We start from the raw sequence: 52070 nt of genomic DNA, 5'->3' as shown, positions 1-52070 counted from the left end.
TTTTTGTTGTTGTTGTTGTTGTTGTGTTGATTCTGTTTGTACTTATCTTGGTTTACAACCGCGCTGAGTTGATTGGGTTCCACTTATTGTAGTATCATCACCATCATTATCGGCCTCAAAACTACCACCATCATTGTTATTATTATTTTCATCTCCATCATCATCATAATAATTGTCCATATAGGCAATGAATTATGTCGAATATTTTGTAATCTTTAATCTTTCAAGCATAATTAATTACTATATATTGTTCAACTTATAAATTTTGTCCATATACCACTTCATTTTTAATATATTATTTTTCTTTTTTGTTAAAAAGAAAACAACTGAAATCATGCACTACAATACAATTTTAATTTTTTAAAAAGAAAAAAATATAGAAGTTATGCCTTGCCATACGATTTCATTAGAAAAAAAAACTAAAATAGTATTTTAACATACAATTTCAATTCTTAAAGAAAAAAATATTTTAAACAAATGAAAAATAAAATTGTGTTTTGATATATGATTTCTTTAGTGTGAAATCGTATATGTATGATTTATTCTTTATGGTAATTTTTTTAAAAAAATTTCCATTTCTATAGTTAACCCTCTCTTTTCACTATGGATTTTTCTCATATTTATGTTAGATTTTTGGATTTTCGCATTTTTATGTGCAACTAAATTCATAGCGAAGCATGTGTAGAAATGATATGTTTCATAATTTCAATATAGTTCATGTTTTCCCTTTTCATTGAGTTTTTTTTATTGCTTTGAATCACATGTTGAAAATTGACTACTTTCAATATAATCTTAGTTAAGTATTGGATCAGTGATCGTACTGTAAAGTACCCAAAAAAAGTGATAGTACTGTAATTAATTAATAAAGTTATATAGGATAAAGCAGGTCAAGGAGTTTTCAATCATAACTCTGTAACTTCAATCAATTATTAATTTAAGAAATCTGTTGGTTCTTTATACTTTTCTTGATTGTTTTCTTACATGATCATTGGGGACGATAATTTGAGAGAAAAAAATTATATTGCATGATCGTTTAGTGTGTATTTGAAAAATCATTCAAATCAAGATGAACGGGAGTTTTTCACTTCCCAACATAGAAAACATAGAAACAGAGAGAAGTAAGGGGAAGTTTGCTTTGAGTTGAACCCCAGTTATGTTTGATGTAACTCATAAGCAAACACATTTTTAGTGTTAGTGAATTGAGCATAACTTATTGAGAATTAGGAAGAAACATAAATTTAAAGAAATTAAATAACATTATTGATTGTATTGATTAAACCAAATATCCTAGATCTTCCATAATTGATGTAATCTACTTGCGTTCTCGAAAAAAGTTCTCCTTTTTCTTCATTGATTGACAAATAATAAAGATGAATATTTAAAACCACAAAAGATTATCTTACACGGATTCTAGCAAGTACTGACCATAATTATAAGAGTGTGGTTTGTTAAAATATGAACTAAGATAATGTTCTGTGGTCATAGGCATTCATCTTTAGGTCCACCCAAGAAAATAAAAGAAAAACATTATTCGATCTTTTATTATTTGCCAATCAATAATACACTAGCTCAACTGCAAACTGAATGGCATTGAATTGGATTTAAATAGAAGTGTATAGCTGTAGTCTCCATAGCCCATACTCCTTTTCTTTAAAAAAAAATATTAGTACCGAAATTCATATTTATATGAATAGTATAACTTTAATACTTATATTCTTATTTATTAGGTTCATATATACTTTTTTTTAATGAGTTTTATATTTATAATTTTTTTGTCATTATGATTTTGATATGAAATATCAATCAATTTTGTGATAGATTAACTTTTGTCGAAAAATCTTATTGATCGCTTTTAAAGAGGATCTTCTATTTCAATCACCTTTTTTTTATCTATAATGTTAGACTTTACTTAAGGAGATCGAGATCAGTCATATTTAGACTAACAACTTGTTGGTCTATATACTTATGTTTAAATACTCATTGCCTGCTTTATGGTTAATCAAAATTAAAAAATACCAACAAGTCATTAGTTCGAGGATAATGGATTTGATCCCCTTAAACAATGTATTAAATTCAAATCTTGTAAATGAAAAAAATATAATTTGAAGGAAAGAATCTTACTAACTAGATTTTTCGACAAATATTAGTCATCCATAAAATTGATAGATATTCTATACTAATGTTTAAAAAATTAATATTTTGAAATTTTAAATTCTAATTATAAAATGTAACAAATGCAAGTACGGAAAGTATGAATAAGATCAGGTATTGTAATACCTACCCTCATCGTACTCATAAAATTTTATGGCGTGCGTGTTTTTGTAAGCTATATAATTTCTATATTTTTTTCCAACACTTAGCATTTAAAATTTAATTTAGCTATAACAAATATATTACGTAAGTATGAAGGATTAGGCACTATAATATACCGAAAATCATACACACCATAAAATTTTATGGTTTAGTAATTATGGATAGGATTAGGTACTACAATACCTACACTTACTGTGAATGTGGGTTGTTAAGTTATAATACCTGTATTTTTATGTACACTTGAACACTTAAAATTTAATTTGTAAAAAAAATATGTATCTCTTCAATTTGATATGATATGACAAGAGTTAATATTTAAAATTCCATTTTAATTATTTACCAAAAAAATTAAATTAGATTGAGTAATTGTATTTGAGAAATATAAATATTTAAATAAAATAAAATTAACGAAACGAAATAGTTAATATAAGGCAATTAACATAGTTTAATAAAAAGAAATAAAATGATTTAAAAAAAAAATCAAAATCGATTACTTAAATTTATAACATAGAATGTATGTTAACTTTTCGGTAATGAGAGCAAGAAAAAATATATCACCAAGAAATCTGTCCTATTTTAAAATAAAATAATATTTATTTAACATTTTTTTAATTCTTAACATTTTCAATTTTGTTTAATAGATCAATTTTTAAACCATTTAAAATAGAAAGATTTAAATTCATATATTTTAATTCCAATTTGATTTTTTTATTTTCAATTAGTTAAGTATTTAAGTTAAACTCGTATTAAAAAATTTATATTTTGCTTATATTTAAAAATATTGTATCGCTACAAATGGAAATAATCAGAAATTCAGAAGTGCAATTTGGCAATTGGTAAGTGGCAACTACCTGAGCAATGCAGGTACGACGAGTGGCGTCACAGTCCAATCACCTCAAATCTAGCACAGTAGCACTAGTGCCTCAACACTATTCACCACTTTTTAAATCTGTTATCTGTAACACCTAAATAGTTGGAGCATGGCTATATTTAATTTAATTTAAATAAATGTGGCCCCGGAAATACACGTGATTGTGAATAACAAGATCGCACTGCCCTTTTTAACGGTATATGCCTAAGGAGCTTTCAAGGTCACCGAAAATGATCAAAGAAAATAAATGAGGCTACTCATTAATAAAATTAGAATATTTATACAAATTCTTTAATGTTATATTCCAGTGTAATTTTTGTACACACATAGTAAATCCTATCCTATTTTACGAAGAGAAAAAAAAAAAAGCTGACGACAAAATTTTTCCTAGGGTGCCCTGAATAATGATACAGGTCTAGCTTTCCACAAAGGCAATCAATTCTATATTTATTTGAGAATTTATACGATCGAATTTGATTGGAGTTTTATGTGTGACACACTCATCTTTGAGAATTTATACGATCGAATTTGATTGGAGTTTTATGTGTGACACACTCATCTTTCTACTTTATAGTTGAGCTTGAGATTGTTAGATTTATAGTAATTTATCATTTAATATTTACTATATTATGTTTATTAGTTTGTTAAATAAAGTCCTATTCTTTAGGGAAGTGGAGTAGTACATATAGGAATTAAGATTTCTCTCTGTTTAGTTAGTAGTTCATGTTGTAGGTCATGTAAAACGTGGATTTGTTATAGTTTTAGTTAAGTTTCAATTATGTAAGGCTATATAGTCAACATTTGCTTTCAATTAATACATCATTCTCTCCAAAACTTCTATGTTTGCTTTCAATTTCAACAATTGGTATCGGAGCTTCATTATTGGGGCCTGATTCATAGTGAGTGAGTGCGAGAGAAACACTGAATATGTGCATCAGGAAAGAAACTACAATTGTCTTTCAAGTACAATAAGTTTAGAAGAATGGCAAAAAGTGATAGTAGTAATTTTGTGCAGCCTGTTATTTCCAAGTTTGATAGTCACTATGACCATTGGACGATGTTGATGGAAAACTTTCTTCGTTCCAATGAATATTAGAGTCTCATTGAAAATGGGATATTGGTGGTGACAAATGGAGTAGAGCCAACAGAGGCACGACACAAATCGATTGAAGAACAAAAGCTGAAGGATTTGAAGGCAAAAAATTACCTCTTTCAAGCAATTTCTCGTGATGTGCTTGAAACAATCCTTAACAAGGACACTTCTAACGGTATATGGGATTCAATGAAGCAGAAATTCCAAGGTTCAAACAAGGTCAAAAGGGCATAGTTGCAAGCTTTACGGAGGGATTTTGAGTTTCTTCATATGAAATAAGGAGAAACAGTGAATGCCTACTTCTCTCGTACTCTAACCATTGGTAACAAAATGAAAGCTCATGGTGAAAGTATGAGTGAAACAACCATTACTGAAAAGATTTTGAGATCATTGGTCTCAAAATTTGACTATGTGGTATGCTCAATTGAAGAATCAAACAACCTAGATACAATGACAATTGATGAGCTACAGAGTAGTCTTCTTGTTCATGGGAAAAGGATGAGAAGCCATGAAGAAGAATAACAGGTTCTAAAGATATCCCATGAAGACAAATCAGGAAGAGGAAGAGGTAGAGGTATATTTAGAGGTGGTCGAGGCAAAGGAAGGGGAAGACAACCCATTAACAAAGCTGTCATTGAGTGTTTCAGATGTCACAAGTTAGGACACTATCAATATGAGTGTCCAGATTGGGAGAAAAGAGCCAACTATGCTAAATTGGAAGAGGAAGAAAATGAGCTTTTATTAATGTCCTATGTTGAACAAGCCAAGAAGGAAGAAGCATGATTTCTTGATTCTGGTTGTAGCAATCATATAAGTGGAATCAATGAGTGGTTTTCAGACTTGAATGAAAGCTTCAGGCAAACTGTTAAACTCGGCAATGACACTAGAATGGCTGTTGTGGGAAAAGGAAGTGTTCGTATGCAAGTGAATGGAGTTACTCAAGTAATTTTTGATGTTTACTATAATCCTGAGTTGAAAAACAATTTGTTAAGCATAGGACAACTTCAAGAAAAAGGCTTAGATATCTTGATTCAACATGGGAAGTGTAGGGTATATCATCCCACAAGAGGGTTAATTATGCAGACAAACATGAGTGGAAATAGAATGTTTTCCTTGCTAGCTGCCATGATACCAAAAAAGTCTACATGTTTTAAAACTGAGTCAGAAAATGAATCTCATATTTGGCATTGTTGGCATGGTCACTTAAGCTATAAGGGATTGGAGACACTTTTTTATAAAAAGATGGTAAATGGGTTGCCTTCCCTCAAGATTCCAAAGAAACTATGCACAAAGTGTTTAACTGGCAAGCAACATAAAGACTCTATGCTTAAGAAGAGTATATGGAGAGCATAAAAAAAGCTATAACTTATGCATGGAGATATATGTGGACCTATTAAACCAAATTCAAACAGCAACAAGAGGTATATTCTATGTTTTATAGATGATTTTACTCGTAAAACTTGGATTTACTTCTTGAATGAAAAATCGGAGGCTTTTGCTATGTTTAGAAATTTTAAAGCTTGTGTTGAAAAGGAGTTTGGTGAATATATCACTTCTCTAAGGACAGATAGATGTGGTGAATTTATCTCAAATGAATTTGAAGAATTTTGCAAAGTTCAAGGCATATCTAGACAATTGACAACAGCTTATACTCCTCAGCAAAATGGAGTTATTGAGAGAAAAAAATAGGATGATAATGAACATGGTGCGCTCTATGTTGGCTGCTAAACAGGTTCCCAAAATGTTGTTGGCCTGAAGCTGTAAAATGGAGTGTGCATATCCTCAATAGATGTCCTACTGTGGCTGTGCAAAACAAAACTCCAGAAGAGGCATAGAGTGGTGTGAAGCCAATAATTGATTACTTTCAAGTTTTTGGATGTGTAGCTCATGCACATGTTTCAGACTAGAAAAGAAGTAAGTTAGATGATAAGAGCAAGAAATGTGTTATGTTGGGAGTAAGTGATGAGTCAAAAGCCTACAGATTATATGATCCGATCTCCAAGAAAATAATCATTAGCAAGGATGTGGTTTTTGAAGAAAATGAATGCTGGAATTAGGGCAAAAGTGACGAAGAATGCAAATTGGATGTTTTAGAGTGCAAAGATAATTTTGAGAATGACATTGAAGGGGAATGAGATAGCAATGAAAATGAAGGCAATGTTGTTGATGTAAGAAATTTAAGTGAATCTAGTTCCAATTCTAGTGAATCACATGAAGATGAATCACTAATTATGAATGAAGGGAGGGTAAGAAGGGCTCCATTTTGGATGGATGACTATGAAACAGGTGAAGGTTTGTCAGATGAAGATGGTCTAAATGCAATGATAACACTCAATGAAGATGACCCACTTACGTTTAAAGAAGCTGTCAAGAGCAAGAAATGGAGGGACACAATGATGGTAGAGATGGAGTCAATAGAAAAGAACAAGACCCGAGAACTATCTGTTCTGCCTAAAGGAGTGAATCCCATTGGAGTTAAGTGGGTTTTCAAGACGAAACTTAATGAAAACGGAAAGATAGATAAATATAAAGCGAGGCTAGTGGCTAAAGGGTATGCACAACAGTACGGAGTAAATTATACTGAAGTTTTTGCTCCGGTGGCCAGACTTGACATTATTCGATTGATACTTGCTTTGGCAACTCAAAGCAGTTGGAATGTTTTTCAGCTTGATGTAAAAAGTGCATTTCTCCACGGTGAACTCAATGAAGAAGTATTTGTGCAGCAGCCACAGGGATATGAGAAGAAAGGTGAAGAAGGAAAAGTATACAAGCTAAGAAAGGCGTTGTATGGCTTGAAGCAAGCACCGAGAGCATGGTATAGCAAGATAGAGGCTTATTTTGTTCGAGAAGGCTTCGAAAGGTGTTTTTGTGAACAGACATTGTTCACAAAGTCAACAAATGGAGGTAAAATTTTAATAGTAAGCCTTTATGTTGATGATTTAATATATACTGGGAATGATAAGAGTATGTGTGATGGATTTAAGAATTCAATGAAGTTGGAATTTGACATGTTTGATTTGGGGAGGATGAGATACTTTCTTGGGATTGAGGTGCTGCAGAGGTCATGTGGGATTTTTATTTGTCAAAGAAAGTATGCTCATGAAATTTTATCAAGGTTTGGAATGGAAGAAAGTAATCAAGTAAAGAATCCTATAGTATCAGGCACAAAGTTGTTAAAGGATGACACCGGAACCAAGATTGATGAAACTTTATTCAAACAAGTTGTTGGCAGTCTAATGTACTTGACCGCTACACGACCGGATTTGATGTATGCAGTGAGTCTTATCAGTAGATTCATGTCTTGTCCAACTGAATCTCATTGGCGTACAACAAATAGAATACTAAGGTATTTGAAGGGTACCATTGAGCTTGGGATTTTCTACAAAAAGGAAGGTTGCACAGATGTTGCGGCTTATGCTGACAACAATTTTGTTGGTGATTTGGATGATCCAAGAAGTACTTCGGGTTTTGTTTTCTTACTTGGTTCTGGAGCTGTTTCTTGGTCTTCAAAAAAACAACATGTAGTGACATTGTCTACTACAGAGGCTAAGTACATAACAGCTGCATCTTGTTCATGTTAGTGTGTTTGGATGAGACGGGTGCTAGAGAAACTTGATCATAAATAGGAGAAGAGTACTCTAATTTAGTGTGACAATAGCTCTATTATAAAGTTATCCAAAAATCCAGTTCTTCATGGCAGAAGCAAGCATATTGACATAAGGTTTCATTTTCTTAGAGATTTGACAAGGGATAAAATTGTGGAGTTGAGCTATTGTAATTCTTAAGAACAAGTTGCAGACATAATGACAAAGTGTCTCAAATTAAGTATAGTTTACAAAACTCTAAAATATGTTGGGAATGGTTTATGCTTCCGTGCTAAACTAAATGCTTGTTGCACATAGTTTAAGGGAGGAAATGTTAGATTTATAGTAATTTATCATTTAATATTTACTGATATTATGTTTATTAGTTTGTTAAATAAAGTCCTATTCTTTAGGGAAATGGAGTAGTGAAGATAGGAATTAGGATTTCTCTCTGTCCAGTTAGTAATCCATGTTGTAGATCATGTAAAACGTGGATTTGTTGCAGTTTTAGTTAAGTTTCAATTATGTAAGGCTATATAGCCAACATTTACTTTCAATTAATACATTATTCTCTCCAAAACCTCTATGTTTGCTTTCAGTTTCAACAGAGATATTTACTTTTTCAAAATGTCTGAGGCATTTTGAAATTTTACATTTCTTGTTTATATATTTTATTACACTTTATCCTTCCGCACAAGACTTATTTTGTTCTCTAATATTACCTTTGTTTTAGACTTTGATGCTTTGGTGTTTGAACGTTTCTACCCTAATCTTATATATATTCATAAAAAATATTTACAATGAATAAAGTAAATACTTGCTTAATAAGAATAAGTCTGGGATTGAGGATTTACCGACAATATATTTAATATTTATCCCCTACACACGCATACACGTGCACTTACAAGCATTAGATATGAAAGCGTATCGAGAGAGAATAATTTTCATTTTAAGAAATCAAAACTTTAAATCCGGGTCATTCTAACTTTAAGAAATGATCACACACATACTAACATTACATTTAAGAATGATCATACTAAATGATTGTGTTTCTAGTGTAGCATTATTAATTATCTTCGGATTAGTTAAATGTAATTTTTCAATTCAGTCATAGAAATTTTTGTAATTAATAATTTTTATTAATTTATTGATTTTACACTTAAATAAAATACAAATAAAGAAAATAAATTTGTTATATAGATATCCAACAAATACAAAAGATAAAAATTAAAGTTACTATCTACATAAATAATATCAGATATGGATATTTACAAATGCGAGGATAAATGCTATAACATCCTATAGGAATAGCAATGAACGGGTAGTAGTTCCCCTCACTCCTATTTGTATTTAGTGTTAAATAACATATGAAGTGACCAGCAAATTTATCCTAAACCATATTATTGCTCTCACAGTTATAAGTCATAATTGTTGTTCCGTGCAAGACGTCAGATCAGGATACCTAAATTTGTATGGTAGGTTTGAGTGGATCGTGGTAGGAAGGGAGCAACTGCTCTAAGCGCCACGTATTACGATACATTCCAATTATTGGTTATTGCCACCGGATCTCTTTTTTTTTCCTTTGATTTCAGTCTTCATGTTTTAAAAAATTCATATTTTTTGTTTAATATTCAATTTTACATACATTTACTTTTTTATTTTTATATTTGAATTAATTAAATTATTTTTGAATGATATCTTAAATAAATATATTATATTTAAGATTTAATTAGACTAAAATAAAAGAGATAAAACATATGTAAATTGAGAATAAGAAAAAAATATAAAATTTTAAAAATACTAGGACTAAAATGTAGAAAAAAAATACAATTTAGTCTTTTTGTTTCATGATTCTACCCAACCAAACATTTTGTAGAAGTTGTCAGATGTGTATGAAAGTAGTAGAAGATAATAAAAAAATATACATGTGATAAACAACATTATAAAAAAAAGAGAGGTGAAAATAAGATTGAAAAGAAAATAAATACACACTAATATTTTGAATTATTTTTAAGGTGTTTAAAAATAGTTTAAATTCTTACACTAACAAAAGATAAAAAAAAGTTATCATTTTATAGGTGCATGATATTTATTGACTTTATTAGTAATTAATCTTTTAATTGATTATCTTTAATGAAATTTTCACTTATATATGTGTTTTTTACATTATAAGATTCAAACCCAATACTTTTTTTTTAATTGAATTTGAGTATAGTTTCACTTGGATTAATGTAATACCAATAATAAATGATAAAAAATTGATTAAATTGTGAAAAAATCACTTAAATTCTTAAATAAAAATTAAAAATATTTTTAAAAATTTTGTTTGTTTTTTAGATTTTATTTTCAAAATCAAATGGAATTACAATATTTATATAGGAGTGTTAGCAACACATTCTTTTTAATACACACTTTATTATTAAGTAAAATTTATTAAAAATACTAGATTCAAGAAAGAGACTCATTCAAGAGAAATTAGATCTACTAAAATTTATTATTTTTGATAAATTTCAACTAATAGAAAAATATATTAAAAATTACGTGACAAAATGTACTGTTAGTATCTCTTTATATATATATATATATATATATATATATATATATATATATATATATATATTTATTGTATGTATCTTTTTTATTGTTGGGAGATGTTAATCCATTAAATAAAATTCACTATCTCGATAAAATAGTCCTTAATTCTTGATAGAGGAATACCTAATATTGATTCCTATTTTATCTCCAACTAATATCTCCTATAATAATGAAAGTAATTATATAAAATAATGGCATTGCATCATTATTAATTAAAGCAAACTATTTGGTAGTTTTAAATTGTTAAGATACTAAAAGATAAAAGTTTTATCATTATACCACCAAATGCTTGAGATTTTTTATATTTAATTAGTGATCTCAAAATCAATTTATAAGTATACAACTATATTGAATATTTAGACAAAAAACTTACTCTAAATAGTCATTTGAATAGTTATGGTCTAGAAATAAAAGTAGTTTCACCATTAATTATTTAGAATAGTAGATTTAGAGAGGGAATGGCTTAAAGACCAAATTGCCCCTCTTTGTCAATACCAAAAGTGGCATCACCTTTCTTGCTGCTTGGTTGAACTCTTTTCATGCATGGTGGCATTACCTTCCTTACCTTTGACACTCACGTGATGGCTTTGCCCCGAAGAACCAGTCCAAACAATTGTTGGCGTCAGGTATGTCACCGAAAGCATTTTTCAATCATTATTATCATCGACATCCTCTGATACCCGTGATCGTCAGCATCCTTTGATTACCGTTGTTGTTGGCGTCCCCAGGTTTTGTTCTTATTTAAAGTTAAAATTGAGTTATATTAAGTTGCCTTTCTCGTCATTTATACCATCAGTATCAACTGATGATATAAAAAACTTTAATTATTAACAAAATATGTGATATTATATTTGAAGACTTATTAATAAATTATATGGTATTAAGAGACTTACTATATTATATTTTATTTATTAATAAGAGGAGCATTTTTAATGTCGAGGGTATGCATTTCACATCTTTACAATGACAGGGCCTCATTAATAAATTATACGTGATATTATATTTGAAGACTTATTAATAAATTATATGGTATTAAGAGACTTACTATATTATATTTTATTTATTAATAAGAGGAGCATTTTTAATGTCGAGGGTATGCATTTCACATCTTTACAATGACAGGGCCTCATTAAGAACTTGCTGAGCTGAATCAGCTGCAGGGTGTCACCATGTTTCCAACGAATAACAACCCATATGTTGCTATTTCACTTATCTCAGGTTCAAATCCCACCCGTGTTGTGATCGTCTTACTCGAGAAAAAATACGTTGCAGGCCTACAGCCAAGATAAATTACAAAAAAGTATGTTCACTTGCTGTTGCTTCATTCATTATTTTTTTTTTCACTTTAGGTTTAATTATAGTTTTAAGTCACTGAAATTTAGGTGAATATGATTTTGGTCTTCTAATTTTTTTTAAAAATTAATCCTTAAATTTGAAAAATACAGTTTAGTCCAATAAATTTACTGTTTAAGAACTAAAAACTATTTTAATCCCTCAAATTTAATGCTCTGGGATTAAAAGCGTATTTTTGAAATTTGAAAGACTATTTTTTTATATTTAAATTGAAAGACAAAAACTGGATTCAACCTAAATTTCAAGAACAAAACCGTAATCAAGGGGAAAGTATAGACCTGAAATATATTTACTTTTTACTTTATAAAATGTGTTTTGGAGCATGAAATTAAGTGACCTAATAGTTTAAAATAAAGCATGTCAGATTCTATATATATATTATTCTACTATGTTATCTTTAATTTTTATAAAATATTATATCACTAAAATTATAATATTTTTTGGGAATCAGACTGCATTGTAGTTGAAAACGAAATTAGTACAAGTTATATATACATAATAAATACGTGTATGAAAATATAGTATTCATTTTGTATGGATTTACCTGCCACTGCAAGAAGTACTAACAAGCTGAATCAGAGAGATACCAAAGTGAAAACAGCAAATTAAATGCAAGAAGTAGTCAACATATTTTCTCCTCCTTTTCCTTTATTAAAAATGTGAATGAAATTGGCTGTACGTTAAGTCGTTAACCATGCATGTCACTTGTTCGCATATTGGATCACGGATAAGAGTATACCTACTCAACGTTACCGATGCGATAAGAAATTAAACCTGAACTCTACATCTTACCAAAGAAAGAAGAAGAGAGACATCCAAGGATCCACGTTAAGAAATGTAGGTGTACGTAAAGGAAGGATCCAAAGTCTACTCTAATGGTTTGCTTATTGCAATACCGTTGTTGGTCCCCGGTTCTTGACAAGACAGTCCCTTCCTCAACCAACCGAAAGGAAGGATCAACTTTGCCCTATTCAGCACCAACTACCGTGGCTCGCCCAACTAATTTACCGTTAAAAAACATCTCATAGTACAATTAATTTATTTTCAAAATTTATCATTCTTATATCAGTTTTCTTTAATTTTACAGACTATTTTCACAATTATTGATGATTGAGATATTATTATATTAATCGGCAAATCAATTGAAATTAAGTACTAATAATTTATAATGAAAGTTACAACCAAACACGTAAATCAATTAATATAAAATTATTTTAATTTAATCGAAATGATCTTATATTTGAGTCATAAAAATATTTAAAGGAAATTTTTTATTAACTATAATAATATTATTTGAATTGGACATAAATTACTTACAGTAAAGAATATATAGACGTGGGTTAGAAAGAAAAAAGTTACAATCGCATACTAGTAAATATTTTGAATCCCGCCGTACGTACATGCCAAAACACTTGAGGTTGGTGTCAATTCCCATCTACTTCCTCTTTTTTTGTGTTAAAAAAGTTGAGAAGTAAATGCATAATCAACCGCTGGATCCAATTAGTCTCGCTTGTGCAATAAATGAGTATCCGGACGTGATAGTAACTTATGTGTGTATAAATAGACGCTACGCACTGAATAGATTATTGCAACTTATTTCCTTTTTCATTAAAGGGAGTTAACTTGTGAAGAGGCTATTGGTGGAAGTTCCTACAAAACAGCAGCACTATGGCTCTGTTTATGAAGTTCTTTAATTCTTCTTCGACAAGCTTAATGCTCCGTTTCATATTATCGTTAGTTCTATCATTCAGAGCGAAGGCTGTGGTGAAACTACCGCCAAATATTACCATTCCTGCAGTGATAGCTTTCGGAGATTCCATCGTTGACCCGGGCAACAACAACAAGGTTAAAACACTGGTCAAGTGCGATTTCCCTCCTTACGGTAAAGATTTTGAGGGAGGGATCCCAACCGGTCGATTTTGCAACGGGAAAATTCCATCAGATTTGCTAGGTACTATCTTCCCTTTTGTGTTGCATTTACTAATTTTCTGAAATGCTTTTAACTAAGTCTTTAGTTGGGAAAAAGAGATTTTATTTTTTACATTCAAAAGAAAGAGAAGGCGTTAATTTTTTTTTTTTTTTTTTTTGTAAATTTACTGCATAGTCAGAAAACATACTTGCTTAAATTGATGACGATAAGAACTCATGAAATAAAAAAGAGTTAGAAGACATACTGCATTCTTATCATTGCATATTACAAGACTAAGCATGTCTTTGTGTTTTTCAAGAAGCTTACGTTCTTTTCAACACAATGGAGAATTATATTAGGAGAACTTTCCACGTACTTGAGACAGAAAAATTACGTACTTAAGCTCACTACAAAAAAGTGAGGCTATATTCTTTATATGAAGTTTTTTTTATTTCTTTCATAGGAATATGAAAATAGGTTGTTGTGGATGCTTGAATTGGGAGTGTATATATATGGGATTTTAGTGTGCATTTTTTTTTATATTTTTAAATTTAACATTTTAAATGAGAAAGGGTTAATTTGAAGTATCTCTTTAATTTTATATTATGAGAATTTTTAACTTGTGGAATTTGGTAGTTCTAACTTTTCATATTATAATTGAAAAAACACTAAATTGTTTTGAGTAAAATTTAGTTAAACGATTTTAACAACTAATTCCTACTTCTTTTGTAGAAGAATTATTTATCTCGTAAAGTCAAAACTATTATTTGTAATTTAATTAGCTTGATGAAATAACCATTTTCCTTTATTTTTATTTTATTTTATTTCGTTGTATTTTAAAGTAACAAAATATTTTTAACATTTATAAATAATTTACATGACAACTTAAGGTAATTATTTTTAAATGAATGTATCAAATAAACTAACTTTCAAAACTGTTATAATTTTGGTAAACTCTTTTTTAATAATGGTTTTCTCAAAATTTTGTGAGTTAACAAACTTTAAGAGTAACTCCTGCTTTTTATTCACTGATTCCGTTGCCATTTTAGTTAGTCGCGACACCATGGTCCACTAGCCTTGAAAACTTAGTCTAACAACTTTAGTTTGACACATAAAAAAATCTTCATGTAACTTTGCAAATTATTTTTATTTAAGAATTAAAATATTATAGGTTTTTATATTTCTATTTTTTTCTCTAATATATATAATTTGTTTTCGTGGTAAAAAGAGCAAAGTGACAATGGTTTTGTGTTATAAGAGAGAGAGGATTGATGTATTTTTACTTTTTTTTTTTAGTTTTTGTGATAACTACAATTTTAATTGGTTGTCCGAAATTTTGTGGAATAAGAGATCTTTCTTATAAAAAATTTATCCAGGATTGCATTGGAACATCACGAACTTGATGTTGCAAAGCATATTTAGATCAATTGAATAATTTAAATACTACTGCAGACTTGTATATCTATAACCCATTTTTTTCTATAAGGAGAACCCATTAACTTTGAGCTTCAGAAAGAAAACAAGTTAAACTACTTATGTGTAGGAACGACAATTGGTCGGATCGGGTATGGATATCCGTCCAACTGAGGATGATTCTTTTAAAAGTCATTTCAACAAACAGACTATTTATTTGCTTTAAAATTTTTAAAAAAATATATATAGGTATTTGAAGATTTTTATGAAAGAAATTATTTTTTGTATAATAAATAGACCATTTCTTTTATATGAATATTTTGTATGATGATGGTAGTTTTGTAATTTAACGGGTAACGGATACCCTTGGTACAAATATTATGATAGTAATAATATCCTATACTATCTTATCCGTTAATGAGCAGATAAAAAAAATATTCATAATCATTGTCCAAGTATCTAATGGACCATACACTTTAATTTGGTCATGCAAACCATAATCAAAATAGAGTTCATGTTGGTCAGCACTCTTTCAGTAGCATCCAAAGTAGTTTGTTCCTCGTTGCAATTAATTACTTCTTTGACTTTCAGTTGAAGAACTGGGTATTAAGGAGCTTTTACCTGCTTATTTGGATCCAAATCTTAAACCAAGTGACCTAGTTACCGGAGTCTGCTTTGCTTCTGGTGCTTCCGGATACGATCCTTTAACGCCAAAAATAGCGGTATATATCTATATAAATACATTTTAGCCCTAATTCTCACTTCTAAGATAGGAACACATGCACGCTTATCCTTTTGATTATCATTGTCGTTAATTATTCTAATTAACTTGATAATTGTATGATTATAATCAGTCGGTGATATCAATGTCCGAACAACTAGACATGTTCAAAGAATACATAGGAAAGCTTAAACATATTGTTGGAGAGGACAGAACAAAATTCATCCTAGCCAACAGTTTTTTCCTTGTGGTAGCTGGAAGTGACGACATTGCCAACACCTATTTTATCGCTCGCGTTCGACAATTACAATATGATATTCCAGCTTACACTGATCTTATGCTCCACTCCGCTTCTAATTTCGTAAAGGTACACTTAATTCTATTTAATATTTTTTTCCAACAAGTATTTAACTCAGCCAAAATTTCAAATAACTCCATTCAATCCTAATATTTAGGACAAATAACTAACACATCTTGATGTTTGACATAATTACATACGATGAAATTTCTCTCTTTTTATCCTTGTATAAATTTCTCTCAATTTATATAATAACATATATATAGTATCGTAAGATGCATCGACACTTACTCTTTGTGGATAATACCTCACCACATAATTAATTTTTTTTTTTTTTATAAAATGTGAAGGAATTATATGGACTTGGAGCACGCAGAATCGGAGTACTGAGTGCACCACCGATTGGATGCGTTCCATCACAGAGGACTCTAGCTGGAGGTTTCCAAAGAGAGTGTGCAGAAGAATACAATTACGCCGCCAAGTTATTTAACTCAAAATTATCAAGGGAACTGGACGCTCTTAAGCATAACTTGCCCAATAGTAGGATCGTTTACATTGACGTTTACAACCCCCTAATGGATATCATTGTGAACTACCAACGTCATGGTAAATCATTTATTTATTTTTCAAATAAATATTTTGTTACACTAATGTTTTGAAATGTACGTTAATTGAGTTTGCTTGGTCAATATTGCAGGCTATAAAGTTGTGGATAGAGGTTGCTGTGGCACAGGGAAATTGGAGGTGGCAGTGTTATGCAACCCTTTGGGTGCCACTTGTCCCGATGCTTCACAATATGTTTTTTGGGATAGTTATCATCCTACCGAAGGAGTATACAGACAGCTCATAGTCCAAGTCCTTCAAAAATATTTGACTCGATTCTACTGATCCAGTTTGATCACGCATGGCATGGCGTTAATAAATTAATTACAACACATTTCATCCAAGATTATCAATATGCATGTTAGTGACTGTAATTGTTAAGTGCGTGTGCATATAATCGTAGCGGGTCTACGCTCCGTAGATTTGTATTTTTTCTTCTTCCTTATTTCTATTTGTTAAATTTAAGAATAAGAGTACTACAAATGTTGATTCTTTTTTGTTCATTTAATTTTTAATTCAAGTTTGTACTCTTTTTTTTTATAATCAGACACATTATATATTTGTTTCCTTCTTTTAGACACTCGATATCTGGAAATTATATTAAACTCTAACGTTAATTTGAGTAAAGACAAATAGACTTATTTAAAAGTGAAAAGACTTTCTAACGTCTTTTTTCTTCTTCTTCTCATTAACAAGTTTTTAATATAAAAATGTTATTTCAGAAGCATTATTTTTTTATCACTTATATCAGTGTGAACATCTAATTTTGTCCAAAATTTTAAAAATAAAAAACAATAAATACTATAAATTAATAAGATAAATTCTTTCTACTGTAAACAAAAAATTTCTTTCTTTCTCTTTTATAAAAATTAGAAAATATGACTAACGTAAATTTAAAATTTTAACCATTTAAATTAATACGACTAATGTAAATAATTTCTTTCTTTCTACACGTAATTAAGTAGAAAGAGTAAGATAATGAATTCTAACCATTTTAAAGATAATTAATATATATATATATATATATATTATTAATAAGGTTAATTATGTTTTTAGTCCATAAATTTTAAAATAAATTTATTTTTGTCCTCAAATTAAAAAAAAATCATTTTAGACCCTATAATTTTAGAAAATTCATTTTTAGTTTCTAGAAGCATACGATAATAGCAAAAGTGGTTATGTAACCCTACAAATATTAGCTTTTGTCAGACAAGTCATCACTTCTGTTAACACTGTTTCCCTCTGGGGACAAAAATTGGATTTTCATTGAATTTTAAAAATAAAATCATAATTAAGCTAAAAATTTAATAGTACTATTATCTAAATCAACCAATTATTTTAAAAATATGAATTAATTAGAAGAGTCTACTGTACCACACCTCATAAGATAAATAAATTCCTGTCCGAGTTAACCTATTTCTAGGTCTTTGTGCATTTAGTAAACTGCTATATATACATAAATCTTCTGTGATCAGGACTTGAAACACTTCCCTTAGATGATGGATATGTTAATTGGTTGTCACCCTATTTGGCAATCCGCAACCGTTGCAGTGTCGCAGAAGCAAATTAGGCAAAACCTCATTAATCGACTCAAACTACAACAACCTCGCTTGTATGTGCCGATCAGATGGCATGGCATCCATTTAGAAAATAATAAATAAGCAAGGGAAAGTGAAGTACTATGAAGAAAAAGAAGGAAAAACGTTTATCGATATTTCTTTAAATAACGAAAAAGGTTAGCCAAGTTTTAGTGTGTTTTTAGTTTAGATTATTTTGAAAAGTAATTTACATATTTTTATCACTTTTAGGAATTTTTTTTAAAACTTAATTGTTTTTAAATTAAACATGCTATTGATGTGTAGATATAATATTGAATTAGTGGTAAAAAAAAAGAATAAAAAGAAGAGAAGAGATCATTGATTTAACGAATTCATATGTTAATAAAAATTAACAATTAATATTTATTGATAAAAAATATGTAGAATGTTAATGGTTATTAATTATAATAACTTAATGATGCAAAAAATTTAAAAGGAGTAAAATATATACATGTTTTCAACTTTAACAGTAATTTGGAAGCTAATTTTAGGACATATGAATTTATTTTTTTTTTTTTAAAAAAGTTAAGTTTCTACTATTTGTGTATAATTAAATTCTCAAATTTAAACTAAACTTTTAAAGATTAACTTTTAAAATAATATTTTTTTTGCAATTCAATCTACGTCCCAGTTATTCATAACTGTCATAATATGCATGATAGTATAAGATTTTTTTTTTTTTTACAATCATCGCACTGATTTTATTTTTTTTTAAATACAAATCGCTCCGAAATTAAAACTTCTCGCCTCTGACCTGAACCTAAAAAGAGTTTAATGTACAGTGTATGTACAAGTACCTATTGCAACGGTTGATACAACATCAATTCGCTGCCATCATTAATTAAAGCACCTAATTAGTAATGCAAAAAATAAAATAAAAGTGCATGCCATAGTCAAATAATTCATTTTCCCAACCGCTCAGAGTAGACGTGATATAAATGTGGAGCGGAATAATTAAATTTGAGAAAATCCATTTTTTTTCTGTGGTTGTTATAATATAACAAATGTTGGCAATGGTTTAAATTTTGTTAGACGAAATTTATGCTTAACAAAGATGATTCTATAATGTCTTTTTTTTTTTTGTGGCCTTTCAAATTTCTATAATAGTTTTAAAAAATGATAAATGAAATGGTAATAAAAATATATTAATTTTATAAGTATGAATTTTATTTGCTAATGATCTTCAACAAAAATATAACGTCCATTACTTCATTTATTTTACTTTTATTAGCTATACTAAAACTTTTCTATATATTTTTCATTAGCTATATTAAAACATTTTCGATATATTTTTTATTAAAGATTGATAAATAGTAATTAAAAATGCAGAATTACAAACTACTTCATTCTTTAATTTCCTTTACGTAGTTTGTTCTGCATTTAGTTCCCCATGTGAACGTGGTGGCAAGCTAATTCCGAGATATTTCTTCTTCCTGTCGTGTTGGATCTTGGTTGGAACAATTGAACACCACTAACATTGACTTATGGATCCATTTATATTGCCCACAAGAATATAAATAAGCAACATGATGATATCTGAGTGATAGTGCTGGGTCATCTATGATAATTCCAGAAGTAATATAATATATACTGGTAATATACATTCATTATATTATGACACGATTTGTGAAAGTGAATTGAAGCATTTAATTCAGATTTTGTGTAAGTTTTTTTTTTTTTTTTTTTTTTTTTTCTGAAGCAGATTTTATATAAGTTAGTCGACAGTCGGGCCTCGGTGAAAAGCAATCATGGAGTTCCCTAAAATAAAAAAAGGAAAGTAATTTATTGCATATGAAATATTTGTTTTGCAAGGATTGCGTATTAAATAATATACAGGATCATTCTCATGTGGTGTTTGTGTGGCGTGAGCCACATCTCATAGATGAAATCATGAATTAATTAAGCTCTCTCTAAGTAGTACCTACCTCTATATATAATTTCAAGGAAGGAGTGTGCAGGACCAATAACAAACGCAAGATAATTGTTAGCACCACCCACTAGATAGAAGAAGAGAAGGCACGTTCAATTCCGTCGACGCCGGTGGTACAACCCACGAGACCAGCACGAACTAGGGCCAGGAGCACGTGTGAGTCTGAAGAATAAACACGTGTATGAACTGTAATAACTCATTCTGTTAAGCAGTTACTGTACCAATGATTGGCCATAAATACCGTGGTAAAACCTGTAATAAAGGAATGAATAAAAGATTAAGACATTTTGGCCACAGGAGTTTCCTCCCTTCCTGGAATAAGGGTGAATATATATACCTTGGTCTACGTCCATATTCATTGCGCCTTCCCACCGTAAACCCTAACAATAATGGAGTTGTGGAACGTGGTGTTTGTGTGTTGTGTTTTATGTTACAGTTTTTGTCACACTGCGGAGGCTATCGTTAAGCTACGAGGCAATGAAACAATACCAGCATTGATTTTGTTCGGGGATTCGATAGTTGACACAGGAAGTAACAATAACCTAATAACGGGGCTTAAGTGCAATTTTCCTCCTTATGGGAGGGATTTCGAGGGTGGGATACCAACAGGAAGATTCAGCAATGGCAAGGTCCCAGCTGACTTCGTAGGCATGTACCGCCATTCATGCTACTATTACGTCCTCGTCTTCTTAATTTCCTCCACAATATAGTGCATAATTATTAATTAGAATATTACTATGTATTCAATATGATTGTATAGATATGCTAGTCATTCATTCGTATACGAAGGTAAATTTCAAGTAATATATAGCACCATATTTTGCTTCTAATTTTCAATTCTAATTCTGAAATATATGAATGTCTTCATTTTGGTAATTCGATCAGCGGAAGAATTGGGAATCAAGGAATATATAGCACCATACACGAGTCCTGCTTTGCAGCCTGGTGATCTCCTCAGGGGAGTCAACTTCGCTTCTGGTGGCACGGGATATGATCCTTTGACCGCACAACTAGTGGTAAATACATGCATTCTATATTACATCTTAACATGTTTATATATATATATATATATATTTAATTATTCATTTAATTTTTAATTTTTTTTTTAATTTTTATAGTTAAAAAGTGAATTTTTTAGTTTCTAAAATTTAATAAGTAAATTTTTTTGTTTTTAAAATTTGTATTTTAATTTTCAAAAGAATTCTATTGTTAAAATTTTTTAAAGTATTAAATGGGTAATTAAATTTTTTTGTTTTAATTTTTCCTTTTTTTTTCTTCTTTCACTCGTTTGATATTTTTTAATCATTATTTCCTCTTTGATATTATCCCATAATCTGGTTAGAAGCTAACAAATCTTCTCTTATCAAATAAATTGTTTTAATGGTCGTACTTTGTTGCTAATACAGTCAGTCATACCGTTATCTGAGCAACTAGAGCAATTCAAAGAATACATAGGAAAGCTTAAAGGAAATTTTGGAGAAGCAAAAACCAACTTCATCTTGTCCAAAAGTTTAGTACTTGTGGTATCAAGCAGCAACGACATTGCCAATACTTATTTTGCAACTGGAGTAAGGAAACTGAATTATGATGTTCCCAATTACACTGATATGTTGGTGCAACAAGCCTCTTCTTTCGTTAAGGTAATCTCACACTGCTATATATTAGAATCGTAAGGTATAAATATATTATATATGGGGGGTTAAGTAACTGACAATTTAATTTAAACAATCTGTGATAACTCGATTATTTATTTTATAGGAATTATATGGATTGGGGGCAAGGAGAATAGGAGTGTTTGGTGCACCTCCACTAGGATGTTTGCCATTCGTGCGAGCATTGTTTGGAGGTCTACGAAGACTGTGCTCCGAAGAAATAAACATGGCATCAAAATTGTTTAACTCTAAACTATCTTCAGAGCTGCACAAGCTAAACCAAAGTTTGCCTCAAGCCAAGGTGGTGTATATCCATATTTACGACTCTTTGCTCAATATCATCCAAAACCCAACCAAATATGGTACAAATCTATTCCTAGGCCCCTTCCCTTTCTTTCACAAAAAAAAACCTTGTGTTAAATATTTACACACATTTGTTCCAATCCTAAATCCTTTAATTGAATTTCAGGATTTGAAGTTGCTGACAAAGGATGCTGCGGCACAGGGACTGTAGAGGCGGCTTTTCTGTGTAATATGTTAGATCCAACAACCTGCTCAGATGATTCTAAATATGTGTTTTGGGACAGCTACCATCCCACACAGAAGACATACCAGATTCTTGTTGGTGAAATCCTCAACAAATATACAAGCAACTTCTCTTGAGACAACTCCAACTGAGTTTTTCTTTATCTTCAATTTTTAAAGAGAAGTGTCCAATCGCAAGAGTTTGAAAAGAAATGTATTTTGTTTAATTTTTTATAAGTGATAACCACACCTCTATCATTGTCATAATTTAAAGGTTTATATATGAATAGATTTGATGAGAAGGTAAACATTAGATAATTAGTTGCACTTATAGTGGTTGATTTTCTAATTAACGGTTGAGAACTAATAATATATATAACAAAATTTAAAGCTAATTAATGTTGTAATATTTTTTAATTAATAATCATTATTGCAATTTATTTTCTATATACATCTTCTTCATTAATTTCTATAATGTCAAATACACCATCACAGAAGTTACTGTTGACAACATGTAAAACATTTAATAGTAAATTCTTAATTTAATTTGAATTCGAAGGTATAACCTTCCTTTGGGAAAGGATGTGCAAGTTTATTTTTTTGTCCACCCTCTATTTTGTTTGTTTGTGTACCTTTTTTTTGTATTGTTAATTAAATTCAAATAAGTTGGCACATAAATAAATATAAGCAAATCGTGTACAATATTAAATATCATTATAAATCACAACTTGGTAAAACTACGAATTAGAATTAAAATAATCTCAAGCTTTTCTAAAAAGTGTTTTAGAATACATTTACTTTAGTGAAATGCAAGTTAGACTTTATACGACGGTAAAATACAAAAAATAATAAAATTTAGTATACTGGAATTCGCTTTAATTTGGTTCAACTGAACTTAAAAAATGTGGGTTTTCATTTTTTAGTTTTTTTAGTTAATGATTTATTTGGCTTCATATTTTTCTAATCGGTTTAATAGTTTAAATCAATTCTTGAACACTTTTATGTTATTGTCATGTTGGATGCAAAAAAATTTTTTTTGTTAAAAAAGCCTACCGTAATTAGTTATAGAATTTGCTATTTTTTCAAGAAAATATAAAATTTGCTAATTAAATTTGTTAAAAGAATTTTTTTTTGACATAACCAAAATATGATACTGAATGAGAATTCAAATCTAAAAATGTTCACCTTTACCACTAGAAATTTCAAAATAGTTTTTATTTTATTTTTTAAAAAACAAAAAGGGACAGCGCGATTTTTCTAACATGTTTTCAAGTGTTGGGTTTATAAGCCCACTAGGCCACTAGTGAAGCAGAGGATGAACAAGTAAAGAACCGAAGTAAAATTTTGTATCAACGACCAAAACATTTTGTCGTCTTGTTTTTTACGCATATAGAAGCAAATTAGTGAAGGGAAGCCGGAGGAACTAAAGAACCAAATTGAAATTTCCTATTAATGACCAAACAATATTATCGTTTTTATTTTATACGTCACAGACTCACAGTAAAATATGCGTGTATGTTAGTGGGCTTATTTTGTGGGCACAAAATCGGATCTCTGTAGAAGCCCAAGACACATAAACTCATAAGGGAGCTAATATTCCCTCTAGCTAGCACTATTATGTTTTTTGAATTCTCTCTTTTGCCCACTCACCAAAAGAGATCCAAAGCACCTCGTCATGCAACCTCCCCCTCATTTTGATCTACAGCATCGTGCCACGCACCTCATAGCACCGCGTGGCACCACCGCCATCGAGATTCACGTTGTTCTTTGTGTTGTTGTGGCTTTGGTGGGAGATGATGAAGAGGAAAGAAACTCTCAACGGAATCTCATTTCCATTTAATAAAAAACGAAAAGGGCATTTTTGAAAGAAAAAATATATTTAAAGCACACAAGTGTGTAGTGCCAATAGCAATTGGTAGTGCCAATAGTTGTTCCTCAGTCATAAACCCTCCGAGAATCATTTCGACCAAAAAAAAACAACTAAAAATATTGAACCGTCCAGAAGCATTCCTTGATATTGTAAATGAAATGCCCAAACCAAAATCACAACAGCATAAAACCTCCCTCCCTCCTTGCTCTGTCTCTGTTTTTGTTTTCGCATACATAAAGGAGTCCTGCTTCGTACACACGAACAACAACAACGTAGGTTTTGTTAGTTCCGTGGATAACAACAATGGAGCCAGTGTTGGACAAACTCAACGCGTTTGCGAAATCCGGCCAGGATTTTTTCGACGGACTTTTCCGTCGCCGCAATCCGGTATTTGCTATCTCTCTCTTTCTAGCGTCTTGGGGTTTATGTGAGTTCTTCAGCCTTTTTCTTTTACTCGTAAATTTCAGGTTGAAATCCTTAAACGGTTGCAGAGAGAAGCGTTCTCTGATCTCATGAAACTGAGAGAGCGTCAAGATAAGGTTGAGCGGGTGCTTTCTTTCTACCAGTCCTCGAAAGTGGGTCCCTTTCAAGAGACCACCACTCACGTGAGAGGACAAGTGGATTTCTTAGGTGCTTTGTTGGTGCTGGGTAACTTAGATGCTGTAGATAAGTTGGGAATCAGAACAGGGGTTGATTCGAGGTTCATTTTTGAAACAACCATGGGGGACAAGGCTACCGGTGCTGCTGAGTTTGTGGCCAGTCATGGAGGGAGGAGGGAACATTGTGAAGAAAAGCCTCTTTCTCTTGCCAAGCTTAGTTTTACAGCAAATGTCAATGATTGGTTCTCTTTCGTGGCTATGCCAATAGGTGCCCGGTGCAGAGATGTTGCTATTGCTTCTAATTCCTTTCATCAGGTACGGTTTAATTTTACTATTGAAATTTTTTGTGGTATCTAGTTGTTAGTTTGGCATTTGGTGTTCCCTCCTTAAAATTAGATATATATTAGGTAAGATGGTTTTGAAAGAACTATATCTTAAGTGAGCATTAGAGATGAAAATCTAGTAGTGATTTTTCAATATAAAGCTTATTCCTGAATTCTCACCTACTAGGGAACAACAAGCAGACCATAGAGTGATAATTTTGCAAGAGTGCAATTTCAACCGATTGTTCTGATTGGGTAAAAAATATTGGAAAACATCAAACAACATGCTAGTTGTTAGAACTTAGAAACGCAGTCTAGCCTGGAAAAAAATTGCAGCAAAAGTATTCTTATGTGGGGATGTGGTTTGTATGGGGTTCATCAACCTGAGGTCAAGTCACGTGTCTATGTAGATGAATTATGAAGTTTACTTTGCCTGCCTTTTGTCTGACTGGATTTGCAAATTTCTTCACTGTAAATGGAACTCTATTGCTCACTTGAGATATAGTTCTTTCAAAATCATATTAGCTATTTTTATATATATTGTTTGGCATGGCTGCCTTTTATATATGTTATGTCTCTTCTTGGTGGCCACAGATTTTAGTAAACTGCAACGAGTATGTGTGTGTTTAAATTTAAGTTGGAAATGCAGTGTGCGCGGTTCTATGCAAATCCAATGGATAAAAGTAAGTTGAAAGTAAAAGCAAGGGTGGTGATACTTCTGTAAATGCACGTTTGCCTCAAACTTACGTTTGCAACCTTCTACCCAAACACACACAATATCGTTTGGCTAGTTGATACATCATCCATTTTGTTAGTAAAAGAAAAAATGTTAGTACTAATTGAGTGCTTTCTTTTTCACTCTACCCTATGCTAATTAGGCCATTGATACGCTGACATGGTGTTGTGCTCATTTAGGTTGGAAAAGGGCTTACAGATTTTTCCTATTTTGGGCCACCTCTTCTCAACCTGCACAATGGTACTGCTTTTGGCATAACTGTGAGAAAGTCAAATGTTACTGCTTCATTGGCTCAAATTGTAACTGGTCTGGGTATGCCACCTAGTTCTAGTATAACAGATAATAGATCTAGCACTTTTGGGCAGCTTGTGTATCAATTTTCTAGAGGATCAAAACTGTCTATTCTGGGTCTTCACCATATGCCTTTATCATCAAAGAAACTTGGAAGATTTGGAGCTCTTACAATTCCACTACTCGTGTCCAAGCAAGATGAAGATGAAGTTTCTGAGGCAGTACCTGAAGTATTGCCATTAATAGGAACAAAGACACGTGTGCCAGCTGGTTCTATTGCTTTAATGGCAGAGTCTGAACTTGATGATTTTACAAAGATTGGAGGTTGGGTCGAGATGGACAAATTAAATCCCAAATATTTACAATTGGGTGTAACCATATCTGATGTGTCTGAAGATTCATTTGGTTGGGGAACGAGTCTCAGTGGGAGGATGATTGGAAATTCGGCAAATGAGGCTCATTTTCAGGCTGAATCGTATCTAAAATTTAACATGGGTAATAATTTTTGTTTGAAGCCAGGTCTTGTATTGGGAATAGATGGGAAATCGAAAACAGCTGCCTTAGTGCTTCGATCTAACTGGTCACTGTGATAAATATCTATGTATTTTCCGGTATGGCCGAGTTCTCATTTTTTTTATCAGGTGTATATGACTACTCATTTTTTGTTATATACATTTATTTGATTCAAAACATGTTTGGTTTTCTTTCTTGATGCACTATGGATATCTAGAATAGAATTCTAGCTTTCAAGATTAATTTGGAGGTTAACTGATGATGTTTAGCATTAAGTTGTTCATAATGAATCCTGGGTACTCTGCATTCTGGCATGGGACAAAATGCTTTTTTTGGCTATTAAAATAATAATGTTTACACAAACAAACATATTTCATTACTTCTTTTGGTTTTCACACTACAATGTACTTTGCTAAAATTAGCCTAGCAACTTTTTTTTTACAAAATATGAAAATCATCAGAACATTTTTATATTTTTTTTTTCAAATTACATTTTAACTCAGTAAATAATAAATTATATCAATAAGATATCAACTTTGAAGTAAATATTACTACGTGCTTGCTTGTAATAGTATAATAATAATAATACTATCCTTTATCAGCTTCTTTCTAACTTCAATTGCCCTCTGATTAAAGGTGTGTTTAACCTCGGTTGAAAACAACCTTGAACGCCAATATAACTATTTTGCTCAGTCACTTTCAGTTGCGTTGCAAGTAGGCCAGACTAAACTTATGGCCCAAACAGTCAAGTTCTTCACGTTACAGCAGTGGAAAACTAATATTTCCGTATTTTATGAGCTCACTTCCCCCTTACCTTTGTACAAGTTTTGTTAAAAATCCATCTTTTTAGTCTGCAACTACTTTTGAGGAGTTAGCATTTGAAGCATGAAATTGATCTTGAATTACCAACCGGTGTAAAATTTCGAGGGTACTACGATCCAGCTATAACATTAATATAATTGAAACACTTTTTTTTTTTTAATTAAGCTGGGGGCAAATGGCTTGTGAATAAGTTGGAACCAATTTTGAGTGTAAATAAAAAGTCAGCTTATATATTTGCAAAAGAAAAAAAAGCATATTAGAGAGGCTGAAACTATAATAAATTAAATGAAAACAGAAGGCAAATGAATAATAAATAATCAAGAGTCGAGTGTAGACACCATGAAGAACTTTGCTTCCATTTATTCATCGTTATTTCTAATTTCACTATTTAGTTAATACTAAAGGAATTCGAACCATATATTTGCCGTTATTCCAAGTGATAGATCCAAACAAATGTTTCTTTAAGGAGGCCTTTGGTGTGAAAGTAACTTGGTAGCTTATTTTTTAATACTTCTCGTAAACTGAAGATTGTATGGAAATCGTGTGACAATTACTTCACTAGGAGCTTCAACAACAGGGAAGTACACGGTTTCATCTTCTTCGCCAACGTTTGTGATGGTTCTACTCACGACCACGTTTGCTTTGCCAGTGAAGTTTACTGCTATGGAAGTGTAATTGATGCTGGATATGAGATCAGAGCTCGAATCCTTGGGGCAATGGAAATTGTCAGGAGCAGTTCCAGAGATGACCTTTATCGTGGTTGAGTTAAGTCCAATGTAACACAAGTAGTTCAAGTAGTCAACGGTATTGGTTTCGTAAACTAGTTGCCCTGGTTGCAATGGTTCAGATGTTGTAATTGTCCCTGCTCCATAGTCGTAAGGTGTGGCTATCGACCCTGAATCTGTTGTTATGGGAGCCTTCAAATTGTCGTTTTGAATTGCTGCATATTAATTTATAGAATGATGAGTTGATATATATATTGCTAGATCACATTATTTTGGTTGTTAAATGGGTGACCTGAAGTCATGATGGCAGATTTGATTGCGGAGGCACTCCAAGTGGGGTTTTGTGTTTTGACACTGCATGCAAGCCCTGAAACATGTGGAGTAGCCATTGAAGTCCCTGAGATTATGTTGTATAGTGAGGGCTTTCTTCCTTTCCAAACCTCTGATGTGTCATTTGCAATCCATGCAGCGATAATGTCAACTCCCGGTGCGGCAATATCAGGCTACAAAAAAAGAAAGCATGTTCTGTTTAGTGTTGAGCATTGAGGATCATGACATGTATATAATCTTATTATCATCACACTACAAGAAAAATGACCTATACCTACGGACAAAAACTGTTACTATAAATAAAAAATCCATAGGTAAATGTATGATAGACTTTGTCCTACAGACGTTTCTTCTGTCAACTTTGAGGGGGCATATAATGACGGCTAATTGTTTGTCACTATAGGTTTTACCTACTATGTATAGTGTGTAGGTAAAAGTCATTAACTTCTACTTACATCTCCTAACTGTAGGTAAAAGTCTTTAATATATACATATCATCTTCAACTATAGGTAAAAATCATATAATAATAATAATAAATCTTCTAGCTATGCTCCCTTCCGGTCACGATTGCTGTGGGAAAATGTCTTGCTATACCCTTTAGTGTGGCTCTCATCTAATTTGAGAAAACAAAGTCTCAGATTAATCATAAACACAAGCTTTATTCAATGGATATGAGTATAAGAGAAAAATGGGAACAAAAGGAAAACCTTTCTAGTCATGAAAGCCTTATCTGGATCTACAACAATTGGAGAGAGAGTTCCATCGTAGTCAAGAAAAACTACAATTTGCTTTCCTTTGGCACTATATACTATCTGTTCAAAGGTGTTCAGAGCTTAAGGGTGATAAAGCTGCAAAGAGTGGTGAAATAGAAGCAGAGTCAGGTGATGAGCATAACCACACAGAGAATCATAAACCATGCAACATGTCCAAGGAGAGTGGAAATTCAATCCCAATCCCACACAAGGGTCAAGGAATAGCTGAAAAACTCACATTGGAGTTTACATTTCACTTATGGTGCCTGATGGGACTTCATGGGACTTCTAGTTCCCAGTGTGGTGTCAGAAAGTTGGACCTTCAATGTACTGAGAAAACACAACAGCAAACCATTGAAATTAGTGCATTTGGAAGATTTTATTTACAACTTATCTTATGGCATACATACTTATGTAAGTATTTGAGAAAGCTTATGACTTATGATATGTCCATAATGTGTTTTTAGCTTTATTTTAATAAACTGTTGAATTTCTTTTTATTTCAATAGCTTTTAAAAGTAACTTACAACATGAAAATAATTTAATCTTCAATGATAGAAAAAACGTATAGATAAGCACTTACATTATGCTCAAAGTCAAAGACTTTCCTTCTAAAGAGTGCAAATCGAGATCGTTCTTAATGATGGAACTATATATTGTTCTACATTTCGAGTTTCATATTCCATTATAGTACTACATTGTTTATTGAGAGAAGAAATATATAGCAATATATATATATATATATATGGTTCAATCTTCAACCTTAACATGCTTGAATGCTTTAGCCTCTGAGAAACTTGTCTCCTTTTAGGCATATTTCCTTTTTAGTAATGTCAGGCATAGGCACGCTGCTTGCCACTTTAGAAGCAGCTGAAACAACTTTAGAGGCAGCTGAACCACTTTAGATTGATATATACTAATATACTACTAACATAAAGTAAAACTATATATAACTTGCTCCAATGAAAGACTTCTCCATCATCAATACTTAATTTATTTTTATAAAAAAATAAACTTCATGAACAAAAGGTTTAGATAACAAATAATTTAAAGTAGAATTGCTACTCAATTTATGTCACAAACCATGAGTTAAAAAATTTATTTTTATTTGAAATCATGTATGAATGAGTTAAACTCTTGAAACAAATATTTTTTTTGAACTTTTTCATTATCATTTTTATTTGGATAAAAAAAACTATAAACAAATTATATACATTAATTAGACAACCCGACGTCTTCAATTTTATTCTAAAATAGAAAGAAACAGGTGATATAGGAAAAACAAATATTCACATTATTATTAGAAAAAAGAAACTAAAAGTTTTAAAAAACTGAATATTAAAAGCTGTTTTTTTTCAAGGATCCTAGTTTTCTAATCCTATGTAAAAACACGTTGGTATCTATCTCACAAAAAGACTACTAACATAGATATGAGTTTCGAGCATTTTCCTTAGGACACAAATTCACGTTGGTAACTTTACCCATAATTTATCCCTATTAATGAATAGTTCCCAAGCCAACTTTTGCATATAAGCATCATTGACACCTCTCATATTTCTAATGCCAAGCTACATTTGAGAAATAACAACAGTATGTGCTGGGAATTGAAAGGCTAAGAATGGTATTTACATGCTAGCAGAAATCACGATGAAGCTACATTTGATATTAATGTTAAGAGGGGGTGCATTGCATAAATGTGGTAAAAAGACTAATAATGTGAATGTAACTTTCATTTGGATTGTGAATAGAATTAACTTAATCCAAAGCTAATTCTAAAACTCAAACACGTTAGCTAGAAAGATTTATTGCTGCATATATATATATATTAATTTATTGCTGTGTAGTGCCACGTTAGCTAGAAAGGTTAATTGCTGCATACACACAAGTAAATCTATTCATGCAGGAAATTTTGTTGCAACTTTAGAGAGTGAGGAGGGATAAGATAATTACCAATTATAGTCCATACAATGCGATTATCTCTTCAGAGTTCACAATCATATACTCGTATTATTCAGGTTTTGAGTCTTTTGACTGAGCCGGCAAAGTAAAAACGGTGGTCCAAGACAATCATATCTTAGTCTGGTGATGACTTTTCCTTTTCCTTTTACTCATAGGAATCACACAAAAGTAAACTTCATTAGAAGGGTCGCGAAATCTACAAGTGATTATCAGTGCTATTCCCTGTTAGAACAATCAATGAAAAAGAAATTATGATTAAATGGACAAGTGACTAATAGCCTATCCAGATAAGTATAAAAACTAAACAGAATTTTCATATCATATATCTAACAATAGCAAAGTTTATTATTATTTGTACAGTTGGGCAAAGAAATATTAGGAAAAAGTTGCATTCAGAAATAAGGATCCAAAAAGTCTTCACCAAAAGCACCCACTTGACACTCCTGACAGGCGGTTGAATTTCCTTTTAGTATGTAGCAGAGGCAAATGGATGCCAGGACACATTTTACAATTTATGCATATAAAGCACAACTACATTATGAGAAATGTACCCTCTTCCTCTTTGAAAATAACAAAGAAAAGGACAAACATCCTTTAGGCCTTGAGTGCCTATATGATATGTTTGAAGGAGAGGAATATCATTTAAGACTGGAGAAAAATTTATCCTTACAAGTATATCTTGACCAATCCAGGCAAAGGATTCGTTGCGATAAACTGCCCAGAGAATGGAAAATGTTATACAGAATGGAGAAACAGCCAAAGTCAGGTATGAGATAGCTCCTAAGAAAGGTACTTTGATGTATGACTCTCCAGCATGCTTGAACCACCTGCACAGGAAAACAAAATAAGTTTCTTCTACAAGTTAACATTGTGAGGAACATAATGACAACTTCAATTAAAAAGGGCAATAAAAGCATGCAAGGTTGGAAACTCAAACATTCTAGAACACAATATCCTCAATCTTTGAAATTTGAAAATTACTCTCAAATGTGAGGAAAGGAGACTATTTTACCTTGTGACATGATTTTCAAGAGTACTAGGTATTAAAGCATCCTGATCCTATATCATTTGAAACATTTATATAATATATAATATACTGTTTGTAAATGTCAAAATGCAAAAAGATTATCAACATCTCATGTAGTTCACACATACAAAAATTAAGTTAATCACATAATAGCACTTTCTTTCGTACCCCATTGCCCGGAGGCTCTTCGCTATGCGAAGGTATAGGGGAGGGATATTGTACGCAGCCTTACCCTTGCATATGCAAAGAGGCTGTTTCCGGATTCGAACCCATGACCAACAAGTCACTAAGGCACAACTTTACCGCTGCACCAGGGCTCGCCCTCAAAAAAACTTCGTACCCCATTGCCCAGAGGCTCTTCGCTATGCGAAGGTATGAGGGAGGGATGTTGTACGTAGCCTTACCCTTGCATATGCAAAGAGGCTGTTTCCGGATTCGAACCCATGACCAACAAGTCACCAAGACACAACTTTACCGCTGCACCAGGGCTCGCCCTCCTAATCACATAATAGCACATTCTCAAAAAATTAATGAAAGATAAAATTAAGTTCAATGAAGTCTTAAATACTAAGAATGCAGGTAACACCTAGGAAATCCTTTCCCCAGTCATTTAGTCAGCTTTATGGGTGCATGTGACTGTGCGAGTCCATTAGACCTGGTGTCTCCTGAAAAATATTATTTTTTTTATAATGATATCTTCCAGAGAATAAAATGTCAGTGTGTCAGACTTCTCCAAAATGTGTACATTACCTTTGGCTTTGTATGGTAAAATCATCTTAGAAATATAAAAGAAAAGTACAAAATCCCAGGGTATGGAAACAAAATGCACCAACAACATTGCTCCATCTAAAAGTATTACGTAGGGTGAGCATGGGAGCTAAGCCTTGGCTGTTTTACTGACTAACACTGACTATACAGCTCATTTTTTCTATCAAACCAGCCACAAGTTTCACTTATCTACACTTTGTGCACAAAATATCAAGCTCATACAACAGCATTTATCAATTTCTAATCTAAGATTTGAAAATAATTAATGAAAAGGCAAGACAATTGCTTTAATGCTTAAGGTATCAAGCTAATCATGTAATAAAAAAGGCAAGCCATCCAAATTCCAACAAGGTTTATTATTTTGTCATAAAACATGTCAACTCTCTTCGGATCCAGTTTGAGCTTCTTAATAGATGGACACTAAGACCAAAAATTCTTAATAACATTCATTAAAGAAGATACACCATACCTGGACAAAAGAGCAACCAAGCATGTTTGCAAGCCCTAGACATACAAGAAAAAATATGGTTAGCAATGACCTGGCAGAGAATAACATGGTAAATTGGCAATAGCAGGAAAGACAAAATTTGAATTCAGTATTGGAAACAGAGAGTTTTTATAACATGTACTCATGCAATGTCACAGACTTGAGTAATATGCAAATAGATTTTTTTCCCCTCGCAGATGCAAATATATCAAATTTTAAACTGATTTAGTGGAAGTTAATACCTCAATACCACCAATACAGAAGAGAACAACCAAAACATCAATGAACCACGACGACATCAGTTTGTAAAGCATAAACAGGAAACACGAAGCAAATACAACAAAAAGGACTGTAGCTTTCACATTCATATTTACAACTCCACTAACACTAGCATATTTAGTGTTTGGGAGTTCATCTGAAGCATCCTATAAGAAAAGAAAAAAATGAGAGTAAGTAGTAGAATCGACAACATATTAAGAAAAGAAATGAAAATCCAACTTGAGTAAATACTAAATGAATAGGAAAAATAGACCTTTAGCAACTTATCATGTTCAATAGCTGCTTCTCGGGTCGTCCAAGCTGACCAATATGATGCACACAATATGGTAAGAACTGCCATCATCCAAAGAAATACTTCTGCTACGTCAACAGCTGGTCGAAGTGGCGAGTACAGCTGCACAGACACTGCAAAACGGATTTTTTTTTTAGAAAGCTTCCCTCCCCTTTAGGAAAAACAAATAGTAGTTACATTGCAATTAGAATCTACTGATAAGTCATAAGCATTAAAGATATTGCGACCATCACTAAGTTAGCTGCATCAAATAGAAACTACTACAAGTCCACAAAACATGCACAAGGAAGCTCACCAGATGAAGTAGTTGCCAACATTTTTTCCAGTCTTGTACCTGCATCTAGTGGAAGCATGACAGCAGGTATGCATATGTTCAAATCAGTTTCATCAGGTTCGCAAACCATCTTGTACAGTTCTGCAAACAACAAAAACAAATTTGACATGAAAAGAGAAATAAAAAAGTGTACATACTAGACATGACCCACCCAACACAAAAGTGAAGCAACTTCTTCAACTATCAAAAACCCAACTACTATAAAGACAACTATTTTCATATTAACACCTTGCTGTTAACTTGTATTCCACACAGATACATGACAATATTAATTTTTTTTTTATTTAAAAAAGAGGTCCATTGCGACATAGATCCAACAGAATTACACAACATGCATTTTTCAACTGTTTATGATTCTTGTGAAAACTGAAAAGCGCAACTACTTTTAGTTGGTGAAATTAAAGTCCAAACCAAAATTCACGAAAAGCGAAGATACGAAAATCACTTGCAACTAAAAACAGTTCTGACTCACGATCGAGAATTGGAATTGCGCTATATATAAGGAAAGAGATTGAATCGCGAAGTAACTAACCTTGGAGATTGCGGAACAAGTTATCACAGACATAGCAGGAGCAATCGGGGCCGCCGTGGCCGTCGTAGATGCCGATGAAGGTGCTGAAGCCGCCGGACTCGATCTGGCTCTGGTCCTCGAGGACCTGGTTGGCCTGGACGACGACCATGGAGGAATCGCCGGCAGCGAACTTTCCGATGTCGTGGAACCAGAGGAGGCCATCCTTGCATTCTCTTCCGGTGGCGGCGGCGGCATTACCGGCGTCATCACTGTGCTCGAACAGCTTCCAACCGCGTGCGATAAGGCTCACGAATGCATGGAACATCCCACATGTCTCAGAAACCCTAACCCTAGGCTCCCCAACACCGGGAACCTTTTTTTTCCAATGGTGGCACGAATCTGAGGAAAGAATGGGATAAAGAAGGAGTGCTCAATTTAAGCAGGGGGCTCTTGTTGGGAGAGGATGGTGTGGGGAAGCCCCTGTTGCCTGCTTTTCTTTTTATTATCATCACCTCTTTTTTTCCACTTAATAATAAGCCCTTGTTGCTCACTCAAAAATGCTCTCATACCTGATATCAACTGTAGTTTCTGCACCTAAATTTTTTTTATTTATATAAATAAAATATTATAACTAAGTTACAAATTTTATATTTTTCTATAAAATAAAAAATAAATAAATAATCTTAATAATTATTTAGACATATTAAAATTAAAATCAAAACATATTTACATCAATAAAAAATATTTTTTATTATATTCATAAGTAAAAGTGTAGGTATAAGTTCTTAGAGATTTTACTTATACTAAACATAGGTAAGTATAAATTTTTTTATTTTTACCTACATCAAACTAGAATAAGTATAAGTTATTTTACTTTTACTTACGATAAACACATGTCGGTATAAGTTTATTTGAGTTCTACCTACACTAAATTATATCCGTAGTTAAAAATGTCTGTAGCTACATAAAAAATTTCTTGTAGTGTCATATCATACCTTGAGAACATTGCTTGTAAGCAATGAAGGCCCTCTTGATGAAAAAAAAAACCACCCGGGGAGCAGGCTTATAATCAAGAACTATAACTGTTGCTAGTATTGTTCCCACGGGGTTGCTGTATATTATTATATGCAGAAACATACATTAAAAGAAAATAACTAGTGATCAAAGAAAATTCCAAAACTAACAACCAATGTTTTCTTCTTTCAAGTGCCAATATCGTTAATTACCTGGTTGAATGATATACTGTAGGATTGCGACGCCATCTTTTGAACTTATCTTTGTTGCTGGGAAGTCCTCATAATTAAATGTTACTGATCCATCTTGATCAATAATATGAGCTAGACCTATTCCTCCCAACGCTTGCACTATGTCAATTTTTTCACTAGTTGAATAATCATCATCTTTTCCATCATAAACCGCAATCTTCCCTATGACTTCATTTGGATCTAATGAATTTGGGTGACATTATCTGCATTTAACAAATGATTTAATCTTTTGCCGAGAGGTTTTGAGTATTAAATATCAATTGATGATGAAACTCTTGTTTGTTATTCCTTAGCTGATTGCTTGATTTTAAGTTTGTCCAATACCAAACGACAAATGTTTTTTAGCATCTGATTTATTGCTAAGGTTTTTCATATATAGCTCGTAGATTTTGCGTACGTACCTTGCATCAATTAAGTAGGTGATATTTGCCCTGGCAGCAGACTCACCATATATCATAGGATACTCGGGAGAATTTGAAAGAGGGGAGAAATGTATGGCTCTGCCCTGAATTTCATAACTATCAACGATGAGCAAAGATGATATTAGTTGCACTGCACCGATTTAAAATAGAAAATTAAAAAGTAGAAACTTAAGAAAATATATATAAAAAAATTTAATAGTATATTTCTTTTATCAGTGAATGAGTGATGATATGTCATATAGTGTCACCCTTTTCACTAGGTAGTAGAGATAAAAACTTTTATGACATTTAGTCAATAATTTATTGTTTTAGTACTTTATAGCTACACCTGAAAAATAAAGAAAAAACATATGAAGTTGGAATTTACAATTGAATTGAATATGTACGTACCTTGATGACTTGGTTATTACCCAAGACGACGTTGGACTGAAGATCACGGTCGATAATGGAAGCTGCAACGGTTAAAATCCAAGGCGCGTCGTTCACAACGGTCGATGGTTGTCCATCGTTCCGGGCGGCGCAGACCGCCACGATGCTGCGTTCCACGGCATGGACTGCTCCGATCGAAATTGGGTCGGTCGTCAAATCGGTTTGGATCCCACCGAATGGACCGAGCGACAACGACAACTCATCCACTCCGTAGTTAATGGCATCGTCAAACGCGGCTAGAATGGCTGACCCAAGACATGACCCACCACGTCCGTTCCAATCCCTTGGCGTTTTGTCATTGTCGTCATTCTTCGCATCAGGGTGGTCTGGGTAAACCCTCGCGCCAATTAGCTTCCTAATCAAATATGAAAATAAATACAAAGCTAACCGTTACACTACTGGGAGGGAGGGACCCACTACGCATAAGTAGGATTAATGTTGATTGAAAAGCTTAATTAATAACCTTAAATAACAAGGTGCATGATTGTGATTTATCATTTATTCACACGTACGTCTCGTTGGAAATCACCTTTTTCTAATAATAATATACCTTTCGCCTTTATATATTTAATGATTATGGTTTCACATCCTATATATCACAGTTTACTAATTACCTGTTACAATTAGAGGAATTGAAGTCTTTTGATGTCATGCAGTGCCTTTCCACCGGGATGGAACAGGACCAAAACCCTCGTCGCTAAAACTCGCCGCCTCTGGCCATATACCTGAAATTAATAATCCCTTTCTTTTTTGTCTATATTAACATTTTTAAAAATGATGAAATATATACATATCTAGTACAATTTTTAGTTCGTGATGAGGATATATAGTACTTGATAAATTATTATCATGTTTTTTAATTATGGACAACCTGTGTCATACCAATCATCAAATTAGTTAAATGACGTCCACATAATAATAATATTATGTAATTATACGTACCTTTTTAGCACTGAATTCAGAATCTGAGCGTGCTCATTCTTAAGAGAAGCATTTGATGAATCCGCAGCTCCCATGTACAGGATGTAAACTTCTTTACGGTTCGTGTCATCGTTACTACTATTCCCTGCCGATGACCTTGACGCTCCAAGAAACAAGAGAGCAGTGTAGAATAAATGCAACAAAAGTGCATTATTGCCTTTCGTGTCAACACTTTGTTGCACTCAGTGTGCCTTTGCTAGCTGCACCCCCATGTTGTTATTTATAATGCAATCGGTCTAGTTCATTCGGTGCTCAATTGTGATTCTTTTACGGTGAAATTAAGAAAAACTACAGTCTGCCATGGTAAAATGATTGCATTCGTATTCCTTATGAGCACTGCAATTACCCGTTAAGCACTCAGTCCATGAAAAGTGAGACATTTGAAGATATAGTATTAGTATCCAGCCATACAGAAAATTTTGTTGTTGGTGCCAGCCAGCACATATTCGATAACTAAAACTGGAGGTTGCAACGAGTTAGTAACATGTAATGCAACATGTCAAGGTTATATAAACACCATTTTATATGGCAGTTAAAGCTTGGAAATGCATGCTATCAATCAAAGTCATTATATAGGAATTCAGGTAGGGGAAAGAAGCTCCTTGGCCGCATTACTCTAGCTTGCTAATTACAAGACTCTTTTAGAAATTAAGTGCCATTTTAGTTTACAGTTTTAATGGAATAGGTTTTCAATAAAATTAATTTAAATACATAAATATAATTACCCAATATAAATACATAAATTAATTTAATGAACGCGGTAACCATGTCGCCATTCGATTCAGATGAGCCAGAAAGATTCCTTAGCCTAGCTAGGCAGTAAAACATTTTCAATTTTGAAAAATACATTAGGGGTATATAGTATTTAATAATTATAACGATAACCTGCACTATCACTGTATCACGCACATTTGGCCTTTGTTATCATGCCATGTCCGTGGCTTTGAGCCAGAACCATTAACATGATAATGTTTGAAAATTAAAAATAAAGTTTCTTTTATAATTTTACTGTATTAATTCTTATCACTAAATATGAGAATTTTACTGTATTAAATCTTATAGTTTTCTTTTACAAAAATAAAGTTGCTAATTTTAAGATATGGTTGCTTGTTTTTTTCTTTTTTTCTTACTATCGAAAGAAATCTATCTATCATGTTGGATTGCTTAAAATTAAATTTAATTGCTTCTAGAAGTAATGGTGACTTATGATTAAAAAAAATCTTGAATTAATTAAAATAATTGAACTAAAATTTTAATTAAAACACGTATAAAAGTGAGTCATTTAACTTTTGCTTAAATTATACCATTCATTGAAATAAAATATGTGTGAATGATTTAAATATGATGTGACATTCGGAAAGTCAATTAATATAATGTGATATTGTAAAAGTTAATTTATGATAGAATTTAAATATTCACCGGCCAATACCTTTCATTTTAGTTTATCAAACAGTTTCCTTAATAAAAAAAATAAGAAACTCAAAAGGAGTTATTTAAATTATACCCATTTGAGTTGCTTTAAAAAAATTACTCGATTAGATTCCTTAAATGTATTTCCTTTCTCCGAATCTCTAATGGTTTTTGCATTTGCAATTTGTGAGTATATAAATTTGGAGAAATATTGGCGTGTCACAAAGAATTAAATGTATTTTTTGTAAATTTTATTATTTAAGTTTTCAAATTTTCAATTTTTATACATTTTAAAACTATTAACATGTCACAAAGAATTAAAGTACAATAAAATTTACCATTAACTCAAAAATATTTTATATGTATATTTTTCACCAATTCCTAAATTTATTAGAAGAAAAATTACATGAATAATGAAAAAATAATTTGGCATGCAATGTATTTATATTTACATTTACATTTTTTTCTATTTCTCTCCACCTTCTCATTATATATATTACGTCTATTATTTTCTATTGTTATTTTTTTTCTCTATCTCTCTCCTCTTTAATTCCACCTCGATCAATTCAATCTAAAATGGGGTGTAGAATTAAAATTACTCTAATAGCATAATACTTCCCTTGATTGGCTTCTAACTTCTACTGCCCACTAATTAATTGGAGCATACTAAAATGGCATAGACAGGAAAAGTACTCTTCAAGTTAAAGTAACATAAATAAGAGGTAATGATAGGGTATTTAAAATAAATAATGATTTGTGTATTATTATATTTTGCTAGAAATCTATCTTTTATGACATCTAAGGAGTTTGTGCATGAAGCATGAAATTGGTATTGAATTACCAACGGTGTAAAAACTAAGGTTACTTCCATCCAACTATGACATTAATGTAATTGAAACACGTTTTTTTTAATATTTTTTAAAAGCAAATATTGAATTTATTATTTGAAACCAAAACTAAGTACAAGATGTATTAGTTTGACAGCAGGAAATTTCTAAATAATTTAATATACAACATCAGTGCACCCGACAAATATAGCCCCAAACATTCCGCTTTGCAAAGTGAAACGTTTGCGTTCTGTATTAAGCTGGGTCAAAAGGCCTGTGAGTAAGTTAGAACTAATTTTACTTGTAAATATGGTATAACAAAGTAGGTCAGCTTACCTGTAAAAAAAAATAGCATATTTGAGGAGCTGAAACTACAATTAATTAAATTAAGACAAATGTTGATTGGTGTCTAAAAGATATTGGTTAAAAAACTTAAAAATGCTTTGATTGAAAAGTGAAAAATTACTTTGTTTATTTTTATTTTTTTTTACGTTCTCTTATGATTTACACAACTACTTTTTCTTTTAATTTCTTAATTAATATCCTAAGGAAACTAGTTATAACATCTTTAAATTAAAATAGAGGGAAAATGAATAAGAAATAATAAAGACTAGAGAGTAGCTGGACACCATGAAGAATTTAGTTTGCATTTTATTCATTGTTACTTTTAATTTCACTATTTAGTTAATACAAATGGACTTCGAACTATATATTTGCCGTTACTCCAAGTGATAGATCCAAACAAATCTTTCCTCAAGGAGGCCTTTGGTGCGAAAATAACTTGGTAGCTTAATTTTTTACTACTTTTCGTAAACTGAAGTTTATTTGGAGTCACTTTGACAAATACTCCTTTGGGAGCTTCGACAACGGCAGAGTACACTGTTTCATCTTCTTCGGCAACGTTTGTGACAGTTCTGCTCACGACCACGTTTGCTTTGCCAGTGAAGTTTACTGCTATGGAAGGGTAGTTGATGTTGGATATGAGATCAGAGGTGGAATCCTTGGGGCAATTGAAATTATCGGGGACAGTTCCGGAGATGACCTTAACCGTGGTTAGGTTATGACCAGTGTAACACAAATAGTTCAAGTAATCAACGGTGTTAGTTTCATAAACTAGCCCTGGTTGCAATGGTTTAGATGTTGTAATTTCCCCTGCTCCATAGTCATAGGGTGTGGCTATCGACCCTGAATCCGTTGTTATGGGAGCCTTCAAGTTGTCATTTTGAATTGCTGCATATTTATAGAAAGATATGAGTTGCTATGATACATTGTTAAATCACATTACTTAGATCACATTTACATTGGTCATTATTTATTTATAAAATGCTTGACCAGAAGTCATGATGGCAGATTTGATTGCAGAGGCACTCCAAGAGGGGTTCTGTGTTTTCACACTGCATACAAGCCCTGAAACATGTGGAGTAGCCATGGAAGTTCCTGAGATTATGTTGTATAGTGAGGGCTTTCTTCCTTTTGGAACCTCTGATGTGTCATCTCCTATCCATGCAGCGAGAATGTTCACTCCCGGTGCGGCAATATCAGGCTACAAAGAAAGAAAGCATGTTTTATTTAGTGTTGAGCTTGGATAGTTTATTATGATATGTATGATCTTATTATCATCATATCATACCTTGAGAATATTGCTTGAAAGCGTTGAAGGCCCTCTTGATGAAAAGAAACCCACCACGGGAGCAGGCTTATAATCAGGAACTGTAACTGTAGCTAGTATTGTTCCCACTGGATTGCTTTATATTATTATATGTACAGACAATTAAAAGAAAATAACTAGTGATCAAAGCAAATTCCAAAACTAACAACCAATGTTTGCTTCTTTCAGGTGCCAATATCGTTACCTGGTTGAATTGATATACTGCAGGAGTGCGACGCCATCTTTTGAACTTATCTCTGTTGCCGGGAAGTCCACATAATTAAATGCTACTGATCCATCTTGATCAGTAATATGAGCCAGACCAATTCCTCCTGCCGCTTTCACTATGTTAATTTTTTCCATAGTTATATATTTCGGATCCTTTTTGCCATCGCAAATCACAATCTTCCCTTTGACTTTATTTCTATCTAATGAATTTGGGTGGCATTTTCTGCATGTAACAAATCATTTAATCTTTTACCGAGAGGTTTTGGGTTTTAAATATAACTGATGAAACACATGTTTGTTATTCCTCAGTTGATTACTTGATTTTAAGGTGTCCAATTCAAAACCATGAATGTTTTTTGAGTATCAGATTCTGATGATCGGTTGTTAAAGATTTTTCATAGCTCGTAGATTTTGCGTACATACCTTGCTGTACCTAAGTTGGCTCTTTTTGCCTTGGCAGACTCACCATATACCATTGGATACTCGGGAGAATTTGAAAGAGGGGAGAAATTAATGGCTCTGCCCTGAAGTTTAATAATTATCATTGATGAGCAAAGATGACATTAATTAGTTGCAACCGATTTAAAATATAAATTAAACAAGAATAATAAAAGTACAAAATTGTGATGAAAATACATTAAAAAAAATGAAGTATTTTTTAAATTAAGAACACATAAGATAATGCATTAAATATATTTAACTAATAATACTTTTTTTTTCAGAATGTAATTTTATAGCTATACCTGAAAAATAAAGAAAAATATATAAAGTTCGAATTTACAATTCAATTGAATTGGATATGTACCTTGACGACGTGGTTAGTACCCAAGACGACGTTGGACTGAAGATCCCGATCGATGGTGGAAGCTGCAACGGTTAAAATCCAAGGTGCATCGTTTACAACTGAGTACTTGAGAGGTCCGGCATTCCCAGCGGCGCAGACCACCAAGATGCCGCGCTGCACGGCGTGGAATGCTCCAATAGCAATCGTGTCGGATGTCAACTTTGGTCGGGAAAGAGGTAATACGCCCAGCGATAGCGACAACACATCCACTCCGTCGGCAATGGCATCATCAAACGCCGCCAGGATGGCTGATCCACGACACCCATTCCTATAACACACTTTGTAAACTGCCAATCTTGACTCGGGGGACCCACCCTTCGCGGTCCCCGTGGCTAGACCATAGAACGATGCGTTGCTCACAGCCACACACACCGCCGTTGACGCCACGTGGGTCCCATGTCCGTTCGAATCCCTTGGCGTTTTGTCATTGTCATCATTCTTCCCATCAGGGTCAGGGTAAAACCTTGCGCCAATTAGCTTCCTAATCAATACAAAGCTAACCGTTACTCTATTGGCATCGGACCCACTAGTCCACTACACATAAATAGGATTGATTGAAAAGCTTAGTAACGTAAACAAGAAAGAGTTAATCATGTAAGGTGGTTGTGATTTATCATTTATTCACCCGTCTTGTTGGAAATCACCTTTTACTAATAATAGTAACGTTCGCCTTTATATATTTAATGATTATGGTTTCACATCCTATATGTCACATTTTACTAATTACCTGTTACAATTAGAGGAATTGAAGTCTTTTGATGTCATGCAGGTGCCTTTCCACCGGGATGGAACAGGACCAAAACCCTCGTCGCTAAAACTCGCCGCCTCTGGCCATATACCTGAAATTAATAATCCCCTTTTTTTGTATATATTAACATTTTTAAAAATGATGAAATATATATATACATACATATATATATATATATATATGTGTGTGTGTGTGTGTGTATTACTTGGTAAATTAATATCATGTTTTTTCTAATTATGGACAACCTGTGTCTAAGATGCCAAGAATGACGTCTGAGGAGGAAGAAGAACTGGACTCCGTATTTGGTTTGGTGTCAATATTGACACGAGTTTGGCTTTTGAGGAAATCCCAGGAACGTGTTGTGTGGAGCTTCAGAATGGGGTCAGGGAAAACAGACACCACACCAGGTTTCTGAGAAATTGAGTTTGCCTCCTCTTTCGATAGACGAGCTGCGAATCCTGAGAAACCATGCTTGTAGTTCCGTACTATGGCATTCTCATTTCTTCAATATTCATTCACACAAAATATAGGAGTAATTAAACATATCATCAAATTAATTAATGTCCACATAATAATATATGTACCTTTTTAGCACTGAATTCAGAATCTGAACGTGGTCATTCCGAAGATAAGCATTTGTTGAATCCGCGGCTCCCATATAGACGATATAAACTTCTTTACGGTTAGTGTCATCGTTACTTCCATTCCCTGCTGACACTCCAAGAAACAGCAAGAGAGTGTAGAATAAAGGCAACAAAAGTGTATTATTTCCTTTCATGTTAATTAACACTTTGTTGCACTCAGTGTGCTTCGCACCACCCTCACATGTTATTTATAATGCAATCGGTCTAGTTCATTTGGTGCACAATTGTGTCAGCACTTAGCAGCGATTGTGATTTTTTTTTTTATGGTGAAAGAAACGCTACAATCTGCGATGGTAAACTTATAACATTCGTATTCCTTATGAGCACTGCTATTACCCGTTAAGCACTCAATTCATGCAACGTAAGACATTTGAAGATATAGTATTGGTAGCTAGCCATACAGGAAATTTTGTTAGTTGGTGCCGGCCAGCATATATTCGATAACTAAAACTAGAGGTTGCAACATTTAGTAACATGTAATGCAACATGTCAAGATTAGATAAATACCATTATATTATAACAGTTAAAGCTAATTGGCAATATATGCTATCAATCAAAGTCATTATAAAGGAGTTAAGGTAGGGGAAAGAAGCTCTTGGCTGTATTACTCTAGCTCGCTAATTACACGATTCTTTTAGAAATTAAGTGTCCTTTTTAGTTTACAGTTTTTATAGAATTGGTTTTAATAAAATTAATTTAAATATAATTACCCAATGAACGCGGTAACCATGTCGCCATGCGATTCAGCTGAGCGAAAAAAGATTCCTTAATAATTACGAGTACAGTAATTAATAATTATAATTATGACCAGCACCGTACCATATCAATGTATCACACACATTTGACCTTTGTGATCATGGCATGTCCGTGGCTTTGAGCCAGAATTAATTTTGAAAATAAAGTTTCTTTTATAATTTTACTGTATTAAATCTTATAATTTTTTATCACCAAATATGTGAATAAATTATTATGAAATTATTTCAACTTAATCAATGATATGATTTACAACATATGAAGATTAGGGATTGTTTCAAGAAACTAAAAATAAAAATAGAAAAAGAATTGCCAAAAAAGACCTTGAACTTAAATGCAAAAAAGAAAAATAGACCTAACTATGTGACGATGACGGCACATGTCAACACATGAGTGAATTAGATGATATGAAACATTGGTGCAATGCAAGTTATTTACAACTTGCACCAAAGGAATGTCCTATCCGATTTCGTATTTAAATTCATTCTTTGTGTTTTGTAGTATAAATATTTTTCTTCTTCTTTTGGAGCAAAGATTCAGTGACATTTTTTACTAATGAATCAACTCGTCATATGATGCCCTGTTTTAAGCCCATTGGAATGGATTTAACCTATTTGAGGAGAATTTAGGGTGTTTATAGCTGAACTAAATTGTTTGTAAATTGTTAAATTGATTTAAAAAAATTGAAAACTGCTTAAATTGAAAATTACCAAAATAATTCTTTTTTTAAAAAAGTTATATATTTAGTGGTTTGATTTAATTTTTGGATTTTGATACGAACAAATTATATATTATAATTATATTTTTATTGTGATAATTAGTAATAAGTATTAAGTAATTTATTAATTTTCTTTTATTTTATAATGAAGATGTATATTTTATTTTTATATATTAAAAAGAATTTATTAATAATGTTAAAAAAATAATATTAAATATCAATTGATATACAAATTATTATTATGTTAAAATAATTGATAATATCATTTTATATTAATGTTAAATAGAAGTAAAAATAATAATTTTTAATTAAAATATATTAAACAAAATTTAATAAAATTAATAAATTCATTTTTAAAATAACATAAACTTAATTGATAGATTTTAAATTATGATAATATGTTAAAAATATAAAAATAATGTCAAATCAAATTGAATCAAACAATAATTTAAAATTAGTTTTATTTAATTTGAATTTGGTATTCTATTATAACCAAATCAAATCGTACTGCAAACATCCATAAACTAAAGGAACTGAAGGTGTTAGTGTGCGTAATAAGTGTGCTTTCTCAAATCAGTCTTCAAGTGATGGAGTTGGATGTACATTATTGCTCTGCATAAGTGCATAACCGCATAGATATGGCTGACAGGTAGCTAGTGTTTTAGATTAATTAATTAAGGATATCGCTAATTAGTATTCTTATCTAGGATATTAATTAAGAAATTAAAAATAAAAATATTTATTATATAAATGATAAGAGAACATAAAAAAAAAATCACGAGTAACATAAATTTTTTGTCTCCTAATAATATTTTTATTTTAAGTTCCACTAGCATTTGTCATTAATTAATAAGTAACAAAATGTCTTAATTAATTGAGTTGAATATCAAATATCAATGGTATTGGTATGTCAATATTTCAAATGTTAAGAGACTTACATCGCAATAACAACGATGATGAGAGGCATGTAAGGAGAGGCAGCACCTTTGTTTACAAAGCTTATTGGATATATGAGGCGTTTGGTATGCTGGAATAACATAATGAAAATATCTACAATTATATCGGAGCAATACGTATTAATCGTATGAAAATGAAAATAAGATATATCTGGGTGTTTAAATCACAATTTTTTGGGCACGCTAGTATCAGTTGGTACACCGTTAATAATGGCGGTGAAACATCCAGATCTTTTCTTTTTTTTTTTTCTGAATGAACATCTAGATCTAGACATCTAGTTGCACCATCCAGCTGCTGCTGGTGAGTCTTTTTTCAAAGTATTCCCCTCTCTTTATATTTTTTTTATCGTCAATTATATTCTTTTATTTTGTTAAACATATTTTGATAAAATATATATCATTCATCAAATTAAAAAAAAAAAGAGTAAAAGGCATTATCATAATTTTAAAAATGAAATTATTTAAAAAATTCAAATTTCAACCTCAAATTAAAGGAATCATAATTATTGTGTAAAAAAAAGAGTAAAATATACTATCATAAATTAAAAAAAGAAAAAGAGGAAAACAAATTGTAAGTACAAATTTAATCTTTATCAAATAAGTTTCAAATTATTGGGATAAGTTTTTAAAAGGCAAAATACATTAAATTAAATAGAAAATGAGAACATATTACACAAAAATGTTTCCCGTCGCTCACAATTTGCCATGATAACAAAAAAGAAGAAGAAAGATCTGTTTCATCTTCTTCACCAACGTTTGTGACAGTTCTACTCACGTTCACGGCTCTTTTGCCACTGAAGTTTATTGCTATGGAAGGGTAGTTGATGTTAGAGACATGATCAGAGCTCAAATCCTTGGGGCAATTGAAATTATGAGGGACAGTTTTGGAGATGACTTTGACCGCGGTTACGTTGAATCCAATGTAACACAAGAAGTTCAAGTAGTCAATGGTGCTGGTTTCATAAACTAGTCCTGGTTGCAATGGTTCAGATGTTGCCATTTCCCCTACTCCATAGTCATAAGGTGTGGCTACCGACCCTTATCCCGTTGTTATGGGAGCCTTCAAGTTGTTGCTTTGAATTGCTGCATATATATAGAAAGATAGGAGTTGAGACATCGCTATATCACATTACTTAATGAATAATCAAATGGGTGACCTGAAGTCATGATGACATATTTAATTGCGGATGCACTCCAAGTGGGCTTCCGTGTTTTGACACTGCTTGCAAGCCCCGAAACATGTGGGCAAGCCATGGAATTCCTTGAGATTATGTTGTATAGTGAGGGCTTTTATTTCTTCCTTTGGGTACCTCTTCTGTACGTGCCATTTTCAATCCATGCAGCAAGAATGTTAACTCCGGGTGCTGCAATATCAGGCTACAAAGAAAGAAAGAAAGGAGGTTCTGTTTAGTGTTGAGCATTTAGGATATACTTTATCATGATATGTATAATTTTATCATTATACTGTACCTTGAGAATATTGCTTGAAAGCGATGAAGGCCCTCTTGATGAAAAGTTTGGCACCAGGGGAGCAGGCTTAGAATCAAGAACTGTTGTTGTTGGTAGAATTGTTGCCACTGGATTGCTTTATATTATTATATATATGCACAAACAATTGAAAAAAAATAACCCGTACGTGATCAAACGAGATTCTAAAATTGACCAAAAATGTTTGCTTCTTTCAAGTGTCATCCTTACCTGGTTGAATTGATGTACTGTAGGATTGTGATGCCATCTTTTGAGCTTATCACTGTTGCTGGGAAGTCCCCATAATTTGATGCTATTGCTCCATTTTGATCAGTAATATGAACCAGGCCTATTCCTCCTACCGCTTTCACCGTGATAACTTTTTTTCTAGTTGAATATTTATCATTTTTGCCTTCACAGACCACAATCTTCCCTTTGACTTTATTCACATCTAATGAATTTGGATGGCATTGTCTGCATTTAACAAATGATTTAATTTTTTGCTTAGAGGTTTTGAGTTGTGACAGATAACTGATGAAAAACATGTTTGTTATTCCTTAGTTGATTACTTGATTCTAAGTTGTCCAATTTAAAGGTTTTTGAGCTTCTGATATATTGCTAAGCTTTTCATATAGGTCGTAGATTTTGCATACATGCTTTGCTTCAGCTAAGCTGGTGCTATTCGCCTTGGCTGACTCTCACTGGATACTTCGGAGAATTTGAAAGGGGGATAGATTTATAGCTCTGCCCTGAAGTTTAATAATTTTCAAAGATGACATTAGTTGTACTGTACCCATTTAAAACAAAAACAAGAAAATAAAAGTATTAAATTGTGATGAAAAAAAAACATCAATACTTTTTAAGTAATTAAAAACGCATAATATGATGTATTAATATTATTTAACTAATGATACTTTCAAAACATTCATAGGCTAATTCGTAAAATGAATTATTTTTTCATCTGATTCCCTTTTTCGAGAAGGATAAAAATTATATCCTTTTCTTTTGAGTTTATCAACAAAAAAATTGATTTACAAAATATAATGTATAAATTGGTTATAAAGCAATTGATTGAATCTTTTACAAAAATAAAATAAAATAAATGTAAAGGGGAAGAAAAAATTAAAGTCCAAAAGTTGATTCATAAAACATATCGTATAAATTGGCTATAGATTGTTATTAGAGAAACTACGTTATGCTTCGAGAATTTTATACTGATATTATCAAATTAAAAATAATTACATACCATAAATTTCTTGACTCCAAGATTAATTATAATAAAAATGATTTTTGTTTGATTAATGATATTTTTTTTACTTTTACATAACATAAGCATTAAAATATTACTATTATATTATATTGTAGTTTTCTATTTATGTGAGTCAAGGATATCTCAACCACTAGAGGGAGATTAATTTCTTCTTAAATTTAAAGATCATTAAAATAAATTTTGTTTCTTTCAAGAGAATCTTCTTCATTCAAATGGTAAGAAATTGAAGTCTCACAACACAGTTTACTTATTCAATTCAGTATGTACCTTGATGATTTTGTTAACACCCAAGACGACGTTGGACTGAAAATCCCGATCAATGGTGGAAGCTGCAACGGTTAAAATCCAAGGCGCGTCATTAACAAGCGTGTACGAGCTTGGTCCATCGTTCCCAACAAAGCACACAACGAGGATGCCACGCTCCACAGCGTGGAATGCTCCAATCGCAATTGGATCGGACGTCAAGTCGGGTCGAAACCCAGTGGATGCACCCAACGACACCGACAACACATCCACTCCGTCCTCAATGGCATCGTCAAGTGCGGCAAGAATGGCTTACCCACGACACCCAAAGTTAGAACATCATAGTAAGATGCATTACTCACAGCGGCACCAACCCACTAGAATCCCTTGCCATGTTGTCGCCCCCTTCATTAGGGTCCACGTAATACCTTGCGCCAATTAGCTTCCTATCCATTCAAACGTAAAAGGATAAAGATGTTCGGCCACTTTTATGCTATTAAACATTTTGAAAGAAAAGTATAAATATGATTTAATAAGGACTAAGGAAAAAAAGATAAAAGAGAAAAAAGTGAATACAAAAGCAATCCATTACTCTAGAGGGAGTGACCCACACCACATGAATAGGGTTGAAAAGCTTAATAACGGGAACAAGAGTTAATCAATTAATATGGCTGTGTTGTGATTTATATATCATTTATTCACCCGTCTTGTTGGAAGAATTACCATACAGGTGGGGCTGTGGATCTTTTTACCTGTTACAATTGGAGGAATTGAAGTCTTGCGATTTCATGCATGGAGGTGCCTTTCCAATGAGATGGAACAGGACCCATATATACCCTTGTCGCTAAAACTCGCCGCCTCTGGCCATATACCTGAAATGTTACGTTTTTGTATTAACATTTTTGAAATATTTGGTAATTGTTAGGATATCAATAATCAATTAATCATCAATAAAGTCCACAATTATAAATATGATTGTTTTTTAATTATTGATAACCTGTGTCTAAGATACCAATGACGGAAGAAGATTTGGAGACCGTATTTGGTTTGGTGTCAATTTTGACGTGAGTTTGGTATTTGAGGAAATCCCAGGACCGTGTTGTGTGGAGCTTCAGAACTGGATCAGGGAAAACAGACACCACACCAGGTTTGTGAGCAATTGAGGTTGCCTCCTCTTTTGATAGACGAGCTGCGAACCCTTAGAAACCATGCTTGTAGTTCCGAACTAGACCATTCTCATTCCTTCAATTCATTCGAGCATATCAATCATCAAATGGCTTGAAATATGTTTTTGATTTTTAATAAATATATCATTTTTATATTTTTATTTTATTTTAAGTTTTTAATAAAATAGTAATTTTATTTTTATCATTAATATTTTATTTTAATATATGATAAATTAATGAATCTTATGTTTATTTTAAAAAAAATACAAAATTAAATATTTATTAAGATAAAAATTATATTTAAGTCTTAATTAATTGATATCACATAATAATATTTGTAATTACGTACCTAGTAGCACTGAATTGATAACCTGAGCGTGGTCATTCCGAAAGTAAGCTGCATTGGTTGAATCCGCGGCTCCCATGTACACGATATAAACTTCTTTACGGTTCGTGTCATCGTTACCAACTAATCCCTGCCGATGACCTTTGTACTCCAAGAAACAGCAAGAGAGTGTAGAATAAATTCAACAAAAGTGTATTAATGCCTTTCATGTTAACACTTTGTTGCACTCAGTGTGCTTAATTTGCAGCACCATCACATGTTATTTATATTGCAATCGGTCTTGTTCATTCGGTGCTCAATTATGTCAGCAATCAGCAGCGATTGTGATTTACTGTTTAAGAAAAGCTACAATCAGCGATGGTGGAATTGTTGCATGCTTATTCCTATATGGCTGCCTACTATATCTACAAACCTACTATATATTGTAGAATCATCTAAAGATTTAATAGGCAGCCGTATAGGAAAAATCTGTACTTGGTACCAAGCACCATATAATCGACAACTAAGAGTGAAGGCAGCAACCAGTTAGTAACATGTCAAGTTATATATATATAGTGTTCTTATGGCTCGTTAGGATTAATTTTGAAGTAAAAAAAAATATTCCATTCTATCTCAAAAGAAATTTGTT

At 32.1% G+C, this 52070-nt stretch overlaps 2 protein-coding genes and 3 pseudogenes across 3 annotated transcripts; 2 read left to right on the top strand and 3 right to left on the bottom strand.

Annotated features, from left to right (window-relative positions):
* The first annotated feature begins 13403 nt into the window (after positions 1-13403).
* LOC114408563 lies at positions 13404-22760 on the top strand (annotated as a pseudogene). Its single transcript, XR_003665908.1, has 11 exons — positions 13404-13760; positions 15723-15853; positions 15986-16219; positions 16501-16756; positions 16848-17117; positions 17968-17978; positions 20737-20929; positions 21167-21297; positions 21688-21921; positions 22040-22295; positions 22403-22760. The product of XR_003665908.1 is annotated as an uncharacterized LOC114408563 (transcript).
* Positions 22761-24415: 1655 nt separating this feature from the next.
* Positions 24416-26996, top strand: LOC114408561. The gene is made up of 3 exons (XM_028371651.1): positions 24416-24715; positions 24796-25242; positions 26166-26996. The coding sequence occupies exons 1-3, from the start codon at positions 24632-24634 to the stop codon at positions 26865-26867; spliced, it is 1233 nt and encodes a 410-aa protein (XP_028227452.1). The 5' UTR covers positions 24416-24631; the 3' UTR covers positions 26868-26996.
* Positions 26997-27898: 902 nt separating this feature from the next.
* On the bottom strand, positions 27899-38209 carry LOC114408289 (annotated as a pseudogene).
* Positions 38210-41033: 2824 nt separating this feature from the next.
* LOC114408558 (CO(2)-response secreted protease-like) lies at positions 41034-44802 on the bottom strand. The gene is made up of 9 exons (XM_028371649.1): positions 44464-44802; positions 44125-44381; positions 43859-43970; positions 43093-43612; positions 42711-42811; positions 42265-42510; positions 42042-42156; positions 41744-41954; positions 41034-41641 (listed from the first exon to the last, which is right to left on the bottom strand). Exons 1-9 carry the CDS (start codon positions 44655-44657, stop codon positions 41088-41090), a joined length of 2310 nt encoding a protein of 769 aa, XP_028227450.1. The 5' UTR covers positions 44658-44802; the 3' UTR covers positions 41034-41087.
* Positions 44803-47557: 2755 nt separating this feature from the next.
* LOC114408559 lies at positions 47558-51651 on the bottom strand (annotated as a pseudogene).
* Between the last annotated feature and the right edge of the window lie 419 nt (positions 51652-52070).

The sequence above is a fragment of the Glycine soja genome, chromosome 4 (assembly GCF_004193775.1).
Source record: "Glycine soja cultivar W05 chromosome 4, ASM419377v2, whole genome shotgun sequence".
NCBI lineage: Eukaryota > Viridiplantae > Streptophyta > Magnoliopsida > Fabales > Fabaceae > Glycine > Glycine soja.
This window is presented reverse-complemented; position numbering and strand designations above follow the sequence as displayed.

Bases quoted from the DNA above. Each gene is read 5' to 3' on its own strand.
- LOC114408561 (XM_028371651.1), top strand. From the start codon at position 24,632: ATGGAGCCAGTGTTGGACAAACTCAACGCGTTTGCGAAATCCGGCCAG. The intron at 24,716-24,795 runs GTATTTGCTATC...CGTAAATTTCAG, and splicing joins TTTTCCGTCGCCGCAATCCG to GTTGAAATCCTTAAACGGTT. The intron at 25,243-26,165 runs GTACGGTTTAAT...GTGCTCATTTAG, and splicing joins CTTCTAATTCCTTTCATCAG to GTTGGAAAAGGGCTTACAGA.
- LOC114408558 (XM_028371649.1), bottom strand. From the start codon at position 44,657: ATGAAAGGAAATAATACACTTTTGTTGCCTTTATTCTACACTCTCTTG. The intron at 44,382-44,463 runs GTACATATATTA...TGAATATTGAAG, and splicing joins CTGAATTCAGTGCTAAAAAG to AAATGAGAATGCCATAGTAC. The intron at 41,955-42,041 runs GTATGATATGAT...CTTTCTTTGTAG, and splicing joins TTTCAAGCAATATTCTCAAG to CCTGATATTGCCGCACCGGG.